Source organism: Taudactylus pleione, unplaced genomic scaffold (assembly GCF_031769625.1).
Source record: "Taudactylus pleione unplaced genomic scaffold, aTauple2 ptg000128l, whole genome shotgun sequence".
In the NCBI taxonomy this organism is placed as follows: domain Eukaryota; kingdom Metazoa; phylum Chordata; class Amphibia; order Anura; family Myobatrachidae; genus Taudactylus; species Taudactylus pleione.
In genome coordinates this window covers 9,700,041-9,772,129 of record NW_028284530.1, presented here as the reverse complement: position 1 = coordinate 9,772,129, position 72,089 = coordinate 9,700,041, and the positions used below count along the sequence as shown (strand labels likewise).

Below are 72,089 nucleotides of genomic sequence, written 5' to 3'. Positions count from 1 at the left end.
GTGTAAGTATTAGGGGCTTGGAAAAAGACGCTAGTTAACTTGGGGCAGATGCGTACACATGAAGCTAACAAACAGCGTTCACATGCAGGATATTATGCATTCGTTAATGTGCGACATGTTAACAGCGCAACTGTGTGTATTAATGTGTGTATGGGGTATGGTAAAATATGCAATCGCAGGATGCGAATAATAGCATCGCCATATGTACTTAAGTGTGAGTTTAGCTAAAATGGCGCTGAGCGGCCATTCACACAATGGCGTCACGCAGATCTCATTTTCAAGATGGTGTCCTGCGGCCATTCGCAAGATGGTGTCGTTTCGATCTAATTTTAAGCTGATCTTGTCTCAGATAATTATCCAGCTTTGACAGTCCACCCTTTGATAGCGAACAACATGCTATCATACTCTGACTTTAAAATTAATTTAGGCTTACATTTTTATATATTATTTAATGTTATTATGGGGTGACACAAGGTGGTTCTTAATCCATCAATAATGTGTCTCTAGGAGGGGGCATAAAACTACCATTATACGCACACCGCGGATCTTGGAAGATCATGGGAGTGATGTAGGGATGCATCAATCCTATAAAAGCAGTTTTGAGGGGGAATAGGGACTTGCAGTATTTGAGGTGTTTTTAAAATAACATTTTTAATAATACATTTTGTGCACGTCTAAATATAATACATTATATGATGGTATTACCTAGTTCAGGGTTGTAATGCAGTTCTATATTTACCTTAGTATTCATATTGTCATTACTGACCACCATCATAATTTTGTTCTTTCGTTTTACCTTATCTTTACATTTTCCACACTTCACCACAGTAGGAACACACCGGACACATATGCCAATTACTATGATGACAACCAGTATGAGGATCAGGAGTTTACCTATGCTTGCGATCATTTCCTGGACCCATTCTCCTAGACCTGAGAACCATTTCATGGGGTTCAACCATGAAACCAATTCCTCTACCTTCTCTACTTCAGCCACTGAAGCATTATGGTTCTTCCAAAATTCCCATTTTAGCTGCAGAATTTCATCCATCTTCCGGTCTATCACCTCCTTGGGGTCGCTGGTATCATTGGTGACATAGGTGCAACACTTCACTCCAAATTGGGTGGCCAAAGTTACGCAGTTCCCTCCAGTGACAGTGGTTAAATAATTTAACACTAGCCTGTGTTGCACCAGTTCTTTCTTGTACGCTTGCAATTCCCTACCTGTATATCTGAAGGTGTCATCATACATCTCGGTGATAATATCTATCAATTTAGCAAGGTCCTGAATATATCTAAAATTCCTGGTAGGATCCAGTGCTACTAAAACTTGAAAGCCAGTTGTCTCACTAATTAACTGAGTGGCTTTATGCACGTCACCAGGTATCATATTTCTTTTGCCTCTGTGTTCATACTGCGTGTGAAGATATGGTGATGGTGTGTTTTTATGAATACCAAGCATTTCAATATGTGTGAGGGTCATAACCTCTGGGACTACTCTTCCCAGGTAACACAAACCTTCTGAACTCGGGGAGAGCCACTTATACGCTTTTCTTCCACATATAAAATATACATTATCGGGGAGAACATAAGGAATAGTATGCATCATTATCATTAAACACATTTCCCTTGCAAATAATCCTATCTTAGGTTCTTCCATCTGGTACATGCAAGTTTCTGGTTGTATTATCTTAGCACAATATCCATCTGGTACCTTACCAATAATTTCTTTGGTGGAACTTAATGTATACCAATACCTAAAGTGTCTCCCATTAGATCTAATTGAGCATAACAGATCATGATTCATTATCAGCTCTCAGTGAGGTCATCGTCTGATTATTCCCCGTCACTTCCCAACTCCCTGGTTTATTGGGGTTGGTTATGTTTAAACACAAAAGTGCTCTATCTACTTGGAATTGATAGAGTTTGAAATGAGGTGGTTTGGATGAGAGGAATTTTCCATCCAATGTTTTCCCTTTTTGCAATTCTAAAATTTCCGTAATATTCCTGTGGCACGTGTGAGCACACCCAACAATCAGTCTGGTTTAATACTTTGCATACCATGCTATGATAATCCTCTAAAGGATACCCACCCCAGTACAGGTTATATTTAGGTTGGCACCGTTGGATACAGTTCTCATCAACTAGGGACCCACAAAGCTCACAAATACAGGATTCAGACAATAAACTTCCACACCGTCCCCGAGTATCCGGAATAGCAGCTCTCTTAACAATTACAGTACTAAGATTGGTCAGACACTCCCCTGATTGGCATAGCACTCCTCCTCCTGACTCCACTCCATCAGCCCTGCCATCAGCTACCATCTCCTCTATCGGTCCCCTGTCACAGAAACCGGGAATTCCTGAACCAACCAGAATGGTGAAAACTCTGTAAGAGAATATGAAAATGAACACAGCAGGCCAGTCCATTGCCACAACAAAGACCTGCAAATGTCTTTTAGTTCAGGTATCTCACTACAACCTTTTAATCCTCCCGGAACAAGCTTGCGATCGACAGGTCCACGTTATCAGCCTTGTCTCCGCCTTGTTTCTCCACGGGTTGGTTGACCTTTTTGCAGTGAGTGGAATGGACCCAGGTATCTCAGCCACATTCAAGGATGTGGTACTCGTCAGCAACACCTGGTACGGGCCTTCCCACCGATCAGTCAAACAACCTGAACGCAAGAAATTTCTGATCATAACATATTCTCCAGGTTAAACATCATGACAGTTAGTTTCAGGCATATCATGGGACAACAATTTCAGTTTCTGCTGTTGCTGTTTTAACTGTTTACTCATTGATATAAGTTACCTTACAGTTACCACGTTGTTACCCTTCAAGTCTTCCTGTGGACTTATAATCAAATGAGGTTGTCTACCAAACAGTGTTTCAAAGGGGGACAAATTTAGAGGGGGTCTAGGAGTGGTCCTTATACTATGTAGGACCAACGGTAATGCTTCTGGCCATCCTAGTCCAGTCTCTGCCATGATTTTAACTTATTTTTAATAGTCCCGTTCATCCTCTCTACCTTGGCGCTGGCCTGCGGTCGGTAAGGGGTGTGAAGTCAACTATTAATACCCATCAGTTTAAACATATTTTGAAAAACATCACCTGTGAAATGAGTACCCCTGTCACTCTCGATAATTCTAGGGATACCGTATCTGCATACAAACTCCTGTACAATTTTCTTGGCAGTAAACGCAGCAGTATTAGTGGCCACTGGGTAGGCCTCAACCCAATTGGAAAACACGTCAGTGCACACTAATACATACTTGAGATTCCTGCAGGGTGGTAATTGGATTACATCAATTTGTATTACCTGGAAAGGTCCGTCAGTCAGTGGAATGTAGGATGGTTCGGTAGGGATCACTTTCCCTATGTTCTTCCTCAAGCAGGTCAGACAGGACATTGCTCTCTTTTCTGCTTGTGAAGAAAAACCCGGTGCACACCAGTATGCTCTCACCAATTTGCACATACCTTGCCTTCGTCAGACCATGTGCTGCCTCAGCCAGGCTGGGGTAATATGCCTTGGGGGCTACTGGCTTACCTTGTCCATCCCTCCAGAGCCCGGAGGACTCTTGCCCACATCCCTTGGACTTCCAGACTGACTTTTCCTGGATTGAACACAAATTTAGCATCTCAATTAATTTCAGCATATCAATTGTTTGAAAAGAAATAATTTGTTCCGTTGGTATGTTCATTTTTAACCCTGCTGCCCATTTTGCAGCTTCATCTGCTCTGTTGTTGCCCAGTGACACCAGATCATCCTCACATGTATGGGCTTTACACTTAATTACTGCCACCGTTTTGGGCAGTTGGATTGCTTTTAGTAATTGTTTTATATGTCTGGAATGCGCCTCTGGTGTGCCTGCTGCTGTCAAAGTTTTTCAGATGCCATAGAGCTCCGAAATCGTGTACCACTCCGAACGCATACCTAGAGTCAGTGTAAATGTTAGCAGATCTGCCTGCTGCCAGTTCACACGCTCTTTTTAGTGCTACTAACTCTGCCACCTGGGCTGAGTGAGGAGGACCAAGGGGTTCAGCTTCTATGATGTCTGTGTCATTTACAACAGCATAACCTGTACATAATTCACCTGTGTCTGTTTGTGTATGACAACTCCCGTCCGTGTAAAATGTCACATCCACATTCTCTAAAGGTGTGTCACGTATGTCAGGTCTTGCAGTAAAGGTCTGGTTCAGATATTCCATACAATCGTGTGTATCATTATGTCTGCTGAACTCGCTTCCCACCAGCAACTCGTCTCCTTCCACCCTTTGTACATCATGTTGTACATATGGTAAAAACATTGCTGGATTCAGCGTATTGCATCGTTTAACAGTGATGTTTGCAGGTGCAATTAGAGCTAGTTCCAATTTGGTAAACCTAGCTGAAGAGACGTGTCTGGTTTGGGCACAGTTCAGCAGAGCAGATACAGTGTGGGGAGTATAGACAATCATATCATGGCCCAATACTACGTCCTCACTTTTACTCCCCAATAGAGCAGTTGCTGCCACACTTCTTAAACATGTTGGGAGTGATCTTGCCACAGTGTCCAATTGGGCACTGTAGTATGCTACGGGCCTACTGGCATCACCATGTTATTGTGTGAGGACACCTGCGGCACAACCATCGGCTTCCGTACAATACAAATCAAAAGGTTTTTCATAATCAGGTATTCCCAATGCAGGTGCTTTTGTCAGACTATCCTTAAGATTAAGGAAAGCCTGCGCTGATTCCTCTGTGTGTATGACACGATCGGGCTTTGAGGAAGAGACTATGGACCTCATTCTGAGTCGGTTGAAGCGGCCGCACAGTCGTACGCAGCCGATGTTTGCTTAACTGCGCATGCGTACAGTTCGCAATGCACGTGCGCAAACTAGCGGCTACGATCAGAAATTTATCTCTCCTTGAACACCGCCAGGTCGGTAGTTTGAGTGAGATTGCGGCGTTTGTGGGTGGTAACATGGGAAGGTGCTTGAAAACGGGGGTGTGGAGATCCGAACGCAGGCGTGCCTCATTATGCGAACAGCGTTTTAAGGGAGTGCATAATTAACAAAGTAGTGTCATGGCACACGTGATAGGGGAGGTTTTACACTGACATGATCGTAGAGCTTAAGAGAGGGTAAGGTCAACCTTTAGCTCTACGACCAGTTCCGATGGCATACGATGCTCGCGATTAATCCTTATGTAGCCGGAGATGACGTGTAATGCGTACGAGATGTGGGCGTATTTTTAGCGGTCCAACCGCATCCACCCCTTGGTCGGCCAGCTAACGATCCGACCTTAGGGACGCAACATGCGTGTGCATCATTTGCATATCCGGCCCCTTTTTCTATACGACCGTGCGGCCGCTTCGACCGACTCTGAATGAAGTCCTAAGTCCTGTAATGGCAAGGCCAAAATAGAAAAAACCTGGGATCCACATTCTACAGTATCCACACATTCCCAAGAAAGTACGGATTTGCTGTTGGTTCTGTGGCAGTGTCATGTTCCGTATAGCTTGGATTGTGTCATTTGTGAGATGTCGTAACCCCTGAGTTAGGCAGTGTCCCAAATATTTTACTCTGGATTGGCACAGCTGTAGTTTATCCTTAGCAACCTTGTGTCCTGTGTGCGAGAGGTGAAGCAACAAAAGTTTAGTATCATTCAAACATGACATAAACGAATCAGAACATAGCAATAAATCGTCCACATATTGAATAAGAACAGACCCATTGGCAGGAGAAGATACTGGGGCTGTCAATGAAACCTTGGGGCAATCGTGTCCATGTGTATTGTACACCCCTGTATGTGAAAGCGAATAGGTACTGACAGTCAGGATGGAGAGGCACAGAGAAGAAAGCAGAACAGAGGTCAATGACAGTGAAATGGGTTGCATTGGGTGGGATCTGCATGAGAATGACAGCTGGATTTGGCACTACAGGAAATTGTCTCTCTACTACCTTATCAACACCTCTAAGGTCTTGTACCAGCCTATAACCCCTCCCACCACTCTGCTTTACCAGAAAGATTGGACTGTTGGCTACACTAGCTGTACGAACTAAAATTCCCTGTTGTAATAATCGCTCAATTATAAACCCCTAATTCTACCTCCTGTTTTAGTGGGTTCTGGGGAATTTTGGAGCTTGCCTACCGCCTTTTAAATTTACCATTATGGGGCTTACGTTTGCCATTAATCCAGTGTCCTGTCCATCCTTGGTCCAAAGTGAATCTGGAATTTGGGATAACATTTGATCTACCTGGGATGGATTTTCCTTAAACTGGTAGAGTGATACATTATCCTTTGGGGAGTGTCCAACATATCCCTCACCTCGTGCGCAACTCTCTCTGGGATATCTAATAATACACCATCAGGGGTACAATATATGACACATCCCATCTTACATAACAAATCCCTTCCCAGTAGGTTAGTAGGAGCTGCTGCTGCCAGGAGGAAAGAATGCCTGGTATGCAACGGCCCAATAGTGACCTCTGTGGATTTTGTTAAAGGATAATGTTGCACTTTACCTGTTACGCCCATTGCTGGTACTGTCTCGTTGGTTACCTGTAAATTAATATGTTATCACTGACCTGGTCGCCCCTGTGTCTACAAGAAAAGGATATTTAGTACCAGCTACATCAACCATCATGACTGGCTCTTCCCTAGTACTTCCCGTTAACCTGACTATCTGTAGACTACAGGTATGACCTGACCCCTAGCGTCGGCTCCCACTCTCCAATAAAGTATTAACGGCCACAATTGGAGCTGGTGCCTGTTGGACATTTGCTGGTCTCTGTGTATATCCTTTATGGGGATATCCAGGTACTCCCTGGTTTGGGGGTCCTACCCTTTTTGCCATAGTTTTTACTTACATGTCCTAGCTGGTTGCAGTTATAACACGTTCGTGGGTTAGATGAAGAAAAGGATTGTTGTGTAGATTGAGCAGTAAAGAAAGGTGGTGGGTATGGGTAAGGATATTGAAGAAAAGGATATTGTGGGAGGTATGGAGTTTATGGGTAGTATGGGACCTGTGGTTGTGTATGATAAGTGGGGTAGGGCTGTGTTTACTGTGGTGTGGGATTAGTGAGGACGTGTAACTGTTCAGGTGCAGGTGTGTCGGTTCCCTGTGATGTTACCGTCATTCCTTCTAGAGCTTGAATACTGACAGCCATTAGTTTCTCGCTCTGGGTCTCTCTCTTTCTAGAGATGTTTTTGTCATGTTCTATGGCGCATTCTATGAGGGTATCTATTGTGACTCCCGTCCAGCCAGGCTGTGAGGTCTGAACCTGGGTCTTTAGGTTCTCTTTAAGACCATCCATGAGTACAGTGACAATCATTCCCCTGTGGTGAGTGCTATATTTAATATCTTCTAACCCAGTGTACTGCGTGATAGCCTGCAGAGCTCGGTCACAATAATCTTCTGCAGATTCACTCTCTTTTTGTTTTATGGTGAAGATTTTGTTCCGATTAACTACTACTGGAAAATATATACCCAATTGAGTTACAAAGCAGGAAATGTTATCTTGATTAATTTGGTCTGCTAAGGGAACGTCTCCATCCAATACACAATCCGTGATAAATTTTGTCACGTCGATATTGCGTGGAAGACAAGCCCTTAACACTACCCAAATTTCTCAAAAATCTTTGACATTTGGCTAATTCCTTTTTGGGATCAGGGAAATCATTCATTATGGAATTTAGCTCTGCTCTTGTCCTGCTACTTTTGACCTTTTTACCTGGTTGGGGGTTTAGTCTGTTGCTGCAACGTATAGTATTAACAACTTCCTCTACGGGTGCAGAGGATGTTAACACTTCCCGTGCTGTTACTGATGGAGACGGTGACACCACTTGTGCTTGTCATGGTGCAGCATCTAACATGTGTACAGCATGGGAAATGGCAGACATGACAATAGGCTCATCATCCATATCATAAACATTTTCCTTATGGTTACTTAAGAGAGGGTACAAATTACTTGTTACATTTTTATGGGTTTTTTCAATAACTGTACCTGCACCCCCATCCACATAAGGTGGTGGTGGTGCCCGTGAACTACTGGCAATACCATCTGCAATGCTACCTTGCCGCACGTGCGCGCTGTTTTGCGGCTTGCACGCATTGCAATCAAGCGCCGCGGGTGTATTTTCTGGCAATGCGTTCGCAACGCTAGTTTGCGTCGCTTGCACATTTTTAAGCCACGCATCCCCTTCATGCTGCCACAATTTTAAACATTTGCTATGTTTTATGTTTTACCTTTTTCACTCGAGAACGCATCAGGCTGATGTGATCTCGGACATTATTCAGTACATCTTTATCAAAACTACCAATTCTGGGAAACGGTCTAACACTCTTCATCGTTATCTTAAACCATACGTCACAATACCTTATTGCATAAGCACCGTACTTAGTATGCATAATACGACGGGCCGATCCAAGCGGCGCTTCCATTAGCAGCACATCATTGTCTAACATCTCTATTGTTTGCGTGGCTCCCATCTTGGGACAACTCCTACGTTTTTCATTAAAGATTTAATCTGGTGTAAGACAGTCAAAATACTTTCACTTACCTGCGGACACCTCTGAAAGAGGGTGTATCCACGAACCCTATGGAGGAACTCTATACGCCTCCACTCACCTATGGGAGAAAGCTGCTCCCACGCAGAAATCCCTTTTTGATTACTTTCCAACTGCTAGGGGGCAGTTAATTTCGTCCACTCTCTCACCAGTTCACAATCATAGTTTATCCCAAAACTATGCGGTTCAATTATAGTGCTCAAATAAGCCTAAAAGATCATACACACTGATTACTGAATACTATAATCACACTGGGAGCCGAACCCTAACAAAAATAAAAACCAATACACCTGCCTTGTGTAAAGTAAATGGTAAGCTGCTACCGAGTCACTAGGCCGTTCGTTACGCCTAGCACTTAAGGGTCCTACGATACCCTTAACTTTTAGGTCCCGTGTTACACCCTAAACAAATACTCACAGTTCCACACATTTTTCCTGTGCAGAAAAATACACGTTAACCCAGTTATTGGCAACAGTTGATAATGTAAACTCAAAGGCTTTGTTTAAACACGTGGCAGCACAACCGGAAATACGTACAGTCAGGTGCATAAATAATGTGACATTGACAGAATTTTCATATTTTTGCCTCTATTCACCACCACAATGGCTTTGAAACGAAACAAACAAGATGTGCTTTAACTGCAGACATTCAGATTTAATTTGAGGGTAATTACATCCAAATCAGGTGAACGGTGTAGGAATTACAACGGTTTCTATATGTGCCTCCCACTTTTTAAGGGGCCAAAAGTAATAGGACTATCAACTCAAAAGCTATTTCATGGACAGGTGTGGGCTATTCCCTCGTTATTTCATTATCAATTAAGCAGGTAAAAGGTCTGGAGTTGATTCTAGGTGTGACATTTGTATTTGGAATCAGTTGCTGTCGACTCTCAATATGCGATCCAAAAAGCTGTCACTATCAGTGAAACAAGCCATCATTAGGCTGAAAAATCAAAACAAACCCATCAGAGAGATAGCAAAAACATTAGGTGTGGCCAAATCAACTGTTTGGAACATTCTTAAAAAGAAAAAACGCACCGGAGAGCTCAGCAACACCAAAAGACCCAGAAGACCACGGAAAACAACTGTGGTGGATGACAGAAGAATTATTTCCCTGGTGAAGAAAAACCCCTTCACAACAGTTGGCCAAATCAAGAACACTCTCCAGGAGGTAGATGTATATGTGTCAAAGTCATCAATCAAGAGAAGACTTCACAAGAGTGAATATAGAGGGTTCACCACAAGATGTAAATCATTGGTGAGCCACAAAAACAGGAAGATCAGATTAGAGTTTGCCAAACAACATCTAAAAAAGCCATTACAGCAACCAAAGAGTTTTTTAAGGCTAAAAAGTGGAATGTTATGCAATGGCCAAGTCAATCCCCTGACCAGAATCCGATTGAGCATGCATTTCACTTGATGAAGACAAAACTGAAGGGAAAATGCCCCAAGAACAAGCAGGAACTGAAGACATTTGCAGTAGAGGCCTGGCAGAGCATCACCAGGGATGAAACCCAGCGTGTGGTGATGTCTATACATTCCAGACTTCAGGCTGTAATTGCCTGCAAAGGATTTGCAACAAAGTATTAAAAAGTGAAAGTTAGATTTAGGATTTCTTAGTTTGTCCCATTACTTTTGGCCCCTTAAAAAGTGGGAGGCACATATAGAAACCGTTGTAATTCCTACACCGTTCACCTGATTTGGATGTAAGTACTCTCAAATTAAATCTGAAAGTCTGCAGTTACAGCACATCTTGTTTGTTTCATTTCATAGCCAATGTGGTGGTGAATAGAGTCCAAAATATGAAAATTCTGCCAATGTCCCAATATTTATGCACCTGACTGTATACGCTATTGTGCAACTAGTCGCATACACAATAATGCGACTACTACACAACTGTATGACTTACCCTTAGCTGCGTACGCAAAAGTGAGTCTCTGTTGCGCGTGCAAAAATGCGACTCAGCCGTGTACGAAATACTGCGGCACCCTTTTTAGCGTGAAATTCTATTAACAAAGGAAAACAAACTTTTTCCTTTCTTGTCCCTGGATTCTAGTCATCGTACCTTGACTCACACGATAACGGGTAGCGATTTCTCAGCGTCAAGTGGTTGCAGTAAACTGCGTGTGGCCACACTCCATCCTTTGGTGAGAGATCGATAACCATATGTTTATCGTGTGAATAGGTAAGTGACCTCACTCTACGAGCCCCCAACTAAGGATACTGAATTTAAACCTGTATACGCTCCTGCCTATACCTTCTAAAACCTGCCTATACCTTCTAAAATTGACACTATTTGCGTACACAGTCATACAGTAAATAAATGCCTTCAGACTTTGAGAAAATGTGTTTCCAACGCACAGAGGTTATTATTCAAGCAAAGTACAGATAGTTACACGCTGTGATCTAAATACAATTTAGCGCAAAGAAATTCTACAGACCCAAGGTACAGTTATACATATGCGCTCTGGGACCAGATACCGGCATCAACTAGAAACCTCCATCAACAGCATCAGCATGAAGACTCCAGATTGGGGTCAGAACACACATATATATACCCTTACAGAAATAGACTATACAATAGAGAGGTTTGTTGCGATCCCATTGGTTCTCCATCATGGTGCTTCTGTTACAGGACATTTAACAGGTCGATTCAAATGGACACAGACCAGCCTCCAACAGCCTTTTGTCTCCGTTTTTCCCGCCTCATGCAGATCTAAGTTGTTAATTTTGCAAAGTACATTTTGGTGTTTTAAATCTCTATGGTCCGTAAGCTGAGAATGCATGTTGCGATCTTCACACCGATGATACAAGAAAGCTGTTGAGAAAGTGCAGATCAGTACAACACCAAACACGGTTTACTTATCATGTATTAAACCTTAGATACCAAATAGTCTCTATTTCACAGCAATAGTACTAAATGAATAAAACTTGAATCATACACTTTGAAGCTATGGAACTTTTTATGTGAGTGTGCATTGTGTAAGTATTAGGGGTTTGGGAAAAGACGCTAGTTAACTTGGGGCAGATGCATACACATGAAGCTAATAAACAGCGTTCACATGTAGGATATTATGCATTCGCTAATGTGCGACATGTTAACAGCGCAACTGTGTGTATTAATGTGTGTATGGGGTATGGTAAAATATGTGATCGCAGGATGCTAATAATAGCATCGCCATATGTACTTAAGTGTGAGTTTAGCTAAAATGGCGCTGAGCGGCCATCCGCAAAATGGCGTCTCGCAGATCTCATTTTCAAAATGGTGTCTTGCGGCCATTCGCAAGATGGCATAATTTCTATCTAATTTTAGGCTGATCTTGTCTCAGCCAATTATCCAGCTTCGACATAGCCTGTGCAAATATTGATACTCAGACATTGGTAGTAGTAATTACGCGATTGATGCTTGATAACAGGTGGTATATACACATATACAAGTGAATAGGGTGAACACATGTGATAACAACAAATAGAGGATACTTAAAGGTACAAACAAGATCCACCTTATTATAGGGCACACACTGTTGAACCATCCAGACGCTGGGTTCAGATAATGCTTGTGTAATTACATTAATTAAGCCAAGGTGCTGTCAAATACCAATGTATGATAATCTATGTAACAAGCATATCTTATATTTCACCTTTTTTCTTTCCCACGTAAATATTAAGGGAACAACCGTAATGGGATAATTATTATAAGTCACAAAGTGGTCCGACAGGCCATATCCCAATTACCTCTAAAATCTTGTGTGGTTAAATATTTGCTCAGAAATACCACAATGCGTGTATTGTCTGTATAATTAATGTGTATACGTCAAAAAAGTCTTTAAGAAAAATGTTTTTTCTGTTTTAGGTGCATATTTTATAAAAGTTATATTTTATGATTACTAATTAAGTTTAACAAATAAGAGTGCCCCCACAAAGGAGCTTCTTTGGTTACCCTGCTATACAGGATAACATATTTTTTCCAAAAAGACGAATCCTCAGAACCTGGTTTACTGGCACAAATCTCACAACTCTTAACGTAATTGATATTATATATCTACAGATGTCAGCAAATATTTGTCGAGAATAGTTTCACTAGTGCCTACAATGCCAGCCCCACCACCTGTCTGGGCTACAAACAGACAATTTACATGTGTATCAGCAGGAGATTACTCTTGAGCAGTAAGTAACACGCCCAACAAATACTTACGAGTTAAAGTTGCAAGAAAACACGACTTTGGGTAATAGGAAAACAGTTTGGCATGCTCTGGCAAAAGGCTGTGGGAAGCACATCTACTTTGGTATTCCTATATTTTGTTCAAAATGAAATGGTAAAATTGAATCTGGAAAAGAAGAAAGCACACCTTGCATATCTTGGATTCAATCTTTTACAGATTTGATGTCTCAGAGTTTTGTTTGGCCTGTATCGACAGTGACAGGATGGCGTGCCTTCACTGTTCAAATACCAAGTTAATGGCTAGTGTCTCTTTCATAATTCATTTCAGCAGGAAACTATTTTCTCGAAAATAAATTCTGCATTTGTAAAAGGCCATGAAGGCTGGTATGTAAGACTGCACATTTTTTGTCTAGCTATATTAATACTTTATTAAATACAGATTATACATTTTATACAGTACATGCACAGAATATCACTGATTGGGCTCCATTTGTTTATTTTACACAGATGGGATGTGGTGGGAGATTCGCAGATTATGTTCATAATTGATGTTCCCAGTACGCAGTTTATATCCCAGGTTTGCAGTTCATGTCCCAATTAAGCAGTATAATTGGTGTGTTTAAATATTTTTAAATAGTTAAAATAGTATTTTTCTTTTTATTTGAACATATATATCACTACTAGGTAATCTATAAAAAGCTAACACACTTTATTTGTAGCAGCTAACCACCTAGACTATCCTAAATATATATATATATATAAAAAACATATGCAGAGAAAGTTAGTTGCTCACTTCTCTCAAATCATTGCTCCTGGTATGGCCTGTGCCCTATGTGAGGCCTGCACAAAATGCATAGATCACCTACAGTATATTCAAACTACTCCAAACACTGACCTACTCAATTAAAAATTTGGGACCTAAACTCACTTAAATTTGATCTCTCCACCCCTGTCTCCCCATGATTCCCATCTGGGAGACCTTATTTCACTTCAGGATTGTCCACCATAAGTTTTTATAACTCTATACGGGCAGATATCAATTTCCATGGAGACTTTAGCAAACAATAGCAATGATTGGCCTTTATTAACATAAATCTCCTTACCGTTCAAATCCCTGCCTTTATTAAAGTAAGGATACACTCACTATCCTCAACCCAGGTTCCTAGGGACTTTGAATGTAGATGTTGCGCTACTTGCAAATGGATACTCTCTGTAATCTGTGGCCTTTCACTTGAATCTGCCCTTCCCCTAAGGTCACCATGAAATAAATGATAAAAAAACATTGGACCTCCAATGGGTGGGAAGGATATGGGGATGGGAATTTCCAAAAATTCTATTTCAACTAAGCTAAAGCAAACATCTTACAAACCATATAAGTTTAGGCTCAGCAAGTTGTTCCTACCATCACCAAATGCTGGAGGAACTGAGCTCACAGGGGAACTCTAGCAGTGATCGCGGTGAGTGATGAAATATGTGGGTCCCAGGGACCCTCCACTTTAAAAAAAAGGGATACTACCTGACCATTTCTGGGTTGCATCATAATTTATGCTTTAGAACTCACCATATGCCTCTCAGACCTACCCTAACCCCTTACAAATGATTCCACACAGCCATGCCAGGCCTTTAAACATTATGCCACACATTAATGCCCTTTACATATTATGCCACACAGCAGTGCCCGGTCTTTACACATTATGCCATGCAGTAATACCCCTTACAAATGCCACACAGCCATGCCCGGCCTTTACACATTAAGCCGCACATTAATGTCCTTTAGTCCCCTTATGCATTGCCCCAGTAGTAGTCCCCCTATGCATTGCCCCCAGTAGTAATCCCCCCTAGGGCATTGCCCCTAGTAGTACTCCCCCTATGCATTGCCCCCAGTAGTAATCCCCATATGCATTGCCCCTAGTAGCAATCCCCCTATGCATTGCCCCCAGTAGTTGACCCTGTATGCATTGCCCCCAGTATTAGCCCACCTATTTGTCCTTTAGTGACCTGGGCTTAATGCCCAGGTCACTCACACCTATTTGTGGGGCAGATACCTTCAATTGGGCCTAATGCACCCTGTGTAGCCCGGGCCTTGTGCTCACCTATATACCCACAGGCTTATTGCCTGAATTTATACCAAGGGCCTAATGCCCGACAACCCTGGTGGTCTAGGGAGGGGTTAAATAATGGTGGCCCAAGGCCGGCTACCGGTACGGTGGAAGAGGCTGCTGGGGGGAGCTTTGTTAGCTTTCCACCCCTGCAGTCCTCAGCTTCATTCTTCTGCCTCTTGGCCAGCGCCTCTTCCTTTCTTCCTCCTTGATCACGCCGTCTTCTGGCCTCTTGCTCGGCCGCCGGAACTGTGGCCGTGACGGTCTTCTCTTTGGGCGGTCTTCAATCCCCCCCTCCGCCGGACTGAAGTTTCCCGCTCAGCAGCGTCTAATTTAAGATTCCGCAAGTGGGCAGGGCTATGAAGTGGCGAGCTGCGATTGGCTCATCGCGTCTGCCTCCTATTGGCTGCTGGACCGCGAGCAGTGTTTGGCTCGCGGCCATTGCCAAACAACTGCCGCTTCTGGTGGAAGGGACCAGGCCGTCCCTTCACCAGGTACCCGCTGCAGCGGCTTACCCGGCGCTGGGAGCAAACACACTGTCCCAGCGCCGGCCACGGATGCTGTGCCGATGCTCGGTTCAGACACTTGATCCCAGCACGGCTTTCCACAACAGCAGCCAATGAGAGTCTATCTGAATCTCATTGGCTGCTATAACAGCGTTGTCTTTCTCTGCAGGGGGACACGCTGTGCTGCAGCCAGCTGTCAGGGATTGGCCAAAGAATAGTGTGTCCCCAGGGACCCGGCTACTTTTTAAAATTGAGTCCCAGTTGCTCAATATCGGGTAAAATACGCGCTGTAGCGTGTATTTGCGAACACTGTCTAGTGCATATCTGGTTGTCAGGCCCAAGATAGTTCTCTACTGGGACATGATACAAACACTATTGAATAATATGCTTGAGGTCCCAATCATAAAATATCCATGGACTTTCTAATAAATTCACTGATTCCTAATAAATACTCCAGGAGGCTGACTTCACATATTTCAGCATTCGCAAAAATTTTTCTAGCCAAGAACTGGAAAAATTCCCTTTTTCCTCTAACCCTAGCACCTAAAATGGCATCTGGCACATTACTGCCATTGAGAAAATTATTTAGCACCTCCATGACAGAGGCCATGTCTTTGGAGAAGAGTACCTCATGAATCTTTGGGAATTTAACCTATGTTATCTTTAAGCATCTGTTTTGTGCTTATTTTAATAAATATATTTGTAATCTTGCATCCTCTGCACTATAATTCTTTCTCTCTTTTGGGATATTTGCAGAGGTTGTATACACCCTACGTGCATGAAAACCATATGAAAGATATCTTCACATTGAGAACACAGATTTATTCTCATCAATACAGTCAGGTCCATAAATATTGGGACATTGACAGAATTCTCATATTTTGGCCTCTATTCACTACCACAATGGCTTTGAAATGAAACAAACAAGATGTGCTTTAACTGCAGACTTTCAGATTTAATTTGAGGGTAATTACATCCAAATCAGGTGAACGGTGTAGGAATTACAACAGTTTCTATATGTGCCTCCCACTTTTTAAGGGGCCAAAAGTAATGGGACAAACTAAACATTCCTAAATCTAACTTTCACTTTTTAATACTTTGTTGTCAAAAGCGTAATACCTCACAAAGGTATGGACAGAAGACTACGTAGCAGCCTTGCAGATCTGAACTGCAGAGGCACCACGTCTAGCTGCCCACAAAGGACCCACAGACCTAGTGGAATGAGCCCTCACCAAGGAGGGAACTGGAAGACCTTCATGAAGATAAGCTTCTGAAATTGCCATACGAATCCAGCCTGCCAAAGTCTACTTTGAAGCAGGCCAACCCTTTTTACGGAAGCCATAGAGGACAAACAAGGCGTCCGACTTCCTAAAAGAAGAAGCGCGGTCAACAAATTCTCAATGCCCGCACAACATCCCAAGTGGCGTCACCCACTAAAAGTCCAGGTGAATTGAAAGCCGGCACAACAATTTCTTCATTGATGTGAACACTGGATACCACTTTGGGAAGGAATCCTGGACGAGTGCGAAGCACCGCCCTATTCCTCTGAAAAATCAGCAAAGGGGGTCTACAAGAGAGAGCCCCTAAATCCGAAACCCTTCTGGCCGAGGCAATGGCCCGAAGGAATATGGTTTTAGCTGTAAGCCATTTGAAGTCCACTGAGCCTAGTGTTTCAAACGGCGGTCCCTGGAGAACTCTGAGGACCACAGCCAAATCCTAAGGCGCCACCGGTGGAAAAGGTGGCTGAATGCGAAGAACACCTTGCATAAAGGTGCGCACATCAGAGAGCGCAGCAATCCTATGATGAAACCAGACTGACAGGGCAGGCACCTGCACTTTCTGAGAAGCCAGGCGAAGCCCATGATCCAGTCCAGCCTGTAGGAAAGCCAACACCCTAGACAGGCGGAACTCCCTGGGGAAATACCCTCTAGGTCTACACCACCGGAAGTATGCTACACACGGTGGTAGATTCTTGCCGAGGAAGGTTTACGAGCTCTTAGCATGGTTTGCACCACAGAGCCAGAAAACCCTCTGGACATTAGCATGACCGTTTGAACAGCCACACCGGCAAAGACAGCCGAGTCAGGTCCGGGTGAAGACAAGGACCCCGTGACAGCAGATCCGGTCGAAATGGTAACCTCAGAGGAACGTCTACTGACAGACTCTGGGGGTCGGAAAACCAGTGCCGTCTGGGCCACTCGGGAGCTATCAACAGTAGCGTACCTCCTTCTCGTTTGAATTTCCGTATTACCCGCGGAAGAAGGGAAAACGGAGGGAAAAGGTAGGCAAACTGGAACGTTCACTGGACGGACAGAGCATCCACCAGAGACGCCTTTTCGTCTCTTGTTCGAGACCCATACACCGGCAACTTGTTGTTGTGTCGGGACGCCATGAGGTCTATATCTGGAAGACCCCACTTGCCCACCAGAATCTGAAAGACATCCTGGTGCAAAGACCAGTCTCCCGGATGCACGTCCTGCCTGCTGAGAAAATCCGCTTCCCAGTTGAGGACTCCCGGGATGAACACTGCTGATATTGCCGGGAGATTGCGCTCCGCCCAGACCAGAATGCGGGACACTTCTGCGAGTGCTGCCCGACTGCGGGTTCCTCCTTGTGTTTAAATAGGCCACTGTGGTGGAGTTTTCCGACTGGACCTGCACAGGGTGACCCTGGAGAACCGGCTGCGCCAGCTGGAGAGCTCTGAACACTGCACGGAGTTCAAAGATGTTTAGTGGAAGCTCCGCTTCTGCCCGAGTCCACCTGCCCTGAAACAAGTGTGGACCCATGACAGCTATCCACGCCCCGGAGACTGGCGTCCGTTGTTAACAGGACCCAGTTCGCCAGCCAGAACGGACGACCCTTGTTGAGGTGGGTCGTCTGCAACCACCAGGTTAGAGACAGGCGAACCTCCAGAGTGAGCACTATCGTCTGGGACTTGAGACACTGATGCAATCCATTCCACCTGGACAGGATCAATAGCTGCAGAGGTCTGGAGTGAAATTGGGCATACTCCACCATGTCGAATACTGACACCATTGAGCACATTAACCTCATTGCCGAGTGAATCGACACTCGACGACACTGCAGACAACTGCGCACCCTCAACTGCAGAGCCAGGATCTTTTCCTCCGTCACAAAGATCCGCTGCTGCCTGGAGTCCAAGAAGGACCCGAGGTGCAGGATCCTCTGAGACGGGGTGAGAGTGGCCTTCTGCCAGTTTATCAACCAGCCGTGACGTTGCAGTACTGCAATCGTCAGATCCAGATGGTGTAAAAGAACCTCTGGAGACCCTGCTATCAATAGGAGGTCATCCAGATAAGGCAACAGTCGGACTCCCTGCGTCCGCAGGAGAGCCGCCATGACCACCATGACCTTGGCGAATACCCGTGGAGCAGTCGCCAGGCCAAAAGGCAGCTTCCGTGCAGATTGCAAATCTGAGGAACTGCTGATGGCGCAAAAAAAAAAAAATAGGGACATGCAGGTAAGCGTCCTGGATGTCCAATAACACCATGTAGTCCCCAGGGTCCAGTGCCAGAATAATGGACGGCAGGGTCTCCATCCGAAACCAAGGCCCCTTCAATGACTTGTTGAGGGCCTTTTAGGTTGAGCATTGGACGGTAATACTCATTGGGTTTCTGCACCAAAAATATATTGGAATAGAAACCCTGGCCCCTCTGGGAAATTGGAACATGCACTATAACTCCGGCCTGGAGCATAGTGTGCAAAACCTTCCGCAGTTCCGAAGCTTTGCTCCGGTCTAGCGGAAGGCTTGTGGTAAAAAAAACCGGAATGGAGGCCTGTGCCGAAAGGAGAGGGCATACCCGTGAGACCACCTTCTGAACCCAAGTGTCCGTCGTAACTCTCGACCAGCACTGGGCGAACTGAAGCAGGCGGCCCCTCCCTGTGGGGTCCCCCAAAGGGAGGCCCGGACCGTCAGGCCGTAGGTTTGTCATCTGACCTAGGGGCTGGACGTCTGGTACCCTAGGCCTGTTTCCTGGGCTTGGACGATTTCTTGGTCCCAGCCTGTCATGGAAAGGAATGTGCTTTAGGCCTACCTTGGACCCTGTGAGGCCGAAAGGATGACATACCAGCACTTGAATGCATCGTAGCAGATGGGAGACATGCAGATTTTGCTGCTGCCAACGTAGCTACTATTTTGTCCAGATCTGGACCAAATAGGACCTCTCCATTGAAAGGCAGACCTTCTAATCCCTTTTTTGGAATCAGCGTCCGCCTTCCAAGAACGCAACCATAAGGTGCGACAAGCAGCCACAGCTGCAGAGGAAATCCTAGAGGTGAGCATACAAATATCTAAGGCTGCTTCATTGATGTAAGTGGCCGAGTCTCGGAGAATGCCCACCAACTCGGCCTGTTCAGCCGAACAGTCAAAGTCCAAAGACGCCTCCAAACTATCCGCCCAGCGCTCCATAGCTCTGGCTACCCAACATACGGCCATAGCCAGTCTGGATGCTCCCCCTGCCAGGGAATAAACGGATTTGAGGCAGATCTCCACCCTGCGGTCTGTGACATCATTCAAGGATGACAGCGAAGGCATAGGCAACGTGGGACTTTGATCAGAAAGAGGGAACACCGTAGCCTTAAAAAAGGCATATTTGGATTTGGCCACCGGAGGATCCTCATCCTCAATAACTAAAGCCGTGCGGACTGCCCGAATAAGACCAGGGATATACACCTTGGACTTAGCGTCCGGCTCTTTGGTACGGAGAGGTTCTTGGTCAGATAGGTCCAGAATCTCCTCATAATCAGACGTCATGTCGTCATCCTCATAAGGAGCAGACAGAGACGCCACCGGCCACTTATGAGGCCGCGACACAGACTCCCCTTGTAAAACATCGGACAAATGCTGAACCGATGTATGCAGTGTATTAACCCACGCAGACACCTGAGGAACCTGGTGAGGGCAATTGGGGAGACTGCGGGGTACCATCAGTTGTCTCGGGAAACCCTGCATGGGTGATGACACAACTGACTGCTGGGATAGACCCGTCTGGGTAAACACAGGTGGCGGAGCTAGCTGGCCCACAAGGGTTGTAAGCGCCTTAGCGAAACAAGCCCAGGGAGGTCCCTGTACCGGAGCCGTGACCATAATTGGCCATGACAGTGCCAGGCACTGGCGACATAGCCCCTCCGCGTTACCCTCCCCCTCCGCTATCGGTACATTACATTTAGAACACATGAGCTGGAGAGGAAAATCAGTCTCAGACATGATGGTAAAGTATGTGACACTCACACCTATACTATTGGTATAGTGTGAAAAACGCCCTGGACTCCGCGCACCGCAAGGGCTTTGAGCAGAGCAAGATCAGGGACAGTTATATGGCTGACAGTAGAAAGTGAAAGTACAGACAGCAGGGCTAGCAGTTGAGTCACATACAATGCAGAAGAAACAAATGCCTGCACTATCAGCGCTGATCTTCAACTACTCAGACCCTCAGGCTGGTAGGACTCAGCGCTGCATACACTGACCTCTGGCAAACGGAGGAGAGGTATACTGGGGGACCCAGACCGCAATGCCACCGCTCACAGGCTTCCAGCAGCGTTCACCATGCTTTAAAGATGGCCACCGAGGAGCAGAGGATGAAGGAGGCTGGCCTGGCAGAGGAGCGCTGACACACTATGGCCAATCAGCCTAAGCAGAGAGGCTGTGTGCAGCAGGGGAGGCGCCGGCTGTGAGACAAGGAAAGCGAGCTCCCCTGGCATGCATTTAACCCCTGGGACGCAGAAGCGCATGCCGCTCAGCAGCAGCCCGCTGTCCCAGGGGGTTGCGGAAGCGCAGGTTGGTCGCCTGGCTCCACACAGCAGCCAGTCCCCAGGGAGCCCCCTGCCTGGGGACTCAGGACCATGTGACCAGCGGGGACCCACCGCGGGACCCTGCTGCTTACCTGCATCCCCTTGGATCCGGCCATGGTCCAAAAACATCTGGGGGCACCGCTAGCCGTGACCCCAAATGTTTACCAGCATCCCCGGATCGGTACCGGCGGGGTGTAGGGGAGACAGCATGGACGTCAGTACTGACTGTCCATGCTGTACTCCCAGATGTGCAGCCAGCCCTGCCTTTAAAAGAAACTTCAGGGGCTCTTCATAGCCCCCCTCTGCACAGTGCCTCCGACTCCGGCCAGGCACCGACGAAACTGAGATACCTTGGCCCGGAGTATAGGAGAGGGACCCAGATGCATCCTGGGAGGCTGAAAACTTTAACTATGTGGTGCATGAAGACTGACGTCATCACCTATACCCCAAGGTATCCTGTGGATACCCTATGGACCCTGAAGTAGAAATTGACATGTGTATATGTAATCACCCCCTGTGCTATGAAGCCCCTCAAAAGTTCCGGTGCAACCAATTACCTTCAGAAGTCACATAATTAGTGAAATGAAGTCCACCTGTGTGAAATCTAAGTGTCACATGATCTGTCAGTATAATCACACCTTTTCTGAGGCTGCAACACCACTAAGCAAGAGGCATCACACCATGAAGACCAAGGAGCTCTCCAAACAAGTCAGGGACAAAGTTGTTGAGAAGTACAATTCTAGGTTTGGTTTTAAAAAAATATCCAAAACTTTGATGATCCCCCAGAGCACCATCAAATCCATCATCAAATGGCAAGAACATGGTATCACAACAAACCTGCCAAGAGAGGGCCGCCCACCAAAACTCATAGACCGGACAAGGAGGGCATTAATCAGAGAGGCAGCACAGAGACCAAAGGCAACCCTGAAGGAGCTGCAGAGTTCCACAGTAGAGACTGGTGTATCTGTATATGTGACTACACTCCGTAGAGCTGGGCTTTATGGAATAGTGGCCAAAAAAAAGCCATTACTTAGTGATAAAAATAAGAAGACACGATTTGAGTTTGCCAAAAGGCATGTATGGAAGAAGGTGCTCTGGTCAGATGAGACTAAAATTTAACTTTTTGGCCACCAAGGAAAACGCTATGTTTGGCGCAAACCCAATACATCCCATCACCCCAAGAACACCATTGCCACAGTGAAACATGGTGGTAACAGCATCATGCTGTAGGGGTGTTTTTCAGCAGCAGGGACTGGGAAACTGATTTGAGTGGAGGGAAAGATGGATGGTGCTAAATACAGGGATATTTTTGAGCAAAACCTGTTCCAGTCTGCCTGTGATTTGAGACTGGGACGGAGGTTCACCTTCCAGCAGGACAATGACCCGAAGGATACTGCTAAAGCAACACTCGAGTGGTTTAAGGGGAAACATTTAAATGTATTGGAATGGCCTAGTCAAAGCCCAGATCTCAATCCAATTGAGAATCTGTGGTCAGACTTGAAGATTGCTGTTCAGAAGCGGAAACCATCCAACATGATGGAGCTGGAGCAGTTTTGCCTTGAGGAATGGGCAAAAATCCCTGGGGCAAGATGTGGCAAGCTCATAGAGACTTATCCAAAGCGACTTGCAGCTGTAATTGACACAAAAGGTGGCTCGACAAAGTCCTGACTTTAGGGGGGTGAATAGTTATGTACGCTGAAATTTTCTGTTATGTCCTAAATGTTGTTTGATTCACAATATTAAAAAAACACAACTCCACAGTTGTAGGCATATTCTGTGAATGAAATGATGCACACCTTCAAACAATCCATTTTAATTCCAGGTTGTGAGGCAACAAAACATGAAAAATGCAAAGGGGGGTGAATACTTTTGCAAGGCACTGTGTGTATATATATACATATATAATTTAGTTGTTTTAGTGTTAGGATAGTAATTAGGCTGTTTTGGTTTAAGTGTGGCTTTGGCTACCATGGGAGTCAAAAAGAAGGCTATGAAGATGCATCTAAAATGTGTCTGTGCAGCATGTGGTAAACCTTTTTCTGGGACACAAGATGTGGTCTTTTGTGAGGATTGTGTACAAGAGAGTCCCACACTGCTCAGCAGTCTAGCGAATTTCAAGAATTTATGGATTGGATGAAAAATCTTTTTTGTCTTAAGGAGAATTTTTAGCCTTGCAAAGGTCTAAAAGACCTAGGAACGAAGTGAGTCTTGATTATGAATCGGATACGATCTGCGGGTGTTGGTAAAGATTGTGATTTGTCCAGTGAATCAAAGTGCAGGTTATGTCTAAGAGTTTTCACTACAAAATGATGCAGCTCTAATGAAAATCTGTTCAGTAGTTTTTGCTCCAACTTGAAAAAGACAGACACAACATAATTATATTAGTATATACAGTATAAGTTTACACTACTAAAGGATACGGGATGTAGTCAGCTGACCGGCAGCCGCAAGGCCGCCGGTCTAAATGCCGACGCTGATATCCCAACAAGGGAGTTAGGATAGGCGTCGCCTATCTTAATCCTGATGCCGGAAAGCAGACGAACGGACACCCATCCTCTTAGCCGTGGAGGGTGGGGGGTTAGGGCAGTCAGTGGGGTTAGCGGTAGGGTTTTTGGTGGGGAGTTAGGCACCCCTAGGGGGGAGGGTTAGGGTCAGGCACTACTGGGGGGGGGTAGGTTTAGGCACTAAGGGGGAAGGGTTAGGTTTAGGCATGAAGGAGGGGGACTTAGGTTCAGGAACTAACGGGGAGGGTTAGGGGAGGAATGGTAAGTATACTTACCCGAACCCTGTCGGGATACCAACCTTCGGGCTGCCGCTGTCGGTATTCTGACAGGAGGCATCCCGACAGCCGGCATATCATACCGATTCCAAGGGAACATGCCATATGCTGGTACTATGTATTACATAAAGGTGCATTGGCTACTGGACTCTGAAAAGGGGGCGGAGCGGGTACCGATGACAGGTAGGAGGCAGGGAAGTATTAACTTCCCTGCTCTTTTTAATTGGAGTGGCTTCTTACTACAGGTTACACCATCCTGAGATGGCAGCACACAGCAGAGGAACGGAAAGCTGAGCTTTCCATTTTTCTATGAATCATTCTCCCAATACTACTGTATAGGGAAGCGATCCTGACATGGAGCCTTTATGAACATTTTTTTCACAACTACATGAATAGAACCCCGTGTGTAAGATGTGTAGAGTATGTAGTGAGTAGGATGTGTATAGTATAGTGTAAAGGATGTGTGTATAGTGTGTGTATTGCATGGTGTATATAGCATAGTCTTTAGAATGTGTATAGAATAGGGTGTAGGATGTGTGTAGTGTACAGGAAGTGTATAGTATAGGGTGTAGGATGTGTAGAGCATAGTGTGTAGTAGGGATGGACATCAGAAGTCGATGGTTAGGGTTCCACAGGATACCTTGGGTATAGGTGTGACGTCAGTCGCAGGGCACCAAAGAGTTAAGCTTTCAGCCTCCCAGGATGCACTAGGTCCCCCTCCTATACCCCGCCCCCGGGCCAAGGCACCTCAGTTAGTTACCAAGCCATAGGCCGGAGGAGAAGGAAGAGAGAGAACAAAGATCTGGACACATACAAGAATCACATTCTCACCAGAGGGAGACGGAAAACCGGTGACCAGAGCAAAGCCCATCTGCAGCACAGGTGCGACAGGGCGGGAGTCCTGTGGAACCCTATGGACTTCGTAGAAATAGAGATAACAAGGGTAAGTTCTTACCATATCTCATATTTTCTACTTCAGGGTCCATAGGGTATCCACAGGATACCTTGGGGATGTCCCAAAGCAGTATCCTTTAAGGGTGGGGACGCTCCTGTGCAGAAAGGAGAATCCGCCGCCCAAAGGAAGCATCCTGAGAGGCGAAGGTGTCAAACCTGTAATACCTCACGAAGGTATGGACAGAAGACCATGTAGCAGCCTTGCAGATCTGAACTGCCGAGGCACCACGACGAGCTGCCCACGAAGGACCCACAGACCTAGTGGAATGAGCCTTCAGAGAAGGAGGGACCGGTAGGCCTTCATGAAGATAAGCTTCAGAAATAGCCATACGGATCCAGGCTGCCAAAGTTTGCTTTGAAGCAGGCCAACCCTTTTTACGAAAGCCATAGAGGACAAACAAAGCGTCCGACTTCCTAAACGAAGAAGTGCGGTCAACATAAGTCCTTAAGGCCCGCACAACATCCAAAGAGGCCTCACCCACAGAAAGACCCGGTGACTTAAAGGCCGGAACAACTATTTCCTCGTTAACATGAAACTGGGAAACAACTTTGGAAAGAAACTCGGGCCGAGTGCGTAGCACTGCCCTGTTCCCATGAAAAACCAAGAAAGGGGGTCTACAAGAAAGAGCCCCTAACTCAGAAACACGTCTGGCCGAAGCAATGGCCAGAAGGAAAACAGTCTTAGCTGTTAGCCATTTAATATCCACTGAGCCCAGTGGTTCAAACGGCGGTCCTTGGAGAGCCCTCAGGACCACAGCCAAATCCCAAGGCGCCACAGGTGGAACAAAGGGCGGCTGAATACGGAGAACACCTTGCATAAAGGTGCGCACATCCGGGATTGTAGCAATCCTACGGTGAAACCAGACAGATAGGGCCGAAACCTGTACCTTCAAAGAAGCAAGGCGAAGCCCATGATCTAGTCCCGCTTGTAGGAAGGCGAGAATCCGAGACAGACGAAACTCCCGCGGTGCCAAACCTCTCGGTCGACACCACTGGAAGAACGTATGCCACACGCGATGGTATATCCTCGCGGAAGACGGTTTCCGAGCTCGCAACATGGTACGCACCACAGAGCTGGAAAACCCCCGGGACCTTAGCATGGCCGTCTCAACAGCCACGCCGTCAAAGACAGCCGAGTCAGGTCCGGGTGAAGGCAAGGACCCTGAGACAGAAGGTCCGGTCGTAGCGGCAACCGCAGAGGACTGTCCACGGACAGACCCTGAAGGTCTGAGAACCAGTGCCGTCTGGGCCACGCGGGAGCTATCAACAGGAGCGTCCCTCCTTCCTGTTTGAATTTCCGGATTACCCGTGGAAGAAGGGAGACCGGAGGGAACAGGTATGCGAACCGGAACGTCCACCGGACGGACAGAGCATCCACCAGAGACGCCCCTTTGTCTCTTGTGCGAGACCCGTACACCGGCAACTTGTTGTTGTGCCGGGACGCCATGAGGTCGATTTCTGGAAGACCCCACCTGTCCACCAGTAGTTGAAAAACGTCCGGGTGCAGGGACCATTCCCCTGGATGAACGTCCTGGCGACTTAGAAAGTCCGCCTCCCAATTTAGCACTCCCAGGATGAAGACCGCTGATATGGCCGGAAGATTGCGCTCCGCCCAAACCAGGATCCGAGAGACCTCTACGAGAGCCACCCGACTGCGAGTTCCTCCTTGCCTGTTTATGTAGGTCACGGTGGTAGCGTTGTCCGACTGGACCTGCACCGGGTGACCCTGGAGAAACCGCTGTGCCTGCAGGAGAGCATTGAAGACCGCACGGAGTTCCAAGATATTTATTGGAAGCTCCGCTTCTGTCGGCGTCCACCTGCCCTGGAACAAGTGTGGACCCGAAACTGCTCCCCAGCCCCGAAGACTGGCGTCCGTTGTCAACAGGACCCAATTTGGAACCCAGAACGGACATCCCTTGTTGAGGTGGGTCGTCTTTAACCACCACGCAAGGGACAGGCGAACCTCCGGGGTGAGCACAAACGTCTGGAACTTCAGAGACTGAGGCAGCCCATTCCACTTGGACAGGATCAGGTGCTGCAGAGGTCTGGAATGAAACTGGGCGTATTCCACCATGTCGAACACCGACACCATGGAGCCCAGTAACCTCATCGCCGAGTGTAAGGACACCCGGCGGCTGTGCAGACAACTGCGCACCCTTGACTGTAAAGCAGAGATCTTGTCCTCCGTCACGAAGATCCATTGCTGTCCCGAGTCCAATAAGGCTCCAAGATGCAGAATCCTCCGAGACGGGATTAGAGTGGACTTCTGCCAGTTGATTAGCCAGCCGTGCCGTTGCAGCAGTGCAATGGTCAGGTCCAAGTGGTGTAACAGGAGCTCTGGAGATCCTGCCACCAATAACAGGTCGACCAAGTACGGCAACATGCGGACTCCTTGCAGCCGCAGAGAAGCCGCCATGACCGCCATCACCTTGGTGAAAACACGAGGTGCTGTCGCCAGGCCAAAAGGTAACGCCCAAAACTGGAAGTGGTCGCTGCGGATTGCAAACCGAAGGAACTCTTGATGGCGCAAAAGAATAGGGACATGCAGGTAAGCGTCCTGTATGTCCAATGACACCATGTAGTCCCCAGGTTCCAGCGCCAGAATGATGGACCGTAGGGTCTCCATCCAAAACTTCGGGACCCGCAAAGACTTGTTGAGTGCTTTGAGGTTGAGAATCGGACGATATGACCCATTGGGTTTCTGTACCAAAAATAGATTTGAATAGAAACCCTGGCCCCTCTGGGAGAATGGAACAGGCACTATAACTCCAGCCTGGAGCATAGTGTGCAATACCTTCCGCAGCTCCGTAACCTTGTTCCGGTCTGATGGTAGACCCGTGGTGAAAAATCGAGCCGGGGGTCTGTGCCGGAAGGAGAGGGCGTACCCGTGGGAGACCACCTCCAGAACCCAAGTGTCTGTCGTAGTGACCGACCAATACTGGGAGAACTGCAGCAGGCGGCCTCCCACCCTGGGATCCCCCAAAGGGAGGCCCGGACCGTCAGGCTGCAGGCTTGTCATCTGGCTTGGGGGCCGGACGTCTGGTACTCCATGCCTGTTTCCGGGGCTTGACCGATTTCTTAGGGCCAGCCTGTCGAGGAAACGACTGTGGTTTGGGCCTGCCCTGGGCCCTAGATGACCGAAAGGACGATGGTCCAGAACCAGAAGGAGCAGCGGCCGACGGGAGACAAGCAGATTTGGCTGCCGCCAGCGTGGCCACAATCTTATCCAGATCCGGACCGAAGAGAACTTCTCCGGTAAACGGCAACGCTTCCAGACCTTTCTTGGAATCTGCGTCCGCCTTCCAGGATCGCAGCCACAAGGTGCGACGAGCAGCTACCGCTGCTGAAGAAATTCTAGACACCAGAGTACTAATGTCTAGAGCCGCCTCGTTGATGTAGGTGGCCGAATCACAGAGATTGCCAATCAACTCCGCCTGTTCGGCCGGACAGTCGGATTCAAAAGAAGCCTCTAATGAATCCGCCCAGCGCTCCATCGCTCTGGCAACCCAGCAAATGGCCATAGCCGGCCGTGCTGCCCCCCCTGCAAGGGAATAAGCGGACTTCAGGCAGATTTCTACCTTGCGGTCCGTAGCATCCTTAAGGGAGGACATGGATGGCATCGGCAATGTGGCACTACGGACAATACGGGTCACGTGAGAATCCACCTGTGGAGGGGATTCCCACTTAGCAAAATAATTATCCGCGAACGGATAAGCCACCGCCAGGCGTCTCTGCGGCTGGTATCTTTTGCCAGGTTGTTTCCACGCTTCCTCTAAATGGTCCACCAACTGACCCGAAAGAGGAAAGACTGTGGCATCGCCCTTCACATCTTTGAAAAAGGCATACTTAGATTTAGCCGCTGGGGGAACTTCGTCCTCAATCACCAAGGCTGTGCGGACCGCCCGAATAAGTCCAGGAATATATACTTTGGACTTAGCATCAGCGTCCTTAGTATGGAGAGGTTCCTGATCGTAAGGATCCAGAATCTCCCCATCATCAGACGTCCCTTCGTCATCCTCATAAGGAGCGGACAGAGACGCCACCGGCCTTTTACGAGGCCGCATCACAGACTCCCCTTGCAACACATCCGACAAGTGCTGTACAGAACTCGTCAGGGAGTTAACCCACGCTGGCTCCTGAGAACCCGGGAGCGGGGAAATAGGGAGACTGTGGGGTACCACCAATTGTCGTGGGAACCCCTGCATGGGTGACGACACCACAGACTGCTGGGACAAACCCATCGGAGTAAACGCGGGCTGCGGAGCGCCATGGACAAACACTGCCAGCAAAGGCCCTCCGCGCTACCCTCCCCCTCCGCTAACGGTACTTTTCACGTGGTACACTGTAGCCGGAGGGGAAAATCACTTTCAGACATGATGGCACCACGTATGTGACCTCTCTCACCAATTAAGTATTAAATAGGCGAGAGACCACCCTGCAGCACCGCACTGCAAGGGCTTTAGCAGAAAGAACAGGGACAGTAATAAAGCTGACAGTTTTGAGAAGATAAAGTTACAGGCAGCAGCGCTAGCACAGTCACATACAATGCAGAGAAATAACAATTCCTGCACTAACAGCGCTGATCACTCAACTACACAGACACAGGGCCTGGTAGGACACAGTGCTGCATACACAGACCTGAGCCACAGCGGAGGAGAGGTATGCGGGGGGACCCAGACCACGATGCTTCTTTCCAGGCTTCCAGCAGCGTTCACCATGCGTTGCAGAGAAGATGGCCGCCGAGGAGCAGAGAGAAGCTGGCCTGGGGGAGGAGCGCTGACACAGGACCAGTCAGCACAGTGCAGAGAGGGCTGTGTGCAGCGGGGGAGGCGCCGGCTGTGAGACAGGCAATGCGCGCTCCCCTGGCATGCATTTAACCCCTGGGACGCCGCAGCGCTACCGCTCTGCTGCGGTCCGCTGTCCCAGGGGGTAGTGGAAAGCGCAGGTTCAGTACCTGGCTCCACGCTGCAGCCAGTCCCCAGGGAGCCCCCTGCCTGGGGACTTAGGACCATGTGACCAGCGGGGACCCACCGCGGGACCCCGCTGCTTACCTTTGTCCCCCTTGGATCCGGCCATGGTCCGGAACATCTGGGGTCACCGCTAGTTGTGACCCCAGATGCTCACCAGCATCCCCGGATCGGTACCGGCGTTCTGGTACCGGCGGGGGTGTAGGGAAGACAGCATGGACGTCAGGACTGACTGTCCATGCTGTACATCCAGATGTGCAGCCACAGCTGCACTGAAGAAAGCTTCAGGGGCTCTTCTAGCCCCCACTCCGACAGGTGCACCTGACGCCGGCCGGGCACCAAACTAAACTGAGGTGCCTTGGCCCGGGGGCGGGGTATAGGAGGGGGACCTAGTGCATCCTGGGAGGCTGAAAGCTTAACTCTTTGGTGCCCCGCGACTGACGTCACACCTATACCCAAGGTATCCTGTGGATATCCTATGGACCCTGAAGTAGAAATTCGATGTTTGCCAGCCATCGGATGCAGCTTTCCAATGACCATCCAATAGCTGGCTGTGGAGGGGAAGCACACACCGCTGCTCTGCATAGTAGAGCAAGAGGGTGTGCAGCAGAATAGATGACGTGTGCATGTGCACGGTATCTATTCGCTGCACAGGGGGAGCCTGGGGGCAGCCCAGCATCTCGGAGAATGCTGGGAACGCCCCCACAGTAACGTGGGCGAGGGTGCTGCTAGCCCCCCCCGGTACTATAACCATCGCACTGGTTATAGTATCAAATTGTTGAGATGCGGTGGCTAGTTGCAATTGCATCGAAAGATTTGATGTCGGAAGCACGGCAACTATTCAATGGCGGGCTTCCGATGTCCATTCCTAACAAGAGCTCTCTGCCTATCAGGAGAGCTGCCAAAAAGCAGCTGTTCAGACTTTCCGCATAGGAAGCATGGCTGCCGCCTGTGCGTTGATGGTACCGATGTTTACGTTGTTGCATGTCATCGTATGGATAAGGCAGTAATGGGCATCCTTCTGCTCAGATGTGTTTTGGCAAGTAGCATATTTTAGCAAAGCGCTGGTTAACCAGGCTCATAGTATCCATCTATGGTTATACCATTTAATGGTTGCGATGCGATTGCTCCTATACTATAGGGTGTAGGATGTGTAGAGAATCGTGTGTACAGCCATGGCCAATAGTTTTGAGAATTACACAAGTATTGATTTTCACAGTTTTCTGCTTCAGTGTTTTTAGACCTTTTTGTCAGACGTTACTATGGTATACTGAAGAAAATTACAAGCATTTCATAAGTGTCAAAGGCTTTTATTGACAATTACATTAAGTTTATGCAAAGAGTCAATATTTGCAGTGTTGATCCTTCTTTTGCAATTCGCCCTGGCATGTTGTCAATCAACTTCTGAGCCACATACTGACTGATGGCTGCCCATTCTTGCCTAATCAATGCTTGGAGTTTATCAAATTTGTGGGTTTTTGTTTGTCGACCCGCCCCCTTGAGGATTGACCACAAGTTCTCAATGGGATTAAGGTCTGGGGAGTTTCCTGGCCATGGACCCAAAATTTAGATGTTTTGTACCCTGAGCCACTTAGTTATCACTTTTGCCTTATGGCAATGTGCTCCACCATGCTGGAAAAGGCATTGTACATCACCAGACTGTTCTTGGATGGTTGGGAGAAGTTGCTCTTGGAGGATGTTTTGGTACCATTCTTTATTCATGGCTGTGTTCTTAGGCAAAATTGTGAGTGATCCCACTCCCTTGGCAGAGAAGCAACCCCACACATGAATGGTCTCAGGTTGCTTTACTGTTGGAATGACGCAGGACGAAGACTTTTGGAGGATAGCCTGGTGTCAAGAAGGGCAGCAAAGAAGCCACTTCTCCAGGAAAAACATCAGGGACAGACTGATATTCTGCCAAAGGTACAGGGATTGGACTGCTGAGGACTGGGGTAAAGTTATTTTCTCTGATGAATCCTTTCAGATTGTTTGGGGCATCTGGAAAAACGCTTGTCCAGAGAAGGAAAGGTGAGTGCTACTTTCAGTCCTGTGTCATGCCAACAGTAAAGCATCCTGAGACCATTCATGTATGGGGTTTCTTCTCAGCTAAGGGAGTGGGCTCACTCACAATTTTGCCTAAGAACACAGCCATGAATAAAGAATGGTACCAAAACATCCTCCAAGAGCAACTTTTCCCAACCATCCAAGAACAGTTTGGTGAGGAACAATGCCTTTTCCAGCATGATGGAGCACCTTGCCATAAGGCAAAATGATAACTAAGTGGCTCGGGGAACAAAACATTGAAATTTTGGGTCCATGGCCAGGAAACTCCCCAGACCTTAATCCCATTGAGAACGTGTGGTGAATCCTCAAGAGGCAGGTAGACAAAAACCCACAAATTCTGACAAACTCCAAGTATTGTTTAGGCAAGAATGGGCGGCCATCAGTCAGTATGTGGCCCAGAAGATGATTGACAGCATGCAAGGGAGAATTGCAGAGGTCTTGAAAAAAAAAAGGGTCAACACTGCAAATATTGAATCTTTGCATAAACTTAATGTAATTGTCAATAAAAGCCTTTGACACTTATGAAATGCTTGTAATTTTACTTCAGTATACCATAGTAACATCTGACAAACAGGTCTAACAACACTGAAGCAGCAAACTTTGTGAAAACCATTACATTTGTCATTCTCAAAAGGGCTTGGCTGTAGGATGTCCACTTTGTGTAGAGCACATGTATTGTATACTAGTATCTAATTCTACACGATATGTAGCTGGTATACGCAGTGAGTGGGTTACTATTATCCCGGACATAGCCGGTAGCGGGAGGAGATGCCGCCATCTCTCGGCACTGTCAAGTCTCACTTTCTGCCACTCAAGACGACGCTGCACCCTCAGACCTGAGTTAACAGTTAACTCATTGCGCTGCGGCGGCTGGGGCCGTCTGTCTGTGACTCTGCCTGGCCGGGTTAACTAAGGAAAACATTACCACGTGACCGCAGCGCGGGACTCGCAGTTGCAGCCAAGCGTGACTCCCTGCACTTCAACCAGACATGACTACCGCCGCGTCCTGATTCGCTGACACCTTAGCCTGCTGTTTCTGGATGGTGGGGGACGTCACCTTTACTGTCACGTGATCACGCGTCACTACCGGCTTCAGCAAGCTTGTCAGACCGGGAGACCTTGTGGGCTGTGAGTGAGGAGGTGTGACTGGCAGCACCGTGTGTGCGGGGAGTGAGGATGAAGGAGGTGTGAGGGGGAGCTCTGTGTGCAGGGAGTGAGGATGGAGGAGGTGTGAGTGGGAGCGCTGTTTGTGCGGTGAGTGAGGCTGGAGAAGGTGTGACTGGGGGTGAAGAGGTGTGAGTGGGAGCGTTGTCTGTGCGGGGAGTGAGGATGAAGGAGGTGTGAGGGGGAGCTCTGTGTGCAGGGAGTGAGGATGGAGGAGGTGTGAGTGGGAGCGCTGTTTGTGCGGTGAGTGAGGCTGGAGAAGGTGTGACTGGGGGTGAAGAGGTGTGAGTGGGAGCGTTGTCTGTGCGGGGAGTGAGGATGGAGGAGGTGTGAGGGGGAGCTCTGTGTGCAGGGAGTGAGGATGGAGGAGGTGTGAGTGGGAGCGCTGTTTGTGCGGTGAGTGAGGCTGGAGAAGGTGTGACTGGGGGTGAAGAGGTGTGAGTGGGAGCGTTGTCTGTGCGGGGAGTGGGGATGGAGGTGGTGTGAGTGGGAGCGCTGTGTGCGGGGCTGGAGGAGGTGGGAGTGGGTGTGCAGGGAGTGTGGATGGAGGAGGTGGGAGCACTGTGTGTGCGGGGAGTGAGGATGGAGGAGGTGGGAGCACTGTGTGTGCGGGGAGTGAGGGTGGAGGTGGTGTGAGTGAGGATGGAGGTGTGAGTGGGAGCGCTGTGTGCAGGGAGTGAGGATGGAGGAGGCGTGTGTGCGGGGAGTGAGGCTGGAGGTGGTGTGAGTGGGAGCGTTGTGTGTGCGGGGAGTGGGGATGGTGTGAGTGGGAGCGCTGTGTGCGCGGGGATGGAGGTGGTGTGAGTGGGAGCGCTGTGTGCGCGGGGATGGAGGTGGTGTGAGTGGGAGCGCTGTGTGCGCGGGGATGGAGGTGGTGTGAGTGGGAGCGCTGTGGGCGCGGGGATGGAGGTGGTGTGAGTGGGAGCGCTGTGGGCGCGGGGATGGAGGTGGTGTGAGTGGGAACGCTGTGTGCGCGGGGATGGAGGTGGTGTGAGTGGGAGCGCTGTGTGCGCGGGGATGGAGGTGGTGTGAGTGGGAGCGCGGGGATGGAGGTGGTGTGAGTGGGAGCGCTGTGTGCGCGGGGATGGAGGTGGTGGGAGCGCTGTGCGCGGGGATGGAGGTGGTGGGAGCGCTGTGTGTGCGGGGATGGAGGTGGTGTGAGTGGGAGCGCTGTGTGTGCGGGGAGTGAGGATGGAGGTGTTGTGAGTGGGAGCGCTGTGTGTGCGGGGAGTGAGGATGGAGGTGTTGTGAGTGGGAGCGCTGTGTGTGTGGGGCTGGAGGAGGTGGGAGTGGGTGTGCAGGGAGTGAGGCTGGAGGTGGTGGGAGTGCTGTGTGCGGGGAGTGAGGATGGAAGAGTTATGAGTGGGAGCGCTGTGCGAGGATGGAGGAGGTGGGAGCGCTGTGTGTGCGGGGAGTGGGAGCGCTGTGTGCGTGGAGTGAGGATGGAAGAGGTGTGAGTGGGAGCACTGTGTGCGTGGAGTGAGGATGGAGGGGGTGTGAGTGGGAGCGCAGTGTGTGCGGGGAGTGAGGATGGAGAAAGTGAGAGTGGGAGCTCTGTGTGCGGGGGGGGGAGTAAGGCTGGAGGAGGTGTGATTGGGAGCACTGTGGGTAGTGAGGCTGGAGGAGGTGTGAGGGGGAGCGCGGGGAGTGAGGCTGGAGGAGGTGTGTGTATGGGGAGTGAGGATGGAGGAGCTGTGAGTGGGAGCGTTGTGTGCAGGGACTGAGGATGGAGGAGCTGTGAGTGGGAGCGCTGCGTGTGCGGGGAGTGAGGATGGAGGAGCTGTGAGTGGGAGCGCTGCGTGTGCGGGGAGTGAGGATGGAGGAGCTGTGAGTGGGAGCGCTGCGTGTGCGGGGAGTGAGGATGGAGGAGCTGTGAGTGGGAGCGCTGCGTGTGCGGGGAGTGAGGATGGAGGAGCTGTGAGTGGGAGCGCTGCGTGTGCGGGGAGTGAGGATGGAGGAGCTGTGAGTGGGAGCGCTGCGTGTGCGGGGAGTGAGGATGGAGGAGCTGTGAGTGGGAGCGCTGCGTGTGCGGGGAGTGAGGATGGAGGAGCTGTGAGTGGGAGCGCTGCGTGTGCGGGGAGTGAGGATGGAGGAGCTGTGAGTGGGAGCGCTGCGTGTGCGGGGAGTGAGGATGGAGGAGCTGTGAGTGGGAGCGCTGCGTGTGCGGGGAGTGAGGATGGAAGAGGTGTGTGTGGGAGCACTGTGTGCGTGGAGTGAGGATGGAGGGGGTGTGAGTGGGAGCGCTGTGTGTGGGTAGTGAGGCTGGAGGGGGTGTAAGTGGGAGTGCTGTGTGTGTGGGGTATGGATGAAGATGTGACTGGGATCTAGTCTATAGGAGTAAGGTTAATGGTGGAGTTGCGATTTTGAATTAGTTTTGGACTCTTCTCTTGGGGAAAGTCTGATTTTAGAATACATTTATAGTTGGATTTGTATGTCGGGTTATGACTGGGAACCATTGTGGGATAAAATTGGGATATGGATCATCCGACTGAGAAGACTGAACTTATCTGGGATGGGGTAATGAGGGCTAAATGGTGAGCTGAGTCATCCTCCTGTTATCTTTTATTAAAAAAAAAAAAAAAAGTGAAGGTCCTCTAATAACTACATTCTGCATCTAAAAATATTTACATTAGGTTGCTGGGAAGTGATTGAAAATGTTTGACTGAGCAATGTAGAAAACTGGGATGGACACTGTGATTGGGAAGCAGTTTGGTGGAAATTTGAATGGAGACTGTCTGGTTGTGATGCACTGTGAGGAGAATGGGGAAGGGGAGCTGTTTGTCTACCACACCTTCAACAAAGGTTTCCAATGTGGTATGAACTTGCGATAAAGTAGTCTAGCAAGAAACCCAAAATTTGTACAGTGTACTGTCAGTCATTTTGGACAAAACTGTGATGAAGGGTCTGTGGTGACCAGAGAAGAGAAAAGTGCTTTAGAATATACATAGCTGGGCAGAAAAAGGCTTTGCAACAGAATCTTAAAATTTGCCATTTAACCTGTGTGTGGGATGGGGAAAGTCTGAGTCGGATGAGAAACTATGACTGTCAACTAGTGTGGAAAGAACTGGGATTGAAGATGTGTAAGTGTAATTGTCATCCATCATAGATTCAATTAGGATGAATGGAGTGTCTGGGAAATAGTCCATTGGGATTGTGGATATGGGAAGTGTAACTAGGTATAAGGATGAATGATGTGAATGTTGCTCTGGGAAGAAATCTTTTTTTTCTCAGTATTCCATTTGGTAGGTGAAAATGGCCTATTGCATGGATTACTGTAACACAGCTGATGTTCTCCTTAACTCCATCTCTATTTACTCATGCAAAGTATATTGTATTTATAGCACAACTATATTTACTTTTTCTCTGTAAACATCTTGTCAAAGTATAGATAACTTATAAGTGTTTAATTAACCCTGACTTTATATAACCCAGAAGAAATGTGATTGAAAGTACTTGAAGAAAGTCAGTAGGGGTGTTTGTGAATGTACTCTTTCCATTGGTATCCGTGTAACACTATTGCCCTCTCCTGGCAAAGGATGTATGATTTTCTATTTGGAAATAAAAAATGACATAAAGTAGCATAGCAACATGGTGAGAGAGTGCCAACACTTCTGTTATAATAATTACATGTCTCACTAAACTTATTTTAGGTTGTTTTGCAGATTATCGGATGGTAAGTCTGAGGTCAAAACTACAGAACTAATTTTCTGATTGGTCAAACTGAAGAGGAAGCGGATGATTTAAAGGTATTGTTTCCAGAAAATCTTTTTACAAATTACAGTGCAGATTGTAGAACCATAATTCTGATATTGTATTAATGCGTTGGTTATGAAACTTTACATTTTCCAAGTTGGGTTGCGCAAGAAATGCCATTGATAGTACCATTGTTACTTGCCCAACGATGGTAGGCAAGCATTGCAAGGGAGCCATTGATGGTTTGTGCACTTGCAATGGAAAGGAGAAGTCTTGGTTGAGGCTCAGCTTTCTCCTACAGTTCTCGAGTATGTGAAAGGAACAGTTATACGTTGTCTCTGGACTTGGAGAGGGACAAAGCTGTGAAACGAACAGTTATATGTTGTCTCTGGACTTGGGGAGGGATAAAGCTGGCCATGCAGTGCCCTTTTTAGGAGGAGGACATGTACTAGGCACATATGTAGCCTCCTCCAGTGAGCACTGTTATGCGAAGCATTATGGCAGCCCGCAGTGTGGACACAGTAGCATGGAACACGTTGGGGTTAAGTGAAGTATCTTACACTTCACCTCCATAAGAAAGGAGCCTGGCATTCCCTAGCTCCTAAGAATGCATGGGGTACCATAAAAATGAGAGTACATAATTTTTTTATATGGTGCATTGATTTACATGGCAGCCATATGCAACAACTACTCTGTATGCTGTCATCCTGGGCAGTATTACATTGCAGTGCCAATGTACTACAGTTGCAATACAATCCAAGACGAATTATTATTAGCTCTGTGCAGTACACTACACTGCAATAACTAGACTAAAACTGGGTACGCACTTGAAGGACCCAGCAATCTTGCGATGGTACAATATGATGCAACAATGTATCGTGTCCACGTACACTCTTCACGACCTGCACATGATGACACGATATATCATTACAAGATTAATATTGCTGCACGGCCTCATGATGTGCATCACATCAGATGGGAAGATGCAACCACACAAGTCATCAAATGATGAATTTGGGGGTACACGCTATTATACAATGGTCGTTGTGATTTATCGCAGATCACAAGCTTGACCAACATACGGTGTATCCAGCTTTAGTACTAGTAAATTAGACTGTTACACTACTGCACAATGCACACTATCTGTGGGGGCTGCTACCACTGTATTCTCCGAGAGGACCGATCAGATGACGCCATGTTGCCACGTACAGCCTACATCAAGCAAAGCAGACTTAACTTGGGGAAAGGTAAACCTCGCTGTGAAAATTGGGGTAAAACCATTGATAAGGGAAAAAAAACCCATCAAACTATCAATATTTGCTTATCATTGATTGTCCATGGACATCCCTATTTCCAAGTTAAGTGTATATGATGATTGAGAGATTAGAAAAAAATAGTTGTGTTATTAGAATAATTGCAAAGGCTTATAGCCCCCTTCCCTCAATCTACTACAATGTATTTTGATAGATGCAGTTAATTTGGATAAAGTAAGGCTTAAACTAATGTACTTTTGATCAAGTTCTGGGTCTTTACCCAGAAAAGGTAAATGATGATCTATTTGGGGCATCATCATTTTGTTAGATATTTCATATGTTTTGCTTTAAACCCTTTTTTATGCATTATAGAATTGTATGCTAGCACTTGGGGAATCCCTTCAACAAAAAAGTTTACAATCACCTCTGTAAAGCAGCAATCACATCAAGATTAGAGTTATGTTTTTATTCTTGTTTTAAAAACCTCTCTGGCAGGCTGTAATAATATTGGTGTTTACCATTGTTACTTGGTTTGCTTCATCAGGCTGTTATTAATGACTAACATGGCAACCACAGTCGCATAGCACATGATGTAAGCAGAGAAGCTTTTTCAGTGCCCTACTGAGCTCTACGTGCCCTGTGTTATGTAAATTTAAAAAAGGGATAAAAAGATGACAAATGTATACTACTACTATATTGATGATTCATTTTTTCTCCTGGACTATTGCTTAGTAAAGCTGCCTTTCTGGCTAATAAAGATTATGTGCGAGGGGATATTTGTTTATGGCATGTGGTGTATGTGTGTGGGGCGTTTTATGGTAATGCGCACACACAGTTGAAAATTAAAATAATGATAAAAACTACACTGCTCTTCTGAAGAAAAGATTTTCAGCAAATCTGTAGGTCAATGTGACTTCTTAAATCGACTTTCTGAGAATTTTTTTTTATGAAAAGGTATATAGTCATAAATTACTTTCTTAAACTACTTTACTTGCATATGTATTTTTTTATATTGGCAGTTCAGAGAAATATGTCTTAATAGAGGAAACAGTGATGTGAAAATGTGAAATGTCAGTTATGCGGTGCATTGATAGGTGTTTTTTTTTTTTTGTTTTCTTTTAAAAAAGTGTCCGTCACAATTTATAACATTAACTGTGGAATGTAACTTTAGAAATAATTATGGACTTGAAGTACTGCTATAAAACAGTTGACTTGCTCAATCCTGATGTTTTCCCACTAAAGGACAAGTTGATCAAACTTTTTTTTTTTTTTTTTTTTATTACAAACTGAAAATGTAAGTTTTTGTTTATTACATAATTTAAAGTTTCCCATGATCAATCTTCTATTGTGAAATGGTTGCTTCAGATAGCACCAGCAGAGGCTTTCTTCTGAATATACAAGCAGCAAAGGTCTTTTGTATATCCTCTCCTCTCTCTGCTGGTCCTCCCCTGCCAAAGTAATAAAACCAAAAAATATATAAAACCGTAAAACTAAAAAATAAAATCCTTACGTAGATTGACTGAAATCCAGGGACCAGGTGATGAGCTTGTAGGCATGTTAATACCCTTCATTCATACACTGAAGTGGTCATGAGGGCACCTGTGTCAGATAGTGAGGCGCATGCTCGATATTCGTTTGGCGCAGGGATGTGAAGTCTTTCAGATTTGCGTAACTAGACAGTGGGCATGTTTTCTGCTAAGGGTTATGTATTTATCATTAACGTTTACTTATATAGCGCCAGCATATTACGTTGCGCTTTACAGTTAAGTACAAAACAGTAATAAAACAAGTCTGTATTGTCCCATGCAAATAGCATTGAATTGCCGATTTATAATAAAGAAGGGAGTAACAGTATATTGGTGCTGTCAGATGTAGTTGTTGGACTGTTTCTGCAATTTATGGTGTTAAATATTTTGTAGATTCTGTATCCTGCTTTCTTTTAAGGTGAATGAAGCCAGATACAGATTTTACTTGCACACTGATTTTGTTCTGGGAGATGAAGCTGGCTGGCTTAGTGTTAGAGGGACGCATTACATTACAGGTACTATGTCCTTGTCAGGAGAGGAAGCGTGAGGAGTAAAGAAATGAAAGTATTGTAAGTGATTGGCAGTGCTGGAACACCCTAATATTCAGAAACTACTCGCTGATGCCTGGAAGACTGCAGGAAAGTGTCTTCCGATCATCTCCAAAACCACCAGCCGGCTCTTGTTTTGATTTACTATTCAGCAAGTTGAATAATTAATATCTGCAGAGAACCAGCCAATACTCAATGACCTGTTCTCCACGTTCATGTCATATACTGGCGTTTTGGTCCATTTTTTATGTTTTATATACAGTTTGGGGTCACTGCTGTCTAGCTATGACCTTCTCAGTCCTGTTCACATTTAGAGAAGGGCATGGAGACTAGAAGTAAAATATTTGAATAGAGAGTACAGTGCATTAGACAGCTACTTGTCTCTCTACCACTGCAAGTTTGTATTTTATCTTTGAGTATTATGTTTAAGTGCCCGTACAGGAGGAGGGTCATTTGCTGTGTGTTCCAACATATGGTAAGCCTTTGGTGTCTACACCAAGCTTCACCACCATCTGTTATGTACATTATTGTACATCGTGTGAACATCATTACCGGAATTTGAGCCCCAGGGGTTGCTTGCTGTGGCAGTTTTTCCTGTTGCTCCTCTTTTAATGTGGTAAATTAAATTGATCATTACAGACCCTGAGGAGCACCTGGAATAATGTCTGCATGTACAGATATGTCCACATCTATCCTCCATGCGCTACAAGTTGCACCACACATAACGCAGGAGCTCCGTGTGCCTCGGTAGCACAGAGCGTCTTTTCTGCAACGTTTTACTTTCAAATGCGTCTTATTCACACAATGATGTGAATAGATAGCACTAACAGCTTCTGCTGATTAAAATGATATGCAGCATGGCTATATTCTCTGTGCTTCTGCAGGGGTAGCTGACATGTGAAATGCTACGTTAGTGTCAGCGGCTGTAGCACTGTAACGTAGCGTTCCGCATGCAGATGCAGACACACAGAGAACATAGGCATGCTGCATATCATTTTAATCAGCAGAAGCTGTCTGTGCTAGCTATTCGCATCACAGTGTGAATAAGACTCTTTTTGAAGGTAAACATTCTCACGAAAGACGCTCAGCGCTACCGAGTCATGGCATGATTAGAAGGGCTGTTTAACGCGTAAGGAGGCTAGATGTAAGAGGACCCATCTGTAGTTGCCCTTGGAATTCTTTGGCTAGTAGTTTATTGTGTAGGTGGCAGAGCAGCTTTAAGCGCTCATGTGGCACTGTATGATTTTATTTTTTTCTTTCATACACTGGCATACTTGGTCTATTCAGCATGACTGCTTGTGTGTAGGGTTGGTCTACTTGGGATCATTGCTTCCCTAGCCTGCATTCAAGGTGTTTAGGGAAATGGGAAGATAGCCTATAATTTGCTAATTTAGAGATAAATGTGGGGTAAATACTGGCTGCTTTTGCATGTAGCCTACAAATGTTGGATAGCTTTATTTTTACACTGCAATTTAGTTTTCAGTTTGGATACACCCCTCCCAAATCTATATCTCTCTGCACATTTTACATCTGCTCCACCTGCAGCGCAGCATGCTTTTACCAAGATGCAGAGTTACTTGCTCTTTCTTAAGCTGGGTACACATTAGACTATGTGTACCCAGTGTTACATCGCCGTTGATGGGACCCGACATGCGGTAAGTGCATACACACTTGCCGGTTTCCGGGATGTGTCATGCTGCATTCTACAGCATGACATCATTAACTACATTCCCTGTAGGGCCAACGGGCAATGTCGCTGAGGACCCGCAGAATCGCGCGTATCATTGGTACGCACTAGACAATATACCTGATATTTCGCTCCGATTCGATGGGCAAATGTGTACCAAGTGTGAAGTGATATATTTGGGTCAGGGGCACCAGAAGTTTTTTATATATATATATATATATATATATATATATATATATATAATTACACACACACTTCTATACATAACTAAACTAATTTCTCAGTCCATTTTATAAGCCAGGTCCTGCTTTCTGTGCAACTTCTGTTCTGCCTCTAAGGAGTCATTTCAACTTAAATGTGAGGGGGCGAGTTGTTGTAGCAACGGCGTAGAACCACCTTCAACAGCAGCCTAACTCTTTCCCCTCGCTCCCCAATCTCGCCCCGGACCCGGGTCGAGATTGGGGAGCGAGGGGAAAGTTCGGCTGTGTTGTAAGTGTGGCATGTAGATGCTCTTGCTCACGGGGGAGCCTAATAGATTTGACCCCTAAAATTATTTTAAAATGACATTCATGATACAAATGTTTCAGTTTTTCATTTATTAACAGTTTCTTATATAGTGCAACATATTCCATTGCGCTTTACAATTGTAAACATTAATAGAACAAAACTGGGTAATACAGACAGATATATAGGTAAGGAAGGCCCTGCTCACAAGCTTACTATCTATAGGGAAATAGGCATTGATACACAAGGATAGGTGCTATATATTGCATTTTGGTCCAGCCAGACTGCAGAGTTTTTTGGTGGGCTCCATGATCCAGTCACACAGGAATGTTGGCCAAATGTCAGGAGGATGTGAAAGAAAGACAATGTGTGGACTGTGAAAGGGGAGGGGATGTAATTAGATATGGAAGCTATGAAGGTTATGTGGGCGGTTCTGGAATCTGATAAGCTTGCCTGAAGAGGTGAGTTTTCAGGGAATGCTTGAAGGATAGGAGACTAGAGGAAAATCTTATTGTGCGTGATAAGGCATTCCATAGAGTGTGTGCAGCCCGAAAAAAGTCCTGTAACCGTGAATGGGAGCAAGTGATGCGTGGGGATGAGAGACACTGATCTTGTGCTGAGCAGAGAGGTCGGGTTGGGAGATATTTTCAGATGAGTGAAGAGATGTATGTTGGTGTGGTTTGGTTAATGGCCTTATGTGTAAGTAAAAAGTGAATACGGTAGAAAACAGGCAACCAATGGAGGGACTAACAGAGCGGGGCAGCAGGCGAACTTTTGGCAAGGAAGATGAGCCTCGCAGCTGCATTCATAATGGATTGTATTGGCGATGACCTGTTTTTGGGAAGACCAGTAAGAAGGCTATTGCAATAGTCAATGCAGGAAAAATAAGTGAATGGATAAGAGTTTTTGCAGTGTCTTGTATGAGAGATGGTCGAATTTTGGATATATTTTTTAGATGTCTGCAACATGTTTTTGAGACAGATTGAATGTGGGGAACAAAGGACTGTTCAGAGTCAAGGATGACACCTAGGCAGTGGGCTTGTGGGGCAGGGTGGATGGTCAAGTTATCAACAGTGACAGAGAGATCAGGTTGGTAACTGTTATTGGCTGGTGGAAATATAATTAATTCTGTATTAGAAATATTATGGTTTAGGTGGCGAGATGACATCCAAGATGAAATCGCAGAAAGACATTCAGTGACACGGACCAATACAGATGGTGATAAATCTGGAGAAGATAGGTAGATTTGAGTGTTATCCGCATACAGTTGGTACTGAAATCCAAAAGAGCGGATTAGTTTGCTAAGAGAGGTGGTATAGATTGAGAATAGTAGAGGACCTAAGACAGAGCCTTGCGGTACTCCAACTGATAGAGGTAGCGAAGAGGAGGCAGAATCAGAAAAACGAACAGTAAAAGAGTGATCAGATAGGTAGGAAGGGAACCAAGAAAGTTTCTGCTTTCGTATATTGGATGCTTTGTAGTTCGTTACAAAAATAAAAAGTGAAATTACAGCATGCTTGCAATTTTTAAGCCCTGCATCCGACAAGGGGCAGAACCTAGTAACAATGGTCTCCAATAGGACCTGTCCATTCACATGATCTGGAGTAGTATATTGTGTATCATGTACAGTGTAACTGAAAAGGATTGCTCTTGAAGATGTGCTTGTGATTTTTATTTTATCTAATTAGTAATCATTAGCATGCGCCAATGTTTGCGGCCAGCTACAGAACATAGCTCGAAGTCAGAATATATGTGTGTGTGTGTGTATATATATATAAATATATATATTAGTCTCCCATATCCAAATATTCAGAAAATACAGAATTATTTTGTTTAAGGCACAAATTATTAAAAAATATTGTCTAAAATTACCGTCAGGCTGTGTTTATAAGGTGTATATGAAACATAAATGAATTTCATTTCTGTACACATTTTGTTTGAGCCACAACATTATACACACAGCCTGCAGGTAATTTTATACAATATATTCAATAAAGTGTGTATATAAATAAATATATTTATTTTTTTTTAAGTGTGTGTGTATATATGTATGTATCTGTATATCTCTCATTTCACAATAGTGTAGATTTTAAATAAAATAGAACAAAGATTGACCTAAAGAGCTGTACGTAAATTACCTTTTATCACAATGGTGAACATAAGAACATGTTAGACTGTACTCTGAGTACAGTGTGGACTGGGCAGTAACCAGCAGGAAACTTTACCCGTCTAGACACTCCTGTTTCACAGGAGTATATTCTGTGTCAGAGTGCAGTACCATACACTAGGAATCCTAGCCATTTCTGTGACAGATTGTCCTGCGTATGGTGCGTTCTCTCTTCGGATCAGCCTGTGACGTACATTGACTCACTGAAGTGATCCGGCATCATCAGCAGCTTTCGCCAGCACTCTTCGGACGGCAAGCCTCCTATTTGCACAAACACCTTACGCCTCAGCTGGTGAAAATGTCCTTTTCAGCGAGTAGAAAAGATACAAGCGCTCTTGGTTTCTGAACAATATTTTTATCCGTTTCCCTGAAGAATATTTTCTCAGTTTTCAGTGACCGGAGCCTGATCTCTACAGGCCTTGTGCCAGCACCTTTACACGGCTTCAGATTTTTGTCGCTGTGCCATATTTTTTTTTTCCAGTTTTATCTATATTTTGGGCATTTTGGACCAACTGCTTGTACCCATCTGTGTGCTGAAATACGTTAAAAAAAAAAAAAAGCATTAGATTAGGTTTTGATGATAGGCATACAAGTCAGTGAGAGGCTGTCTGGGATATATGCCAAGCGCTGGCAGAATACTAAATGACCGATTCTGTATTAATGTATTGTCAATAGACCATTTCTGCCTTTTAAAGAAGATAGAACAAGTAAAAATCAGGTAGGGCAGCATTGTGTTCATCCGTTTATCAGCTGTTTAATTTATTTTTGTTTTTTTCTTGAGCAAAAATGCATTTTGTCTTCTTGAAATGAGAGAGTCCTTTGTAATGTTCTACATCAGAGGATGGGTTCCTGCTAGTCATTAACATTCGGTGGACGTGCCCAATGTATCTGTTTGTGTCTTTGTTTAGAGATGTCTTCAATCCGCTATATTGAGAGCAGCGATTATCTTACTGTACTCCATTATATTATTGGTACCCACTAAATAATACATTTCTTTTTGTTCATTAGATATTAACTTATTTTCTTTTTTTTCTTTACAGGATTAGCCTCCATTACAGTGATGTTTCCAAGTGTAACCTGTGCGGCAAGTATTATGTTTTAATTCTGTATTGATAGAAATAAATTGGTCATGCATGTGTAATATTTTTTTGTTTTTAAAATATGTTCACAAATGTGTGTTCATTATACAAATGATGTATTGTACTCATAAGACACTCCGTGTACGCTTTTTGCGCTGCAATCTTCTGTTGTTACACAGTAACAGGACGTTCTCCAGTTCTATTGCTTCATCTTAAAAAGAAAATGCTTTGTATTTTTCCTCCTGCTACATGAATCCCTGGCACTGTCTGAGACCCTTAGGGGGAGATGTACCAAGCCATGGAGAGATATAAAGGACCAGTCAACCAGCTCCTAACTGTCATTTTACAGTGTTTGCAAATTGACAGGAGCTGATTGGTTGGTTCTTTATTTCTCTCCACTGTATCACTGTCCAAAGCTTGGTACATCTCCCCCTTATTGTCACAATTTAGCTTTATACTGCTTCCCATGAGGATTTGGCCACTGACTTTTAACATTACCCCCAGCAGAGAAATATAGCAGCTTACACCCATGTAAATGAATGCAGCCATACAGGGAAATACAGTTGTCTGTAGAATTATATGCTCACGTTTTGCTGTATGTTTATAGGAAAACGTATTTCAATGCACTCTAAACTTTATCGCTGCAGAGTGACTTCCCTTTTTTTGTACAGATCCCGTACATGATGCTGCTTTTTTGCAATCACACCAGCGCCTTTAATACAGACACATTTTCATGTTGGAGCTGTGATGGCCTTTGAATAGGTATAATTGGCAGAATGGATCCAGCTAAAAGTTAAAGTGCATCCTTTATGGATGTCTTTTTTTTTTTTTTTTTGTCTTTTTTCATATACTTTTCTAGCATCGTGTATGTAGCACTTACCTCTCCTGTATATTATTCGTCTTTGGAGAGCTAGGTAGATACAGTCTTATGTCCGTGGCCGACCACAGTGTGTCATGACAAACGCAAACAGTGTATCTGCTGAAGGAAAGACAAGTGTTAAGTGCACTTTGTTGTATGTATGTTAAACTCTGTCTGCAAAGGCCACTCACCTGGGGACCGACATTCCGCTGGCTCTGCATGTGCACACTGCTCCCCACTCTCACACAGGAGGACTTCCTGAAAGGATTACCGCTGGACCCTAGGGGAATTACCTTTGGGGACGAAGTGTGATTTTGGATAGAGTTCTGTAACGGCATATAAATGGCAGACATCTGCAATTTGTTGCTGACACTAGTTCTGTATAGGGCTAACAAACTGAGGCTCTGTAGACTCTACCAAATGTGCAGTAACAGATATGTGGCTCTAAATGGCGATAAACTGATACAAAAGTAAATGCATATTTTTAAATTTTGTAGTTTTTAAAAAAAATGTATTAAACAATTTATAGTAATTTATAAAACGGGATCCTCTTGTGTCTAAAGCTGGGTACACAGTAGGACAACGGTTCGGCCGCCCAGCCAATCCGCCTTCGTATCTGACAATTGGAAAATGCATACACGCTCCCCAATCGTCGGCCTGATGTGTCGCGCCTGACGTCACAACTGGGCGAGCATTTACATGTTTACACCTCTGCAGCAAGTGACCACCCGTACACACACAGCACTGCGGACAGATATATCTGCAGATATATCGGCCATCGGCTGCGCTGCACACAAAGATATCGCTGGTACAAACCCGCCGACGCGCCCATGATTATGTCGGCCGTTCATATAAATGTCGGCCAGTGTGTACCCAGAATAAATATCTAACATGACTAAACCAATGTTTACAAGCTGCAAGACTGACGAAGAATATATATTTTGTTTTCTATCTATTGCAAGTGCAGTACTGTGTGTACCATGTAGTATAATAGAAACCTATATTTAGAGAGGTTTTTTGGACCTAATGACTGCTGTATGGATGAAGACCCCCCTGCGCTGTGGGATGAGGTAGTAGGTTGTTTAGTTTTAGAATCACACCCACCGCTGGGAGATAACTATACAATCTACTGTCTTTCCTAAAGTGGCAGACACCTCACCGCACTGTGCCTTATACCTTCCTCACACCGCAAATCAAAGATCTGTAGTTCATGTAAATTATGTCTGTGTATAATAGAGCTTGATGAAATATGTGTGGTATAGTCTTTCTTTGAAGATGTATTTTATAAGTCTACATTTATTCTCTTATCTCAAACATTGCTCTGTCGGGGTGAGGTAGTAGATTGTATAGTTGTGGGGTAGTGATTTTTACCTTGTTCAGGAGATAACTATACAATCTATTGCCTTTCTTGATGAGTGAGCCTGCAGCAAAGTCTTTCTCTTCTAAATTTACACTTGCATACAAGCAGAATGTGTAATCTTGCGCCCTCTGCTGCACAAATGTTGTAACTGTTTTTCTATTTCTCATCTCAATAACTTTCTCTGTTTTGATAAATGGTGAATTTGTGTATTTGATTGCTAAAGAATAAGATCCAGAGGAAGATGCTGAAAGAATGAACATATCAACATACATCATTCTATATTTCCTCCCATGTCTCGCTACTTTTTTATTTATTGAAAAAAATTAACTTAAGTATGTATTACATAGGATTTCGGAAGCCACACCTGGAGAATGATGGACCGCTAGGAAGAGGTAGTAGGTTGCATAGTTTTAGGGCAGACATTTTGCCAATCGGCTGCCTTTCCTAGGATTTATTAAAGCAACAGGATGAGTGTCATACAGCTGGAGGCGACCTATTAGAAAAGACCCACAGGAATAGACTGTAAATAATGATTGCTATGTGTAAGGGGGTCTCGCTTATCCTTACAACACAAAACACAGGTTCATATGGCCCAAAATTATTTATTTCTGTAAAAAGCATATGAATAAAAGCATTAAAAAAACAACAACTTGTTTTATGGTTTGTACAAGGTTATGAAAGACAACTGCCACAAGGTTTCTAATATTGGTGTATGGTCATAATATTTTACAGCCATACACAAAAATAAAGTAAATAGCCCTTACATGTGATTAAATTTTTTAGTGTCGTACTCATGGGCACCATACGTTTTGCATGGATTAAACCACTTCCATTTTTGCTGTTGCGGTGGCCTATAACTGTGTAATACAAAGCTTTGAAATCACTCAGCATTGTGAGCAGGGTTCCTACCTGTATACGGTCTGGCGACGTGGTCACCCTTCGCCTCTAGGCAGCAGGCTTTAGTTGAGCAGCCAGTGAGGAGAACGAGATATTAGACCTGCATAGACTGCTTCTGGGAACTCTGTAATCATCTGTCAGGCAGTCACTGGTAATATTTTGATAACCATTCAGCTCCCTATGCCTGTGTACAGTGATGGGTACAAATTACGGGGAGCTCAGGCTTGTATATTTGATCATTTGTAACAAGGAAATGGTTGGTTCTGGTGCTTTTTGAATGTGTCTCTGTATTACAGTGTGGTGTCACCAGATTTGTGTGTGTAAAAAAAAAAAATAATAATAATTATACAGGTATATATCTCACAGGTTGAGTCTCCCATATCTAAAATGCTTTGGACCAGGAGTATTTTGGATATCAGAATATTCCGTATTTTGCAATAGGTGCATACCATAGTGAGATCTTCGGAATGGGACCCAAATTTTATATGGGATGCATTTATGTTTTATATGCTCAACCTGCAGGTAATTTTATACAATATTTTCAATAATTTCGTGACTCAAACAAAGCTTGTGTACATACATGAAATGTATTTATGTTTCATAAACACCTTATACACACAGCTAGAAGGTGATTTTATACAATATTTTTAATAAATTTGTGCTTTAAACAAAGTTTGTGTACATTGAACCATCAAAAAACAAAAGTTTACTATGTCATGCTAAAAAAAAAAAAAAAAAATTATTTTGGAATATTTGGATATGGGAGACTCAACCTGTGTGTGTATGTGTAAAAAAAAATAATATATATATATAAGAATGAAAGTAACCATTAAATATCATAAAAAGCTACACATTCCATGGAACATCTCTTTATCTATCAATGCCACTCTAAAATACATAGACATTCAAGAACCACCAGAACCACCCATTTCCTTGTTATATCTGCTTTGAGGAACAGTGTCATAGGGTTCCTGTTGTTCTTGGCTGCACACTTGGATTGTCATCCCTAAGATATCCACTTGCACAAGTCATCAGTACTTTACGACTGTGTTGATCATGTGGGCAATATAACCTATTAGGATGCTATTTAAGGGGAGATGCAATTAGTCACACATAATCACGGTAACCTGATTTCTTGTTGTACCTCTATAGGCTGTAAGCAGAAATCGGCTAGAGGCACATTCCCTGGAGCCACCGTATCCCATTGAGGGTGGCTGCTGGAGGATAATTGAATTGGCCCCTTGGTATGCTACTGTGTTACCTGCAAATCACAATCAATAAATATTTAGTATGACTTGCAGTGTGGTGTTTGCATTTTCTTCTTTACATATCTGCTGGCTCCTAAATTTTGGTTACTTTGTGCAGGCCTAAATACTTTGGATTGCTTGTTTTTATGGATATTTTTTTTTTTTTCTTTTTTGTCATTTTGGATCTCTGTACTTAAAATTTGGTAACACTTTGCATTCTTTCCCTCAGTGCTGTGTATAGCGCGGTTCTTCACCTGATGATCGTGTCCCTGTATGACCTTTATAACTGATCTAGCCTAATACTCTAGTGTAAATACCATACAGCATTGCATGACTTGTGTAACAACAATAGTAATAAACTTGCCTGAAAAAGCATAGGAAGATGATTTTGGAAATGGGAGGGGCTGGGCTGCACATCCTAATATTAAACATAATAGGTGCTACCATGCTGAGACCAGTAGTTCTACAGCAAAAAGGAGCAGGGGGGGTGAGGAGCAGGTGCACACTATAAGCACTAAGAATACAAATGATCAAAATATCTATAAATAGACTGCAACAATTAACATGGTTTTAAATATAAGGTTTCTTAGTACATGTTTGGCCAAAGACCTAGCAGGTGCACAGGTGTAGTCATTACTGACACATTTTAAAAGATCCACAGGTGGAGCTAATTATTTCTCTTGTGATTCTGTGAGGAGACCTGGAAAACATGCACTGTTTGGGTCCTGAGGACCAAATTTGAGAACCTGTGATCTATAATGTGTAGAATACATATTGATGCCCTGGTGAGTTGAAGATATTCTATACATATAAAATGCTGTAAAGGAATTGATGTGATTACACTTAAGCGTGTTCAGAATACTGTCTGCTGGCTGCTCTATGTACAAGATAGGAGAGAGTGGTGTTTAACTCTTTGTACTACAGTATAACAGCATTTTAGAAACAATGGGTGATTAACATTCTTGTATAAAGCGGCAGTGAAATATCTTGTATTTCACCTTTTTGCATTGTATATGAAAACTTTTTTTTGCATCTAATTGTCATTAATATAAAAAAAAAAAAATTTTTTTTTTAGGAAATACTGTTTACAATAAGGACAATTAAATACAAAAGATATTTTCATATAAAATGCAAAAGGTGAAATATAAGAAATTTCACTGCAACTTTATAAAAAATGTTAGTCGTCCATTTTCTCAAATATAGTACAAAAAAAAAGCCTATATAACAATGAAAGTGACAGATTCTGGTCAGCATTTTAACTTTTGCGGCACCTACAACAAATAAAGTAATTCAGCAATATTGGCTCCAGTAACTAGACGTAACGCAACCCTCAGTTAAGTAATGCTATTATGGTGTGGCGTCTTTAGCACTTGTAGATGGTGTACACTTGCAAAATTGAACAAATCCATTCCTAACATAGTAATTTTTTTCTCTTCTTTTAAATTTTTTTTTATTCAGTACCAGTTTTCCAGTTTTTTCATAGACTATGCAAGTACATTTATATTGTTTTTTTTTTTTTCTTCTCAACACAGTGCTTTCTTTTGCTAGCACTCAAGAATATATGTTCTATTGTATAGGTAAATTAAACCTTTTTGGGTATGTGAGTTAAACAGTTAAAATGTTGACACAAGAGGGTCACTGTGAGGTCTAACCCGACATGTTAATAATGTGACATACATACAGTATTTTAACAATGTCTGCTTTACAACCTGGTTTCAACTTCACACTCTCTGTTGTGTCGGCATTTTAACTGTTGAGCTCACCACTGAAAACCTAGCAAAATCCACTCTTCCCCTAGTAGTCCATGAAATTCAAAATATTTACACCAAAAATGGAATCTCCCAAATGCCATAGTACAGTACTTTACAGAAGGTCTGACATGGGTATGCACTACCGGTCAAACGTTTTAGAACAGACCCATTTTTCCATATTTTATTGAAATGTAAACAGTACAAGTCAAATGAATAAGCTGAAATAGTACAAAGGTAAGTACTTCAAAAAAAAAAAAACGTTTAGGTTTTCAAAATTAAAAAATAATGTAAATTTCATTGTTTTAAAAATGACCTTTTACAGGGTGCAAGTATGGGTTAAAAACTTAACTGTTATGCGGCAATGAAAAGAGCCTTGCCTGGGGTTTGAAGCACTGCCTGTGGACTACTGCAGACTGAAAAGAAGGCCTTACGGACTGATTAATCAACACTTGGGGCTAAATGTAATGGGGTCCGAGTTTAGAAAAAGTGAGTTTATAAAGTATACTCGCACATATTTAGAGCTCACCCTATGTAATGGGGTGCGAGAACATGCACACTTGCATGTTTCTCGCACTGCTGAAACACGCATCCAGATGTTTTCCCATGAAAAACATGCAACTCGACCAATGTAATAGTGAGTTTTTAACTTGCACATATTACTTAAAACTTGCATAAAAAAAATTAGACCTGCTTCAGGCTAGTGAGTATAGCCTGCGCAGCTGCGAGTTACACAGAGGCATGCATAGATCAGTGAGATCCATGTATGATTCTGTGTTAAAACACCTCTAAGTGTTAAAAGGGGGAAAAAAATTGTGTCTCCCCCCTCCCCCCCCCCCACTTCACAGGGTCCCCTGTCCAAAACATTACCACCCCATGCTAGCCAGGCTGGGAATCCCCCAATAAAGGGGTACCCCAGGCCTGGGCTTGATAAAGACAAATGAGTTGAAACGCGTTGGTGGTCTGGAAGGAACGTGACCTGCAGATACCTAGGAAAGGAGTGAGTGCATCTGATGGGAAGGTGAAATTATCCCGGGTTTTACCCCCCATGTTTGTACAAGTGCCTTTCTGAAAAGGCTGTTTACGGTATGAGGCCACTTTCACCTGTGGGGTGTTTTATTGTGTGAATGCGTTGTGATTTTTTTTTTTTTGTGATGCACTATGAGATGCTTGTTCTTTTAATTTCATTTTGATATCATGATTGCTGGGATTTAAAATTGTGAAAGCGCGCACTGGATGCTTACTGGACTGAAGACTACATTGAAGCTTCATTGATTATCGTATTGAATCATCACTATCAAATTTATAGGATGACAGTGTATTTATATTGGAACTTTTCTATTTTTTTCCTTGGTGGAGGAGCGCTTTATTAGTTTATTCATATTGACTTCTTTTTGTGATTGGTGAATGTAACGTCATAGAGCAGCACCTCACTGTGTGGATCGCAGGTGTTCTTTAGAAACTTTTAATTGATAACCCAGGGCTATCCCCAGCACCACTGGGAGGTGGGTGCCTGGTTGATTTTTGTCAAGAATAAATAATATTTACAGGACAACTAGAGGTCCCAGAAAGCCTCTCCCACATGCTTGTACTTGGAGAACCACAAGTACCAGCATGCGGGGCATTAAGGGCCCGCTGGTATCTCTAATTCACCTTTAAAAGAAATATTGAAAAAAACAGACACACCTACAAAATAAAGGTTTTATTATTTTATTACACATGCATTCACTCACACTACATACATATCTTGCCCATAGGGCCGGTCTGTCCCCTTCTCCAGTAGAATCCAAGATGGGGACCTGTAAGAAAAAAAAAATCTGCCCTCCTGATACCCCTTGTATCGTGTCCTCTCCTTTCCATGTAGGCATCCACCGTCTTCAGAGAAAAAGCAAACGAAAACCCGGACCCCACGGTCAGTATTGTCCTCTGACTACTTTGTGAATGACTGCTCAGCTGTGGCATCTCAGCCAATACATTTATAGGTGAAAAGCTGCGGCTAAGCAGTCATTCCTGAAGTACCGTCCTTCGTGTGCTTCATATACAGACTCAGATGCACACAGAAGTACAAGTCGCATTTCAAATGAAAATTGCGACCAAGACGCATTTTCGGGCGAGAGGTTCTGCGCAAGCCAAGTTGCACAGGACCTGGCAACTTACTCGTACCACATGGTGTATTCAGGCTAGGTGGTAAATTTATTAAGAGTTGTGTTTGACAACTAAAAGTATTTACTGGACATTGCTGGAATGTTTTACTATTAAAATCCCAAGCTTCATAATCAGCGTACTTAATAGTCTATTTAAATTCAATGGTGATAGACAGCGAGATCAGTCATTTTGCCCCACTTACAATAAACTCTGCTGACAATCAAAGCATGAATCCACTTACAGTTGGCAGCGGATACAGAGCACTGCACAGATCAGTAAAGTTAACAGTGGCATAACAAATACCTAAAGGTTGTGCCCTTCCTCTGGTTGCCCCAGCTTTCTCATGCTGTGCCAGTATCCTGCAGTTGTGATTAATTTCTAGCTACTCCCTCCCAAGTTTTCTTCAGTCTCATCTCTTGTTTCTCCAGCCTCATTCCACCATGGTTCTGAAGCTCCATCACCACAGTGTCTCTGCAGCCAGCTCCCTTTTGTTTATCCAGCCCCCCAGTGTCTCTGCAGCCAGCTCATTTTTGTTTATCCAGCCCCGAGTGTGTCTGCAGCCAGCTCCCTTTTGTTTATCCAGCCCCCCAGTGTCTCTGCAGCCAGCTCCCTTTTATTTATCCAGCCGCCCAGTGTCTCTGCAGCTATCTTCTGTCTATCCAGCTCCCCAGTGTTGCTCCAGCCAGCACCCCAGTGACTCTAGCCAACCCTGCAGTATCTCTCTAGCTCCAGCCACTCCCATCCCTCTGGCTCCAGCTGACAGACATGCCGCCTTCTGGGTATTCTGGCTTCTCCTTTTCGCACAGCGACTCCTGCCTTTCAGCAGCGTGACATCACGAGTGCCGCAAACCTTTAGCCACTGCTGGCGGTTTGTGCAATAACGTTTTTTTATTTGTTTATTGCGACTCCGTACTCATACATGTACTACTACAACAATAGCATAACTTATTTATATATAAGTTTTAACAACAGGTAGATAGTGCTTACTATAGTCTAGTCCATGCCCATATTCCTTCATTCCTGAGTGTCAATGAGATGCAAGGAAATCCATGGGAACTGAAGCCTGTGCTTGCACAGCGGAGTGACGGCCTGATTCAGAGCTGGATGCTGTTCAGACACTGCTGCGATTTCTCACAGATTCGCTCCAGATACGAAAATACCAGTTTGTGTTCCCCTTGTGCACTACCACGCAACGGACATAGCAACCCCTGCAACGCCAACTTCGCATATCTGAGCAAGGCTCAAGTGCACTGGTGTATCCAGTCCCTACACCATCGATGCACCATTGGTCGCAAAATTAACTCCACGCTGTGGCTGTGGTGCTGTGATAGAGAACGGTGCCAGCCTGCTGAAAAAGGTCCATAAAACCTCTTTGTGATGACTTTAGGTCACCTCCCAGTCTGTACCCTAAACCACCCACGGATCGCAGAAGCCCCTCCCCAATTAATACTGTCGTATGCAACTGCATACACCAGGGGTGGCCAACGAGTCGGAGGCAAAGAGCCAAAGAATATATGTAGTCAATCGAAAGCAACGATAGCATGCGCGCGCCACAGGTGCGCGGGCAAAAAAGGAGTGTGGCCTATCTTACAAGGCCACGCCCCATTTTTGTGTGCACGCCTTTGGTATGACATTTGCAGGAGCATGACCTTGTGTCACACCCCCGTTTTTAGTCACGTTTGGGGTGAGCCCAGGACATTAAAAACAAACATTTTACATAATCTTCCCAATATACATTTTTCACTGTTGAAGTGAAAGAAAAAGCCAGAGCAACATAGAAAACATTGAAATAGCCACGTTCACATTAAATACATATTGAAATCTAGAACCACATAAAATACATTGAGAATGCCAATGCCCATTATGCTGTGCCTCCTGTAGTTGTGCCCCATATGCAATGCCCCCCGTAGTTGTGGCCCCCCTGCAATGCCCCCTGTAGCTGTGCTCATTAAACAATGCCCCCAGTAGTTGTGGTCCTTATGCAATGCCCCTGTAGCTGTGCCAATTATGCAATGCCCTCTGCAATTGTGCCACTTCTGCAATCCCCCCTGTAGCTGTGCCCATTAAGCAATGCCCCATTAGTTGTGGCCCTTATACAATGCCCCCTGTACTGTGCCCATTATGCAATGCCCCCCAGTAGATGCCCCTTCTGCAATGCCCCCTGTAGCTGTGCCCATTAAGCAATGCTCTCCAATAGTTGTGCGCCTTCTGCACTGTCCCCTGTAGCTGTGCCTATTAAACAATGCTCCCTGTAGTTGTGCCCCTAGCACTAGCCTCCCCCCCTATGAAGAAACTTACCTTTGTGCTGGCACCGCTCCATGACGTCAAGGCTCCCGAGTCCCGCCGCGCCGTCGCTGCTTCTGCTGCCTACTGGATCTAACTGGATCCAGCAGACGCGCTGGCTCCTCACATCGTGGATGATGTCACCTGCGCACTGCATTACTGGGAACGCTGGCTTCTGAAGTGATCATAGGCTTCTGTAGCCTCTGATGGCTTTAGAGACCAGCGTTCCCAGTAACAATGGGGTCCTGCCAAGCTGCGGGTTGGCCACCGCTGGCATACGCCATTGCACACATTCGTTTGCGTATTCGCAGTAACAGTTCCCTAGGCTTTTCAAGCATGAGCAGTAGCAAATTGCTCAACTGCGCAAAAATCGGCACAGCGCCCACCTCTGGTTCAGGCCCATAATCCTTATAAATGTAACCTGAATATGGATGGATCAGACCTGTGTAAATCACATCCTGTTCTGTTAGGATTTGTCATTAGCGTGGTTTATGTGGGGCGTTGGCAAAGCATTCTCACTGTGCTGTAGGTAGGGCACATGAATTTCATACTCTGCTGTGCATTTAATAATGTGCCAGCTTTGTACCATTGCTAGTTTTTAGGACGCTTTTTTATTTTTATTTTTTGTATTCCTTCATTGGTGCTTTATTGGTTTAAAGACGCTGGTTACACATTTCAATGTGGAGCGCTTAGCAAGTCTTTCAATTTTAACTACTTTGCTGCCAAATCTTATTAATTTACTGTCACAACATGCAAACAATGGCCCTTACTGTATGATGGATGCCATTATTGTGCTGTTTTTTTGTTTGTTTTTTCATATATTTTTTCCATGATGATGTGCTTGGACACATCCCTTGCAGCACAAAGTATCTCCTCATCACTTTGTAGATGTTCTTTCATCTCCCTCACACCATTTATCTTGCTGTATCAATCCTGGCTTTTGTTTCTTTCCTAGCACCAAACGCTCAGTATACAGAGCTCCTCCATCACATCTGTTGGTAGTTTACGCTCTGAAAGTGTTTAATGTTTTGTTCCAGCTTCCCTCGCCCACTTGAATACACGAGGAGAGGGATTCTATGGATCCACCTCTCATTAAATGTTGTGAAGTGTAACCCACAGGCTACAATGGATAATGTCATCTGAAGATGGCGTTGGCAACCAGGGCCAAGCTCCGGAAATAAATTCAGTATTTTAGCAGCCCCTATAGAAACCTGTTTTTGAGATTGAAAATGGGGAATTGCATTATATATCTCCAATATCTGCTGCAGTCCCCCATACATACATTTGGGTAGTTCTTAAAATTTGCGTACCACCCCTGAACATGGGGCTATACCGCAAATATTTGATAAATATGCCTCTTAGTACCTAATGCATTGTTCACTATGGGTTTGGTATACAGACAAATCGTATTACTTGTTGGATTTATGGAGGTGTTAAACGTGCATTTAATGAGCATGTGGGAAGGTCTGATGCTACGTGGGAGTATCAGATGTGTATTCTATGGGTTTGTGGGGATGTGTGGTGGTGGGACCCAGAAATGGTCAGGTAATTTTTAAAGTGAGGGTCCATGGGACACATTTTTTTACCTCAGTGCTAAACACTAGTGACCCAGTGCCATTGGAAGCCATGCATTCCCATGCCACCACTCTGCCTCCTCAGTTTTTTACAGAATATGTGGTATGCTTCGGAGGCATTTCAAGCCTTCTCCACTTTTTTCTTCCCATCATTCTAAGTTGATCTTGGTTTCATCTGTCCAAAGAATGCTGTTCCAGAACTGGGCTGGCTTTTTTTTTATTTTTTTTTAGATGCTTTATGGCAACGTCTAATCTGGCCTTTATTCTTGAGGCTTATGAATGGTTTGCACCTTGGGGTGAACCCTCTGTATTTGGTCTTGTGAAGTCTTCTCTTTGTGGTAGACTTGGATAATGAAATTCCTATATCCTGGAGAGTGTTCTTCCCTTGCCTGGATGTTGTGAAGGGATTTTTTCTTCGCAATGTTTCCACATGTAGTAATCGTACCTCTTTAGTAATAAATGTAGTTTTTTTGTTTTTAATTATTTATTACATGTAAACACCATAGACAAAAACATACAAGTAAGGAATAATGCTGATGATCTATGTAGGTTGGTGCAGGGAAGGTATCGCCTTCCTTAGGGATTCCACAGTTCCTGAACCGAGTCCAATAGTTCACCAAAGTAAGGTTTGCAGTGTGAAGAAACAGCTGGAGGAGGTATGGTAGGTAGCAAGCAAAAAAATAAATAAATAAATATATATATATATATATATATATATATATATATATTACACAGCCCCGCACACACACAGCCATAACATTAATACTACCTTCCCAATGTTCTGCGTGTCCCCTTCGTGCCACCAAAACAGCTCTGACCATTGAGGCATGGACTGCACCAGACCTCTGCAGCAATAGATCCTAATTTTAAGTCCTGTAAGTTTCAAGGGGGGGCCTCCATGGCTCTGATTTCTAGCACATCCCACAGATGCTTGATCAGATTTAGATCTGGGGAAATAGGAAGCCAAGTCAACACCTTGATTATGTTCCTTAAACCATTTCTGAGCAATTTTTGCAGTTGGGCAGAGAACATTATCCTACTGAGACCACTGCCAGCAGGTTATACTGTTGCCATGAAGGGGTGTACTTGGTCTGCAACAATGTTTAGGTAGGTGGTGTATATCAAAGCAACATCCACAGGAATGCCAGGACCCAAGGTTTCCCAGCAGAACCATTGCTGGCTTGTCTTCATATTGTGCATCCTGGTACCATCTATTCCCCAGGTAAAAGACCCCTGCACCCAGCTGTCCACATGATGTAAAAGAAAATGTGATTCATCAGAACAGGAAGCCTTCATTTGCTTAATAGTCCAGTTCTGACACTCGTGCCCATTGTAGGTGCTTTCAGCAAAGGACAGCTGTAATGCACTGTGTTCTGACACCTTTCTATCATAGCCAGCATTAACTTTTTCTCCAGTAAAAGAAGTGCTCCAGTAGCACTTCTGTTGGTTAGGACTAGGCTGGCTAGCCTTTGCACCCTACGCGCATCAATGAGCCTTGGGTGCCCATGACCCTGTCACCAGTTGTCCGTTCTTGGACCACTTTTGGTAGGTACTAGCCAGAGCATACTGTGAACACCCCACAAGACCTGCCGCTTTGGATATGCTCTCACCCAGTCGTCTAGCCATCATGCACATTTTTTTCTGCTTCCAAAACAGCAACTTCAACTGCTGAGCATTCACTTGCTGCTTAATGTATCCCACACCTTGACAGAAGCCATTGTATCAAAATAATCAGTTAATCACTTCACCTGTCAGTGGTTTTAAAGCTATAGCTGATGGGTGGAAAAAATGCTGCAAAATAAGAATGCTTTCAAAAATAGAAGTTTCACTGGTTTATTTTTTATCAATTAACAAAATGCAAAGTGAATGAACAGAAGAGAAATTTAAATCAAATCAATATTTGGTGTGACCACCCTTTGCCTTTAAAACAGCATCAATTCTAGATACACTTGCACAAAGTCAGGGATTTTGTAAGATTATAGTCAGGTGTATGATTAACAAATCATACCAAACAGGTGATAATAATCTTCATTTTCATATGTAGGTTAAAACCCAGTCATTTGCTGAAACATAAACAGTTGTGTAGGAGGTTTAACAACTGGGTGAGGAACAGCCAAACTCTTCTACAAAGGTGAGGCTGTGGAAGACTGTTTCATGTCACATGTCATACACCATGGCAAGACCTGAGCACAGCAACAAGACACAAGGCAGATATACTGCATCAGCAAGGTCTCTCCCAGGCATAGATTTCAAAGTAGACTGGGGTTTCAAGATGTGCTGTTCAAGCTTTTCTGAAGAAGCAGAAAGAAACTGGCAACGTTGATGACCGTAGAGACAGTGGTCGGCCAATGAAACTTAGTGCATCAGATGAAAGACACATTATTATTATTATCATCATTTATTTATATGGCACCACACGTGTTCCGCAGTGCCTTACAAAGTACATGAATAAATAAGTAACCACTGACTTACAATACAAAGTAGGGCATGAACATGTATAATAAACATAGCTATATTAGCGACCTTTACGCCCACATAAGCAGCCGAGTGTTGATTGCCCTAGTAGGGAGTAAGAAATAAATTACAGTAGGGAGAAGCACAAGAGGGTAGAGGGCCCTGCTTGAAAGAGCTTACATTCTTTAAGGGAGGAGCAGACAAACAGGAGTGACAGATGGGATAGGTGGGGAGGAAGGAAGATGTAGTAGCAAGTTAGGATGAGAGCTGGAAGGCTTTAAAGTAGTGGGTCTTAAGAGCTTGTTTGAAAGATTGTAGAGAGGTGCAGAGTCTGATGGGGAGAGGGAGGGAGTTCCAAAGGTGGGGAGCAGCGCAGGCAAAATCTTGGAGACGGGTGTGGGAGGAAGTAATCAATTGGCATGAAAGGCGGCGTGTATTAAGTGAACGAAGAGGGCGGACAGAAGAGTGAAGGGAGAGGAGATCAGAGATGTAAATGGGAGAGGAATGGGTGAGGGCTCTGTGAGTGAGTGTGAGAACCTTGAATTGGGTTCTGAAAGGGAAGGGGAGCCAGTGGAGGGCTTGTAAGAGAGGGGTTGGCAGATGTAGAGCGTTTGTAGAGGAAGATGAGCCGAGAAGCAGCATTGAGCACAGACTGGAGAGGAAAGAGATGGGATTTGGGGAGGCCAGATAGGAGGAGGTTACAGTAGTCCAATCTGGAGATGACCAGTGAATGTATGAGGGTTTTGGTGGCATCCTGGGTGAGAAAGGGTCAGATCTTGGAAATATTCTTGAGATGGAAATGACAGGACTGTGAGAGGTTCTGAATATGTGTTTTGAAGGAGAGGGGAGTCCAGGATGACTCCAAGACAATGCACTTTTGGACTTGATGAGATAGTTATGCCATCTATTGATAAAGAAATAGTGGGACATGATGTTATGTGGGAGGACAATCAGCTCAGTCTTAGACATATTAAGTTTGAGAAATCGCTGGGACATCCAGGAAGAGATAGCAGAGAGACAGAGATATGAGTCAGTAGAGAGGGGGAAAGATCAGGTGAGGAAAGGTAGATCTGAGTATCATCAGCATATAGATGATGATGGAGGTCAAAAGAGCGGATGAGTTTACCTAGAGTGGATGTATAGACAGAATAGGAGAAGTCCAAGAATAGAACCTTGGGGAACACCTACTATAAGAGGCTGTGGTGGGGAGGAGTTGTCGTGAGAGGAAACAGAAGGAGCGGTCAGAGAGATAAGAGGACAGCCAGGAGAGAGCAGTGTCACATACACCAAGGGAGTGAAGGATATGCAGCAATAGTGGGTGATCCACAGTGTCAAAAGCAGCAGAGAGGTCATTGCTGACTTTTGTGAGGGCAGTTTCAGTAGAGTGGAGAGAACCGAAGCCAGACTGAAAAGGGTCAAGGAGGGAGTGGGAGGAAAGAAATGTGGTGAGGCAGTTGTAAACAATACGTTCAAGGAGTTTGGAGGCAAAAGGGAGGAGAGTGGTCGGTAGTTAGAATGTTAGGATCAAGGTTAGGTTTTTTAAGAATGGGGAGACAAGGGCATGCTTGAATGCAGAAGGAGCAGTGCCAGAAGATAGAGATTTAGGAGGTGGGCAAGATGGGAGCAGGCTTACTTCCCTTCGAAATCGGAAGGTGCCATCAGCTCAGAACTGGCAGAAACCAGTGGGACACAGGTACGCCCACTGTTCAAAGAAGGCCAGGCGACTCAACTATGCATAAAAACATAGGAACTGTGGTGCAGAAAAATGTCAGCATGTGCTTTGGACTGATGAGTCAAAATTTTAAATATTTGGCTTTAACAAGACAGTTTGTTCACCGAAGGGCTGGAGAGTGAATCAATAATGAGTGTCTGCAGGCAACAGTTGTGCATGATGGAGGTTCCTTGCAAGTTTGGGGTTGCATTTCAGCAAATGGAGTTGGGGATTTGGTCAGGATTAATGGTGTCCTCAATGCTGAGAAATACAGGCAGGTACTTATCCATCATGCAATACCATTAGGGTCTGATTGGCTCCAAATTTATTCTGCAGCAGGACAATGACCCCAAACATACAGCCAATGTTATTAAGAACTATCTTCAACATAAAGAAGAACTAGGAGTCCTAGAAGTGATGATATGGCCCCCACAGAACCCTGATCTCAACCTCATCAAGTCTGTCTGGGATTGCATGAAGAGACAGAAGGATTTGAGCAAGTCTACGTCCTCATAAGATCTGTGGTTCGTTCTCCAAGATGTTTGCAAGTGTACTTAGAAGAATTTATGCTGTTTCTGAAGGAAAAGGGTGGTCACACAAAATATTGATTTTAGATTTATGTACATTCACTTTGCATTTTGCAATGATAAAACTAACTGCTATTTCTTATAGCATTCTTACTTTGCAGCATTTTTCCACACCTACCTAAAACTTTTGCACAGTACTGTGTGTGTGTGTATATATATGTGTGTATATATATATATATAGTGCCTTGCCCCCCTTTGCATTTTTCATGTTTTGTTGCCTCACAACCTGGAATTAAAATGGATTGTTTGAAGGTGTGCATCATTTCATTCACAGAATATGCCTACAACTGTGAAGTTGTGTTTTTTTTATATTATGAATCAAACAACATTTAGGACAATGTAACAGAAAACTTCAGCGTGCATAACTATTCACCCCCTAAAGTCAGTACTTTGTCGAGCCACCTTTTGCGGCAATTACAGCTGCAAGTCATTTTGGATAAGTCTCTATGAGCTTGCCACATCTTGCCCCTGGGATTTCTGCCCATTCCTCAAGGCAAAGCTGCTCCAGCTCCTTCATGTTGGATGGTTTCCGCTTCTGAACAGCAATCTTCAAGTCTGACCACAGATTCTCAATTGGATTGAGATCTGGGCTTTGACTACGCCATTCCAACACATTTAAATGTTTCCCTTTAAACCACTGGAGTGTTGCTTTAACAGTATGCTTCGGGTCATTGTCCTGCTGGAAGTTGAATCTCCGTTCCAGTCTCAAATCACAGGCAGACTGAAACAGGTTTTGCTCAAGAATATCCCTGTATTTAGCACTATCCATCTTTCCCTCAACTCAAATCAGTTTCCCAGTCCCTGCTGCTGAAAAACACCCCTACAGCATGATGCTGCCACCACCATGTTTCACTGTGGGGATGGTCTTTTTGGGGTGATGGGATGTGTTGGGTTTGTGCCAGACATAGTGTTTTCCTTGGTGGCCGAAAAGTTAAATTTTAGTCTCATCTAACCAGAGCACCTTCCTCCATACACTTGGGGAGTCGCCCACATGCCTTTTGGCAAACTCAAATCATGTCTTCTTATTTTTATCACTAAATAATGGCTTTTTTCTGGCAACTCTTCCATAAAGCCCAGCTCTATGGAGTGTATGGCTTATTGTGGTCACATGCACAGATACACCAGTCTCTGCTGTGGAACTCTGCAGCTACTTCATGGTTACCTTTGGTCTCTGTGCTGCCTCTCTGCTTAATGCCCTCCTTCCCTGGTCTGAGAGTTTTGGTGGGCGGCCCTCTCATGGCATGTTTGTTGTGGTACCATGTTCTTTCCATTTGATGATGATGGATTTCATGGTGCTCTGGGGGATCATCAAAGATTTGGATATTTTTTTATAACCCAACCCAGAATTGTACTTCTCAACAACTTTGTTCCTGACTTGTTTAGAGAGCTCCTTGGTCTTCATGGTGTGATGCCTGTTGCCTAGTGGTGTTGCAGCCTCTGGGGCCTTTCAGAAAAGGTGTGTTTATATTAGGGGTGTGCACCGGCCACTTTTCGTGTTTTGGATGTGGATCTTTCTTCGTGTTTTGGATCTGGATTGGTTTTGCCAAAACCACCCTTCCGTGTTTTGGGTTTTGTGTTTTGGATCTGTATTTCTACTTCAGGGTCCATAGGGTATCCACAGGATACCTTGGGGTATAGGTGTGACGTCAGTCTCAGGGCACCAAAGAGTTAAGCTTTCAGCCTTCCAGGATGCACTAGGTCCCCCTCCTATACCCCGCCCCCGAGCCAAGGCATCTCATTCCAGTTTAGTTTGGTGCCCGGCCGGAGTCGGGTGCACCTGTTGGAGTGGGGGCTAGAAGAGCCCCTGAAGCTTTTTCTTCATGCAGCTGTGGCTGCACATCTGGATGAACAGCATGGACAGTCAGTCCTGACGTCCATGCTGTCTTCCCTACACCCCGCCGGTACCAGAACGCCGGTACTGATCCGGGGATGCTGGTGGGCATCTGGGGTCACAGCTAGCGGACCGGACCATGGCCGGATTCAAGGGGGACAGAGGTAAGCAGCGGGGTCCCGCGGTGGGTCCCCGCTGATCACATGGTCCTAAGTCCCCAGGCAGGGGGCTCCCTGGGGACTGACTGCAGCGTGGAGACAAGCGACCAACCTGCGCTTCCACTACCCCCTGGGACAACGGACCGCAGCAGAGCGGTAGCGCTGCGGCGTCCCAGGGGTTAAATGCATGCCAGGGGAGCGCGCCTTCCCTGTCTCACAGCCGACGCCTCCCCCGCTGCACACAGCCCTCTCTGCACTGTGCTGACTGGCCCTGTGTCAGCGCTCCTCCCCCAGGCCAGCCTTCTCTCTGCTCCTCGGCGGCCATCTTTTCAGAAGCATGGTGAACGCTGCTGGAAGCCTGCATTGGAAGCATCGTGGTCTGGGTCCCCCCCGCATACCTCTCCTCCGCTGTGGTCAGGTCTGTGTATGCAGTGCTGTGTCCTACCAGGCCCTGTGTCTGTGTAGTTGAGTGATCAGCGCTGTTAGTGCAGGAATTGATTTTCTTTGCATTGTATGTGACTGTGCTAGCGCTGCTGCCTGTAACTTTTCTTCTCAAGACTGTCAGCTTTATTACTGTCCCTGTTCTTTCTGCTAAGCCCTTGCGGTGCGGTGCTGCAGGGTGGTCTCTCGCCTATTTAATATATAATTGGTGAGAGGGGTCACATACGTGGTGCCATCATGTCTGAAAGTGATTTTCCCCTCCGGCTACAGTGTACCACGTGTAAAGTACCGTTAGCGGAGGGGGAGGGTAGCGCGGAGGGCCTTTGCTGGCAGTGTTTGTCCATGGCGCGGCCTCTTACGGTTACAGCACCGGTACAGGAGCCGCCCTGGGCTTGTTTCGCTCAGGCGCTAACAGCTTTAGTGGGCCAGTTAGCTCCGCAGCCCGCGTTTACTCCGATGGGTTTGTCCCAGCAGTCTGTGGTGTCGTCACCCATGCAGGGTTTCCCACGACAATTGGTGGTACCCCACAGTCTCCCTATTTCCCCGCTCCCGGTTTCTCAGGAGCCAGCGTGGGTTAACTCCCTGACGAGTTCTGTACAGCACTTGTCGGATGTGTTGCAAGGGGAGTCTGTGATGCGGCCTCATAAACGACCGGTGGCGTCTCTGTCCGCTCCTTATGAGGATGACGAAGGGACGTCTGATGATGGGGAGATTCTGGATCCTTACGATCAGGAACCTCTCCATACTAAGGACGCTGATGCTAAGTCCAAAGTATATATTCCTGGACTTATTCGGGTGGTCCGCACAGCCTTGGTGATTGAGGACGAAGTTCCCCCAGCGGCTAAGTCTAAGTATGCCTTTTTCAAAGACGTGAAGGGCGATGCCACAGTCTTTCCTCTTTCAGGTCAGTTGGTGGACCATTTAGAGGAGGCGTGGAAACAGCCTGGAAAAAGATACCAGCCGCAGAGACGCCTGGCAGTGGCTTATCCGTTCGCGGATAATTATTTTGCTAAGTGGGAATCCCCTCCACAGGTGGATTCTCACGTGACCCGTCTTGTCCGTAGTGCCACATTGCCGATGCCATCCATGTACTCCCTTAAGGATGCTATGGACCGCAAGGTGGAAATCTGCCTGAAGTCCGCTTATTCCCTTGCGGGGGGGGGGCAGCACGGCCGGCTATGGCCATTTGCTGGGTTGCCAGAGCGATGGAGCGCTGGGCGGATTCATTAGAGGCTTCTTTTGATTCCGACTGTCCAGCCGAACAGGCGGAGTTGATTGGCAATCTCCGTGATTCCGCCACCTACATCACCGAGGCGGCTCTAGACATTAGTACTCTGGTGTCTAGAATTTGTTCAGCAGCGGTAGCTGCTCGTCGCACCTTGTGGCTGCGATCCTGGAAGGCGGACGCAGATTCCAAGAAAGGTCTGGAAGCGTTGCCGTTTACCGGAGAAGTTCTCTTCGGTCCGGATCTGGATAAGATTGTGGCCACGCTGGCGGCAGCCAAATCGGCTTGTCTCCCGTCGGCCGCTGCTCCTTCTGGTTCTGAACCATCGTCCTTTCGGTCATCTAGGGCCCAGGGCAGGCCCAAACCACAGTCGTTTCCTCGTCAGGCTGGCCCTAGGAAATCGGTCAAGCCCCGGAAGCAGGCATGGAGTACCAGACGTCCGGCCCCCAAGCCAGATGACAAGCCTGCGGCCTGACGGTCCGGGCCTCCCTTTGAGGGATCCCAGGGTGGGAGGCCGCCTGCTGCAGTTCGCCCAGTGTTGGTCGGTCACTACGACAGACACTTGGGTTCTGGAGGTGGTCTCCCACGGGTACGCCCTCTCCTTCCGGCACAGACCCCCGGCTCGATTCTTCACCACGGGTCTACCATCAGACCGGAACAAGGCTATGGAGCTGCGGAAGGTATTGCACACTATGCTCCAGGCTGGAGTTATAGTGCCTGTTCCATTCTCCCAGAGGGGCCAGGGTTTCTATTCAAATCTTTTTTTGGTACAGAAACCCAATGGGTCGTATCGTCCGATTCTCAACCTCAAAGCACTCAACAAGTCTTTGCGGGTACCGAAGTTTCGGATGGAGACCCTACGGTCCATCATTCTGGCGCTGGAACCTGGGGACTACATGGTGTCATTGGACATACAGGACGCTTACCTGCATGTCCCTATTCTTTTGCGCCATCAACAGTTCCTCAGGTTTGCAATCCGCAGCGACCACTTCCAGTTTTGGGCGTTACCTTTTGGCCTGGCGACAGCACCACGTGTTTTCACCAAGGGAGTCCGCATGTTGCCGTACTTGGACGACCTGTTATTGGTGGCGGGATCTCCAGAGCTCCTGTTACGCCACTTGGACCTGACCATTGCCCTGCTGCAACGGCACGGCTGGCTAATCAACTGGCAGAAGTCCACTCTAATCCCGTCTCGGAGTATTCTGCATCTTGGAGCCTTATTGGACTCGGGACAGCAAAAGATCTTCGTGACGGAGGAAAAGATCTCTGCTTTACAGTCAAGGGTGCGCAGTTGTCTGCACAGCCGGGTGTCTCTACACTCGGCGATGAGGTTACTGGGCTCCATGGTGTCGGTGTTCGACATGGTGGAATATGCCCAGTTTCACTCCAGACCTCTGCAGCACCTGATCCTGTCAAAGTGGAACGGGCTGCCTCAGTCTCTGAAGTCCCAGACGATTGTGTTCACCCCGGAGGTTCGCCTGTCCCTTGCTTGGTGGTTACAGACGACCCACCTCAGCGAGGGACGTCCGTTCTGGGTTCCAAATTGGGTCCTGTTGACAACGGACGGCAGTCTTCGGGGCTGGGGAGCAGTTTCGGGTCCACATCTGTTCCAGGGCAGGTGGACGCCGACAGAAGCGGAGCTTCCAATCAATATCTTGGAACTCCGTGCGGTCTTCAATGCTCTCCAGCAGACACATCGGTTTCTCCAGGGTCACCCGGTACAGGTCCAGTCGGACAACGCTACCACCATGGCCTACATAAACAGACAAGGAGGAACCCGAAGCCGGGCGGCTCTCGTAGAGGTGTCTCGGATCCTGGTTTGGGCGGAGCGCAATCTTCCGGCCATATCAGCGGTCTTCATCCCGGGAGTGCTCAATTGGGAGGCGGACTTTCTAAGTCGCCAGGACGTTCATCCAGGGGAATGGTCCCTGCACCCGGACGTTTTTTCAACTACTGGTGGACAGATGGGGTCTTCCAGAGATCGACCTCATGGCGTTCCGGCACAACAACAAGTTGCCGGTGTACGGGTCTCGCACAAGAGACGAAGGGGCGTCTGAGTTAGGGGCTCTTTCTTGTAGACCCCCTTTCTTGGTTTTTCATGGGAACAGGGCAGTACTCCGCACTCGGCCCGAGTTTCTTCCCAAAGTTATTTCCCAGTTTCATGTTAACGAGGAAATTGTTGTTCCGGCCTTTAACTCACCGGGTCTTTCCGTGGGTGAGGCCTCTTTGGATGTTGTGCGGGCCTTAAGGACTTATGTTGACCGCACTTCTTCGTTTAGGAAGTCGGACGCTTTTTGTCCTCTAAGGCTTCTGTAAAAAGGGTTGGCCTGTTTCAAAGCAAACTTTGGCAGCCTGGATCCGTATGGCTATTTCTGAAGCTTATCTTCATGAAGGCCTACCGGTTCCTCCTTCTCTGAAGGCTCATTCCACTAGGTCTGTGGGTCCTTCGTGGGCAGCTCGACGTGGTGCCTCTGCAGTCCAGATCTGCAAGGCTGCTACGTGGTCCTCTGTCCATACCTTCGTGAGGTATTACGCGTTTGACACCTTCGCCTCTCAGGATGCTTCCTTCGGGCGGCGGATTCTCCTTTCTGCACAGGAGCGTCCCCACCCTTAAAGGATACTGCTTTGGGACATCCCCAAGATATCCTGTGGATACCCTATGGACCCTGAAGTAGAAAATATGAGATATGGTAAGAACTTACCCTTGTTATCTCTATTTCTACGAAGTCCATAGGGTTCCACAGGACTCCCGCCCTGTCGCACCTGTGCTGCAGATGGGCTTTGCTCTGGTCACCGTTTTTTTCCGTCTCCCTCTGGTGAGAATGTGATTCTTGTATGTGTCCAGATCTTTGTTCTCTCTCTTCCTTCTCCTCCTCCGGCCTATGGCTTGGTAACTAACTGAGATGCCTTGGCTCGGGGGCGGGGTATAGGAGGGGGACCTAGTGCATCCTGGGAGGCTGAAAGCTTAACTCTTTGGTGCCCTGAGACTGACGTCACACCTATACCCCAAGGTATCCTGTGGAACCCTATGGACTTCGTAGAAATAAAGATAACAAGGGTAAGTTCTTACCATATCTCATTTTTTTTATTTTTAAAAGCATAGAAACAGGTAAAATTACAGAATTTGTGGGTTTTTCTGCTCCTATGCTATTATTAACCTCAATAACCTTAATTTCCACTCATTTCCAGTCTATTCTGAACACCTCACACCTCACAATAGTGTTTTTATGTCCAAAAGGTTGCACTGAGGTAGCTGGATGACTATGCTAAGAGATACAAGTGGGCAGCACAAACACGTGGCCCATCTAGGAGTGACACTGCAGTGGCAGACAGCATGGCAGTTTGAAAAACTAGGCCCCAAAAAGTACATAATGCAAAGAAAAAAAAGAAGTGCACGATGGAATTGTCCTTGGGCCCTCCCACCCACCCTTATGTTGTATAAACAGGACATGCACACTTTAACAAACCAATCATTTCAGTGGCAGGGTCTGCCACACTGTGGCTGAAATGATTGGTTCGTTTTGGCCCCCACAAAACAAGCTGGCAATTAATCTGTCCCTGCACAAACTGCCTCTACAGAGGCAAGATGTCGTCCTCATCCACCGATTCCTCACCCTCTTCAGTGTTGTGTACATCCTCATCCTCACAGAGTAATAGTTCGTCCCCACTGGAATCCACCACCACAGGTCCCTCTGTACGTTCTGGAGGCTGGTCTCCCTGGAAGAGTTGATAATTAATTTTTATGAACATCATCTTCTCCACATTTTGTGGAAGCAACCTCCTACACCTTTTGCTGACAAGGTTCCCGGCTGCACTAAACACTCAGGTAAAATAGAGCCAGTTTGTACAGGGGCCTCCAAATTGCCTCTTTCCTGCCAGTACAGGTACGGACTGTCTGACATGCCTACTTGGATGCTGTCACCGATGTAATCCTCCACCATTCTGTCAATGGTGACAGTATCATATGCAGTGACAGTAGACATGTAATCTATTAAAACAAAGTTTATTACATACTTGGAGGACATATTCTGGATCACAATAAGCATTTTAGATGACTACTAAGTGACCAGAACACGATACATTTGTCCAAAAATAGTTTAACAGTGTGATACTTAAATATACAACCTTTGTGTAATTTGTCTGTCTATATATGGTGTTATGTCTTTTATGTACGTAAGTTGAAGATTATGTAATAAACTTTGTTTTAATAGATTACATTAAATTTGTGCCCCCAGCCAAAAGCGTTTTCTTTTCCTTTCTTTTTTTTTATTCCATTGTATCTTAACTCTAGGGGAGCACCGCCAATCGTGTATATATGGCATTAGAATTAGTGACATTTCCAACTACAATTTGAGATTGATCACTCACTGCCACACAACTTTAAACATTTGGCAATACTAATTTGAATTTCTCAGCCTGTGCGGGGACACTCTTCTCGTTTCTTGGTGACAGTAGACATGTCAGAAATTGTTGCCAGGTCCTTCAGTCCGGACCAGATTTCCAAACTTGGTCCTGCCTGCCCTGCATCACCGCCAGCGGGTTGCTTAGGATACCTAAGTTTTTTCCTGGCAGCCCCAGTTGCGGGAGAAAATGAAGAAGGAGCTGTTGACGTGTCACGTTCCGCTTCAGCTGACAGTGTTTTCACCAGCAGGTCTTTGCACCTCTGCAGGCTTGTGTCGGCCGGAAAGAGAGACACCACATAGGCTTTAAACCTAGGATCAAGCACAGTGGCCAAAATGTATTGGTCTGATTTCAACAGATTGACCACCCTGGAATCCAGGCAAAGCGAATGAAGGGCTTCATCCACAAATCCCACATGCTGAGCGGAATCGCTCCGTCTTAGCTCCTCCTTCACTTTCTCCAGCTGCTTCTGCAAAAGCCTGATGAGAGGAGTAACCTGACTCAAGCTGGCGTGTCTGAACTGACTTCATGTGTGGCAAGTTCGAAGGGCTGGAGAACCTTGCACAACACGGAAATCATTCTCCACTGCGCTTGAGTCAGATGCATACCCCCTCCTTTGCCTATGTCATAGGTGGATGTATAGGCTTGAATGGCCTTTTGCTGCTCCTCCATCCTCTGAAGCATATAGAGGGTTGAGTTCCACCGCGTCACAACCTCTTGCTTCAGGTGATGGCGGGGCAGGTTCAAGAGTGTTTGCTGGCGCTCCAGTCTTCGGCACGCAGTCGCTGAATGGCAAAAGTGGCCAGAAATTTTTCGGGCCACCCAAAGCATCTCCAGCACGCCCCTGTTGCTTTTCAGAAAATTCTGCACCACCAAGTTTATTGTGTGAGCAAAACATGGGACATGCTGGAATTTGTCCAGATGTAATGCCCGCACAATATTGGTGGCATTGTCAGATATCACAAATCCCCAGGAGAGTCTAAGTGGGATAAGCCACTGGGCGATTATTTCCCTCAGTTTCTCTAAGAGGTTGTCGGCGGTGTGCCTCTTACTGAAACCGGTGATACACAGCGTAGCCTGCCTTGGAAAGAGCTGGCGTTTCTGAGATGCTGCTACTGGTGACGCTGCTGTTGTTGTTGCGTAAGGTGATACATCTACCCAGTGGGCTGTCACAGTCATATAGTCCTTAGTCTGCCCTGTTCCACTTGTCCACATGTCCGTGGTTAAGTGGACATTGGGTACAACGGCATTTTTCAGGACACTGAGGACACTTTTTCTGACGTTTCTGTACAGTCTCAGTATCGCCTGCCTAGTGAAGTGGAATCTAGACGGGATTTGGAACCGGGGACACACTACCTCCATCAATTGTCTAAATCCCACTGCACTAATGGCAAATATCGGACGCACGTCTAACACCAACATAGCAGTCAAGGCCTCAGTTATCCGTTTTGCTTCATGATGACTGCTGTCTTACTTCATCCTCCTCGCTAAGGACTGTTGGATGGTCAATTGTTTAGTAAAAGTAGTGGTGTTCCTACTTCCTCTCTGGGATGATGAACGACTCCCAGCAGCAGCGGCAGCAGGAGGCGTAGCAATGCAGGATCCTCCGGAGGAATCCCGGATAGGAGAGTCAGTCATGCCAGTGACATGGC

The 72,089-nt window shown here is 45.8% G+C and overlaps 1 long non-coding RNA gene across 2 annotated transcripts; it reads left to right on the top strand.

Moving 5' to 3' along the window:
- The first annotated feature begins 32,949 nt into the window (after window positions 1-32,949).
- On the top strand, window positions 32,950-49,891 carry LOC148523774 (uncharacterized). 2 transcript variants are annotated; one of them, XR_015878421.1, is made up of 3 exons: window positions 32,950-33,023; window positions 36,710-36,805; window positions 45,478-49,891. It is a non-coding gene; the product is annotated as an uncharacterized LOC148523774 (long non-coding RNA). The 2 variants fall into 2 exon arrangements; XR_015878420.1 differs by lacking the exon at window positions 32,950-33,023 and adding an exon at window positions 35,316-35,593 and having other exon boundaries at window positions 36,722-36,805.
- Window positions 49,892-72,089: the final 22,198 nt, after the last annotated feature.